Here is a 72,089-nt window from a genome sequence, read left to right on the forward strand (position 1 = left end):
ATAAACTTAATAAAAATTTTAAAAAAAACAAAAGAATTAGATAGTATAGTCGATTATAATTAGGCTAAAAAAAATGAAATTAGTAGCATAGTTTGGTAATAAATTATTAATTAAGCGTAGTATTTAAGTAAATTCAAATTATATCAGTCGCAAAAATTAATTAAGTTTTTTTTTTATTTCTTACTGTTTCTTACCTCGGGGAGATGTTAACTCGGATAGAAAGAAAATAGTTATACATAGCATGGCCTTTATATCGGCGCAAAAGTTAGATAAGTGTGGAGTTTCAACAAGATCTCGACAGCACCTTATCGAATAGAACGATGACGATGTCAAAGAAGAAAAAAAGAAAGAAAGAAAAGAAGAAAAAAAAAACATTTAAAAGGAAGGAAGTAAAAATCTATGAAAGGAAAAGATGAGTCGATAAAACCGACGTCCAATATTTAAAAATTATACAGACTTGTCTGTCTAGAGGATGAAAGCTAACCAAAGTTTTCGCTTTTTTCTATAGTCTATACAGGTCACGTATATTATTTCTAAGTAGAATAGTTTAAAAGTTAGTAAATAATTCATTAAAATTTAAATATCGTGTATTTAATATTAACAGTTCTTATTAGGATAAATTAAGATAAAGGCACCTTTCAATATAACACATATGTGTTACGTTGAATACGTCGATACTCAATGGAATTTTCTAACAAATATATTTTAAAAAGCATATATTAAATTTTAAGCAGTCTCCTGACAATATTTAAGTCAATATATCATTAAAATGGAACTTTTTAAAGTGATTTTTCAATTAAGAATATTTAAAAACAAATATGAAATAACTTCAATTAAAATTGTTATTCGTTTCTCTTCAGAAATGTTCTAAACAGAGGATAAAATAACTTATCAATATGTACAAAGGGAAATACGCAGATGTTTTCATTTATAAAGTCAAATCATTTCGGAATGGCGCAACAGAAAGTCCAGAAACAGGTGGATTTCTCTTGCAAATCACTTAAAATATTCCAAAAATTTAATGGTTTATCCATAATAAAAACAATTTTTAATGACTGAATATTATTTTTTATATGTTAAATAATGCAAATTATATTTTTACTTGCAAAATAATAAATTATAAGAAAATTTTAAACCTTTGAATTATTAACAATTCAAATTTGAAAATCGAGTATTAATCGAGTTATTTTCTTCTTTTGAAGATAATATATAATATATATTTTATTTACTTTGATAATGTATATTTGGCGTGCGCCTTTGTCCGTCCAAATTCTTTTCTTTTGCTTTCTTATACACGTGTTTAGTTTTATTATATTTTTGCCAAAGTTTCTATAAACACGCTTAGATAGTGCTTAAAGTTCTTAAAACTCTGTTATTGTCGATGTCACGTAGTAGTCATCTGAAGGATAGGTACTAAGCACGTGTCGAGTGATAAATCACCAGTTATAACATAACAAAGTTTCTTTATTAAAATTAAATAATAAGACATTCTTGGCACTTACCATTTGCAGATACTTGGCTTATAATTAAATTTTGTTTAACGTAAACATTCAACAGATAAACACAAGTAAAGCAAATGGTGGTAAAGAGAGATAAACCAATAGTCACACCATCTGTCATTTGTAGAAATGCACACAATTCTCTCACTTGTTTATGCAAATCAGCAATTCGACAATTCGATATTTATGAAGGAAATTCATCAAAATTTCTTTTTTCCCCCTTAACTACATACTTCAATCTGAAATTTAATCAACAATAAGCAAATTCCATCTTAATTAAGTCATTTATTTATAATAAATACGAATAAACAAGGATAGAATTTCTTTGCTTTAATTATACTCTATTTAATTAATGTAAATATCGTTCTTTAGTCTGTTAAGTAAAGATTTTTAATATGATAAAATTTAAATGATTTCTTTATTTTATCTCATGGAATTTAGAAAGATAAATTGTATTAATGTGTAAAAATTGATATAATCTCTCCAATGTGATAGTGATATAGCGACAAAATTTATATGGATTAAAATATTAATTTTTTTTGTTTGTATTATATATAAATCTATCATAAATCAAATAAATTATTAAAATAAGCAGTTATCTCTCGAACAGGAGGGGGTGAAATAATGAGTGATGCAGTGAAATGATGGAAAACTGGATAGATGAATAGAACATATACAGTAATGTAATAGAACCGATATTAGGGAAATTCGAATTATAGCATGCAAATCCACATTCACCCCTGTACCCTGCAGCACCGTTTGTCACTAGCGCTGTGAAACTCTTACTGTGTATATGTATGTTTAAGTATTATATTCAAATATTTATCCCGTACTTATTTGATTTTTCTGAATTTATTTAGAAAGGTAAACACCCCTGGACTTCTCCCTGGTTACGCTACTGAAGAGATATAGAAAAGAGCTTATCTAGTGGCTTCATTTAAGAAAATTCTGTAAGACCGTGCCAAAAATAATGATTCAGAGAACACGTGACATGGATGAGTATAACTTTTGAGATTATTCCAACTCAAGCATTCTAAGCATCTCTTTAACCAATCTGAAGTAGTATCTGAGTGAAAGACTCCACAATCTCCAGAAGGAAGAAAAATAGTTATTATTCCGATAATACACGCAAAAAATCAATCGTGCAAAATCAACTTTAATTAGAGTTACTGTTTATGATAAAGATGTATTCGTTCTGTTACAATAATGTACAATTTTTACATGAATTTTACATCATTTTGGCATTTTCTTCATTTTAAAAATGTACCAATGATTTCAAACTGACTTTAAGCTACAATATCTGACAAAACACATTTTTAAAATATGTAAATTAATAGTAGAATATAATTTAATGTGCTAAAAACTAAAGAAATGTGGCCGAGTGGACTCCGTCTCCACTTGTTAGTGGTGACCAGACCCTAAACACCGGAGTTCGATCGGGGGTTCGCGCCTCACTCGGACGAGCTGGCAGCGGGAGTGCCTCAGCTGGCACGGGAGTTTTTTCCGGGTTTTCCTCCTTGCCAATGACGCCTAAATAGGGGCCAGCTTTCCCTCCAAGTCCTCCCGGAAGGCATTCTGTCTCCCTTTCTCGCGGGGGTCGTCTCTTATAAGACCGGCTTTGATTACTTAGTGACCTCTATCCTGTCTTCCTCGGATTGGTCGTCTTCTATAAGACCGACTCTTCCTTACTGTTTCTGCCGGAGTGAAAAGCGCATAGCTATAACACTCCTCTGTGTGATATGATATGATGATGATACTAAAGAAATGAATTTTTATTTACTGTAATAACCGATAAATATGTATTACTTTCATATTGTGGATACGTATTATTTTAATGTCATGTAAACTATACATGTGAGATTTATAAAAATTACACTCAAAATATGATTTAATAAGTAAAATATTTTATTTCCAAAGAGTACCTTCAAAATATACACAAATGAATTAAAACTATAATAATTAAGTGTAATTTATTTATCATCATGTAAAATTTCTAACGTCTTCAATTTGTTGTTAATGATATTTTGAATATCGTTCAAAGCCGCGTTTAAAACACTAGACTTTTTCTGATGAAAAACATTATGGGCATTATTTTTAATATATCTTTCAATACCTTTTATCATTAAATGCTTTCCGCCCATTCGACTCCAATCAACTCTGGCATGATCAAAATTTGCATCGGCTTCGAGATTTTTAACTTCATAATATCCTAGATTATTTACATTGATTTCTCCTTTTAGATAACATTCCGGTTTATGTACTATAACATGAAATCTTCCTTTAGAATTAATTGTAATAAGGAAAACATTGGCACGTAAATTATAGTTATCACTATCGATTCTCAGCTCGGGAATGGTTAACTTCACATAAAATGTGCCATTTTTCATGTTAACGTTAACGTATTTTTCAAAATTTGATAAACCATACAAATACATTTCATTAATTGTTAGGGTTCCATGAGAGGCTTTTTCGCTTACCCCGGGTAATTTTAACGGTTCTAGAATGGGTAGTTTGAAATTTGGCATTTCTGATCTCATCTCAGATCGAAAATCTTCTAATGCTTTTTCTATATATTCTTTAATATATTTATCTGTTGAAAAGTGAAGAATTTATTTAAATATTTTTAAAATATATAAATACAATTAAACCTCGATATAGTCCCTTCCTAAATAGGGCCAATTAATGGGCACTTTGCCTAATAAAACGGTTTTACAGTAATTATCCAGCTTATTAAAGCCGCTGGACAAAACATCGATTGAGCCCATTGATTGACACTTTACGAGAATGGTGCTAAATCGGGGTTTTACCATATGTAATTTAGTTACCCTCTGCATTTGTCTTTAATTTAGAAACTTCAGATGATACCGAAACCAAAAACAGATAGAATAATATTAAGATCAGTTTCATCTTCCGTTAAATCACTCGATTATCCTTATTTCTGCGAAGATAAAATTTAAATTTCTCTTTTAATTCTAAATTATTAATAATTATTTCCTTAAAAAGTTTCCTCCTGAAGAACTGAAATAAAATAACATTTTTCTTGTTTAAAAATAAAACTTTTTCTTAATAAACAAATTTATTAATGTCGTTTCGAGAAATAAGAACAAAAATATTTAATAAAAATAATGGAAAAAAATTAAATTTAAAAATATAAAATTTATAAAGTTTTAATTTAAGTTACAACGAAAATATATAAATTATTCTAAGTAGTAGTCTTTTTTTTTAAATTTACAGTCATTTATTAGTTTTAAACTCTAGCCAATTGTTCAGGCCATTTTAAAACTGTAACAATTTATTCAGAATTTTAACTGTTAAATCAAAATAAATAAAATAGATTTCTTTCTATTTATATTTTTGATAGTTTTGAATTTATATAACAAAAAATATTAATAATTTCTCGAGGAACCAGCACACTCTAAGCAAAATTACGCTCGGGCCTGACCCGCAAAGGGATCAATCCTTGTCATTTTCTATCCCTCATGAAAGAGGAATGTAGAATAATGAGATAAATGAGTAATACAAAGATAGATCCATCATGGATAATACATCACGCAGTAGTATCCATGATAAAGTATGGACATCTGGACAGGATTCGAACTCGGATCCTCCACTGCACTAGACGAACACTTCATTGCCAAGGATTTATCGATAAATTCATTCACAAATCGAAATTATAACTATAATAAATTGTGTTAAGATCTAATTTGATTACGTCTTCACTTATTTGACATTTAAACAACTATTTTAGAGAAATTATAAGAAATATTTCTAATAAGAGTAATATTTATATAAAGAATACTATGATAATAATTTGTATAAATTTCTTACCAATTCTACCTGAAGAAGTCTATAAGAAAAGCCATAAGTCCAGGCTTATTTATAGAAAATATTGAATTTGTGAGTGAGATAAAAGTTGGACATCTGGCTATATTCGGCTATTGTAAACAAACAGAAAAATATTTGTATGGATCTGCATCTGTCTAAATATCTATGGGAACAGAAATGTCACATTTATATGTTGACTATTAAATTATACTGTTTAAGTTTATAAGAAAAGCAAATAATCTGAATTTATTTTTGTCGTTTGATATGTTTATACTTAATAAAACTTTTTATTCCTTTCCATTTATTTTATTTACAAAGAGCAAAGCATCACGTCAAAAGAAATAGTTGATTTTAGTATGGGCTAAATTTATAAAACAATAAAAAAATATACATTTTTATTTTGTAAAATCCAGAATAAATCACAATTAAAATTATTTTCCATTTATTTATCGTATCATTAAATATCAGAGATGTAAGAAATTTCATGTCCTGCAATGTTACACTTTTCTATAACTACAAAACTAATTCTAGTTAATTTATTTATAAAAAAATTGAATCAGTTTTATCTAAATGAGGATTTTAATATGTGTGCAATAAAATATACTGTACATATTCTATTATCTTACGCAATTTCCTTCAATAAAGTATCTACTAGAAGACAAGACGTTATGATGGACGTGGCCTTGCACTGAGTACATTTTTGACATTAAGTTGACTTCAATTATAAATTCATGGATCTTGAAATATAGTAAATATTATATAAAATGACAAGTAATTTTAAAATATATACGTAATTCATATAGCACTATATACATAGTGTCCTGTGATCATATCGTTAAATTCATATAAATTAATTGGAAGTCTTAAAATGCAGCTTAAAAGAAATTAAATTTAATTGCCATAATTAATTAAGTAAACGATCAATAAAGATGAGAGGATGCCAAAGCAGGGCCGAAATCGAATCCGGACGAGCAACCAAATGAATTTTTATCTGTTTTAAACAATAGGGTTTTGCCGAACCTATAATGAATATGATTAAAAAGACTCCCTCACTGTATACAGAGCGAAAAGTGTCAAAAAAAATGAAAAATAATAACAACAATAAATCTAAAGAAATGAAGAAAACAAAAGAAATGTCGTAACTTGTTCAATAACTTCAAAATATATAAAATAAATAAGTAAAAAAAAAAATAGAAAGGAAAGATTGAAGACCGTCTGTTGCTAGACCCATCAAAGACATTTCCACTTTCTCAAACTTCACTAAATTAAAAACTATTTCTTGTTGGCAGTTATAACTTTATATTCTTTTGTTAAAAGTTTTATTTTCATTTAAGTAATTGGAACTTTATAAGTTTTAACTTCTAATAATTCCAACATTCATAACAAAGACTTATCGAAAGAGAAAAATTGCAAGCAATGGGACATTTGACAAGACTAAAATATAATTCGCTTGTAGATTAATTACTGTATAAAAGTCTGAATGTTGAATATAATTAAATTAAAGTATAGAAATTATAAAAATATATATTTATAGAATAGTATAAAAATCATTTAATTAAATGGAATGTAAGTAAAATATTTTTAAAAATTCATAGTCGAATTTAAAAATTTTAAGGATATTTATATTATTTTGCAAAAATGTAAGAATACAAAATATTATTGATTACATATTAAAGTATGTAATCAATAATATTTTGTAAATTTGGTATGTAAATTTAGTATGTAAAATATAAATTATTATTGTAGCATATGAAATTTATTATCATTTATTATTTACTTAATGTTGTTGATAGAAGATAACTTGATGATTTAATAAATAATATTGTTTATAATAGTCAATAAGCTTTCTAGTTATAAGAATATTTAATGTCTGAGAATTTACTTTAATTTAGGGTCGATTCTATACGACTTTAAACATTAGGCACCACATAAATCTATCCCCCTAAATTTTAATATAACGTAATATTTGTTTAAAACCAATTGGACATTTGTCCAATTGGTTTTAAACAAGTGCCTGAAGTATATAATGAAATGAACTTCAGGCACTCACCTCTTCTCAATAATTATATATATTTACTTAAGAAGACGGATTGAATTGATGGAAATAAGGCAATGCAGCACAATATGATATTCCAAGAGAAGTGTCTTCCGTGAAGACTTTTTATGGATTCTATTTAGGTGTTAAGAATCCTTGAATTAGTGACCATTAGTCCACGACCATAATGTTAAAGAATTCATTTGATAGAGTTTGATCTTTGTTCTGCAAATAACAGGAAGAACTTAGTACTGTATTAAAAAGAACAATTTAAACTTTACGTAACTTGGAAAGAATAATTAACTCAAAGTATTGTTTCCGGAATTTCTTTCAGAATTTCGGTGAAATACTGTCAGAGTTGAAGGTGGAGAGAAAATTTAAATTTATCTTTAGAAAATGAATACAACCTCAGTTACATTAAAGAAATCTTTTAAGGTTTTAAAGAATTTTAAGATATGGATATAGTATTCGTAATGCCGAACGAGATAAAATAAATTGTTTTGATGTTTATATATTATAATTAATTCGGTTTTTTGATAGGAAAATCAGAATATTATGGGCTGTATAGTCGTTCATAAGTTTGCTGTCTAGCCTACTACTGGCCACGAGATGCCCAAGTGATTTTTTTCTTCAAGGGTCAAACCCAGGAATTTGGCCCTAATTAGAGGCCAAATTCCTGTAGAAAGTCTTCCTGGCGAACTGTCATGATTTCCCATTAAATACAGTATGACAGTAAAAATATGAAACGAAAAATGACATTTTCTTGGCAATAACTGACCATAAAACAATCACGGACCCGGATCGGATTTCAACTTGAAACCTTTACTGCACTTTACATTTTCAGTTTTAAAGTGTGGTATGCACACGTCTTTATATTATTGTTATTGTTATTATTATTTATTAAAATAACTTGAAATATACGAGTTTTAATTATTATTTGTTACTTTACATATATCTCTATAATATAAAATTTCGTTTTGTACATGTTTATAATTAATTTCTCTGATATTTAGGACATCTTTAAGTACTTAAAGATGTCTTTAAGTACTTAAAGATGTCCTAAATATCCGGGACTTACCTCCTATTATAGTTTCCTAGGGTGGCTCATCCAAATTCGATCCTGGATCTCCGGGATCGAATTTGATAAAAAAAATCCTAAATTATACTAACTAAAAGGTCTAAAAGCTGCGCTATAAGGTATCAGAGTCATCTGGTATCAGACCTCTTTAATGTCGTAAAAATAAAGCTTTGTCCAAACGGTCAAAGAGATGTTCTTTTTCATGTAAACATTTCAGTATTCGATTAATAACAAAATTTCAACAAACGAACTGTATATTAGTTTAGCACCATTGGTTCTCCATGTCAATTCGTGAGTATGTTTTACAGAACATATCATCAAAGACCAAATGAGAGGGGGTTTCTTACACACATTTAAGAGATTGCTGGTTTCAGTCTCGACGAGTGAGTTTTTTAAATGCAATTTTAACATAAAATAATTATAAATTCCAAAGATTTATGCATTATTTATTTATTTTATTTTAAAAATGAGCATTTTCTTTCTTTGAAAATCCCTTTTAAGAAGTTGTGTCTGTTATAAGTATATTTAAAATATTTTATATTAAAGAATGTAAAAGTATCACGAACAATTTGACATTTTAAGAAATTAAATAAATTCCAAAAATTATTAGTTATTACTAACTCCTAATTATCATATTGAATTGTTTTATGTGATGATAAACAATTATTTTTCAATGTAACTTTCTGGTTTCTTATTGTTTATATGAAACGCTTATTTTCATAACGTCTCCTGTCCACTTTTCAACTTTATCGGAAAATAAAACAAGTTTAATTGTATCATAACTTTATTGAATGCAGAAAATACAGTATTTCGTATTATAATACATGAAACCGATGAGAGTTTGTTTTCATAATCACTTTCATTGTATTGTGCAATATTACAGAATAATTAATGAAATTAGTTTGGATAAAAGACGTTTTGAAAGCAAATTTTATAAGAAAAAGATAGGCTTATTTCGAAAAAGGATTGAAAGGGAGGTTTTGCACTGAAAAGAAAAATCACTTATGAAAGACAGCCATCTTGTTGTTTTGATTCAATCATGTTTAATAGCAATTTTTCATGAAGTTTTCAAATTTTGGACAAGAGACATTTGAAAATAAGCACTACATATCATAAGTATATTTCCTATATACTGTAAAGGAAATATACTAGAAAGTATATTTCCTTTTCAAATCTGATAAAACAAGACGACATTAAATATAACTTAAGAACAATAAAATTATAAATCATAAAAAATTAATTATTCGAGTTTTAAAGACAAACTTAAATTTATTTTTAACGGACAATTACGAAAACAAATTTTCAAAATAAAAAAAAAATACACGTTTTAAATAGAAAATAAATAGCGACTATTTAAATCCAAGTAACAATGATCTCGAATATAAGAGTAAGGAACGCTTTAACGGAGTTTTCCGTGTTCCGCAAAAACCTACCCTTAAGTATCTCGGAATTTTTACTTGGATTTTCTTGAAAAGATTGATAAGCACGCTTTGTCCGTTTGCATAATGAAGGTAATCTCATAATGCTAAAATTTTAATGTTCATTTTATTTATTGGTTTAATTTATCTGTCAGTTGGCATTAATTAATCTTTCCACATTCTTTTTATGAAGCGGTACGTTGTAATGGTTGTTACAATAAACATCATTCGAAACACTTCACCAAATTTTTCGAGTATCCACGCTGCTGATTCTGGTTCAGTGTCTTCTTCATTACCGCCTTCTTCCTCTGTAGACGATTTGATGAAGACCTCTAACTTCTCGTTTGTCAACACTTTATGATGTCCTTCAATATAACCTACCAATTCTTCCTTTATGATATCGACAAACTTCTCACCACAATTTGTCTTTCTGTTTGAATTATCTTTCTTACTTCTGTGTCAATTCCAGGGAAGCCTTGGAAATCATGAACCAGCATCACTCCACAAATTCTTCCAGCATGCTATTATCGTTTCTAATTTCAATTAATCTGTTGTTGCTTTGATGAAGACAATTACACCGGCAGTCCATAATTCGAGTTTTGGATTATGGACTGCCAATAATCCAATAATTTAGGCCGATTTTGATAATCGGGCTAAATTATTGCTCGAATCATATCGAATACCTATCGAATATATGAGGCTTTGACGCATGTAGTGATACCTGGTAGAGTGACTGAAGCAATAAGGTCGTGTATGATGATAAAAACAATACTTGAATATTTTCATCTTCGATGCTGAGCAATTGAGATGACCAGGCTCATTATGTATTATCAATAAAACCTTAAATGGTAATCCTTTCTCCAAATACTCGTATGTTTTCATTTCAGGAATTGATGAAACCATTCAATGAACAATGCAGCCGTGACTCATGTCTGAAATTGTGCTGCCAGAAGAGGGGAAGATAACTTTTTATCTTTGTATTTAAGAGCACGAGGATTCTTTGTTCCGTAACCAGGTTTTGTCATATGTCAGGCCGCGTTGCCATATAGTACCAGCGTTAATCTGCCTTATATGTTTTAGAGCATGCTGCTTGTTTCACACTTTTGTATATATAGGTCATCTTGGTCATCTTTTCTCAAAGAAGGCCTGTTTCATCACAATTAAAAACTTGCTTAGGATGATAGCCTTTCTCTTCGATGATTTTTTAAATTCTGCTGAAAATATGGTGGCAGCATCCTCATCAAATTAATGGAGAAGCAGATGCAGCTTCTCCATTAATTTTTATATTTTTTAGATTAAATTTATTCTTGAATTTAAGTAATTACCCCCTTGCTCGCTTAGTTTTCTGTCTTGTGATCGAATGTTCTCGTATAAGCTTCATGCCTTTTGCCGTAACACGTTGCCGTCAATAGATATTTTTTCTAATCACATCTACCCACAGACTGAACACTTTCTTCCATCTCGAGTAACACCTTATTCTGTATAGAAATCGTTGCGGATTTGGGATGCAACAAAAAACTGGAATAAATTTTATTTTCGTTCTTCATTACTTCACGTATCAAAGATTTTTTTTTTACGTACATTTTGACAATCTCTTGCAATCAAAGTTTTGGACAAGTTTACAAGTGGCGTCTATATGTATATACGGCGTTTGTGAACCGCAGTTGCTGAAACCGCGGACACGGCGGTCTCACTATATTTAAAACGTGTTTTTTAAACTTAAAATGCTAAGTTAAGAAGAATAAATAAAAAACATGAGTCATATTATAAATTTTAAGAAATTGAAATTGTTTATTTATAAAACTTGCATTTATAAATTGGAAATGTAGAGTATGAAGAATTTATACTCTGCTTCATATCAAGCGTACCAGTTACTATTTAACTCTTTATTACTAACATAAGGAATAAGAACTATAGGAATATAAGCATAAGGAATAAGAATAATATTTGTTTACTACTTTGGAAATTGGAGTTGTTTGACCAGTCCTTGTTACTTAATAATATCAAGATTATTTCAAGGTTATTTCAAGATTATATTCGAATCTTTTCAGTTTAAAAACTTTTGTTTTTTAAGAGACTGTGTTAATTTTTTGTGTCTAAGTGGAGTGACTTTTGCAATATAAATTAATTTCCTTTAAGCCCGCCAGTGGCTAAGCGGTTGCATTCCCTGAATACTGGAAGTTCGGTGGTAGGTTCCGCTCCTTGTCAGGATGGGCTGGCCACGTGAAATTTTCCGAGTTTTTTTCTCGTTTTTAACGCCTAAATACGTGCCAGTTACTCTTCAAAGACCTTCCGGAAGGTATTTCCCCAGCTGTTTGCGAGTAATTTCGTATGCTCAATCAAAAAGCTTCTGCTGGCTCTTCGGAAGATAAGCGACTATGAAATAACTTCCATACCCCGATACGAGAGAGAGAAGAGAAGATTCGAGTTTTACAGTACATCATACACGAAGAGTAAGGCAAAATCAGTAATAATCTCGACCATGTCACACCTAACAAACAAAACAAAATATCCGAATTGATAGTATCTGTTCTGTCGAATGGTTTCGATATAAATTCATATTTATTTTTCTTTTTAGGTAAGTTTCATGTGAGGGACAAACAGACCCACAATAAAGTGTTATTTTAAATTTTAATTTGGAAAATATAATCGGTTAAATTCGAACGTTTTATCGAGTTAGGCTAAAAGCCATAAAAATTATTTCCCACGGAGTTTGTTCCTTGTTGAGTCGGATCAAGTTAGTCAGGGATGTGTCACCAGGAACTTTTGATGGAGAAGACATATTGGACGTGCGACCGTTAAAGGCCATCACCTGACCTCCTGGAAAAAACCCAAGAGGAATGCAGAAGAGAAAAGAAAAAAACACCCCGAAGTCAGTCGTCATCCAAAGTCCGCCCGACAAAGTCGTCCTCCAGGATTAAAATCGTGACCCCGGATTAAAACCGTAACCCAGGATAAAACCCGTGCACCAAAATCCCGAAGTAACACTGTGACAGAAGTAACACCGTGTCTCTTTAAGAATCTCAATCCCACTTCCGTGCTTCCACGCCTCCGAGTTCCAGTTAACGGACAAGAACTAGTGGAAAGACCATTTCAGAGGAGTCCATAGTGTCCTCATACTACAGATCTGCGACCTAGGAAAAAGAAAGGTATTTATCAACCCGCGACTCGGTTGTAAACTCTCTCTCTCGAACGGAATAGTATAGTTAAGAACGATAATATGCCCGATAGTATTTAGTATCTCTGTATAGTATTTAGTTTGACTTAATTAAAATTGTTATTTATTTGTTACTATGGAGTCCGAGTAAGTTACTTCCTCGTCTCTCTCCTCACCTCTACTCCGAATCCAAGCGCTCACACGCTACCGCTCGCGAATCTCGTGACATAAAGTCGCGATTTCCGAGTCCCCTAGAGACTCGGTGGTGTCATCCTGACAGGGCGCCGAAGAGGTGCCGACCCTACGGTCACATTCATATCCGTTTGTTGATCTGGTTTTTGATTTACTGTAAACAGATCTCCCAATGCAAACTAAAATATATTGCATAATATTTTGACTTATTCTGTATTTAATAGTTTTCAGATTTGTTTTGTTAAGAAATTACCTATATTCTATATATAATGTATTTTTTCTAACATATTGATACAACGTACTGTACCTTACATTGTATGTAGTATTAGTTTGCAATAAACAGAATAATTTTTTTGAAATCAGTGTTCTTTTTCGAATAATCCTATATTATAATTTGTATTTTTAATATTTGTTGTTCACTAATTCTGTTTATCACAAAGTTTGTGCACTTGTTTATAACGTTACCCGCATCGTGGATTGTATCCAGCGTGCTATAAAAATAAGTAAATAAAAAAATACTAACATTGATCTCAAACAACGTTGTAAAAATAGGATTACTTTCATTTATATTTTGATCATGCAAACCTCGTTTCACTTTTTCATAGCCCATAGGTAGTATGGCTATGTATTATGATGATTGTGTTGCAATTGTTTTGTTCCTTCTTAACGTTATTTGAGCAATAATAAAGAAAAATTAAATGTTGCAGTATTTTATAGTTTTACTTTAATTTTAAAAGTCAACAGAGTTCTAAACATCATTTTTAGAGACTATTTTACAGAATAATAAGTTGCAAAAACTACAGAAAATAAATTATAAAATAAAGTTTTCAGATCTGTTCGAGTATTTAATTTACACGTAGCTGTGTTGTGGTGGAGATACATAAACTCGTTGCACTTGATAGACTTACGTTTCGTCTTGTTCTGTGTTCTCTTTGTATTTTTTGTATTTTAGGTTTCACGTTCAGTGTTTTTTCCAATTTTCAATCGCGTCAATCGTGAAACATGCTGAGTCTCTACGCGCCTTTTCAAATAATCTGTGCCAAGTCTTCACGAGCTTTTTGCCGTTTATAATCCATGTCTAATTATCTGCTATACGTAATTCGTAACGTTGTAATAATTCTAAATCTGGTATTGCATTTACTTTAATTTGGACAAAAATTGTAGCAATTATATTAACATTGGTTCATAGCATCGAAACCTAAGATTATTTTGGATAAAACGAAATACGGTATCTATTTACATATGCAAATATTAGACACCTGATTTAGGCAAAGCTATATGGGAGCACAGAAATTTCCGAGTATACATACATCAAATATAGATAAATTTCATACTACTGTAGAAAATGGTCTCACAGACTGTATACTGAAGAGTTAATAGACTGGAACTATAAATTCTTATTTATGTTTTATATTTATACATAAGAACATTAATCCAGAAAATTGATAAATATATATTTAAATAATTATTTTATTCGATTATAAGTAGACTTATAAAAATTTATTTTGAAAAATTATTTTTTTTTACTTATAACCAAGGCTGGGACATTTATGGACTAAAAATAATATAAATAGCTATAAATCTCATATAATTTACACTTTTTATAACTATTTATATGATTTTTAGCGTCTAGATGTCTCAGCATTAGGCTATAACATTTGCTAGATTAACTTTAGCGTTAAACTACTAAAATTATTTCATATTTATTTGCTTAGAATTCACGAAGCCATATTTAAAATCATGTTTATTAGATATATAGAAATTTTATATTTATTTAAAATGAATTTCCATAATTATATTTTCGTATTTTGAATATTTTAATTGTGAAACATTTCTTAATATACAGTACTGTTATACAAAGCTATCATCCATAATAGCGTAAGCCTTAGAAGACTAACCTTCCCTTTTCTTTGTAAATAAATAAATTAAGAAAAAATCAAATAAATATGAATGTGACAAACACTTAGATATTGTATGTACACATGTTTATTCTTCATCCACAATGCTACACTTTACTGATCTGTCAGCTAATTAAAATATACTAATAATAATAATGATGCTTAAGTAGTAACTTTGATTACTTTTTAAAATACATTTTTCAACTATTTTCATATTGATTTTGTCTTTTCAAATGAAGTTGTAGTTGTTCAGCGACTTTTCTTCTATCAACCAACACGAAAATATTAAAGCAAACAAGAAAAAACGAGGACGTGGAGTTCTCAGCTTCCATACTTTTTATTTTACAAAGAAAACTGTAACGCAGAAGTAATAACAACAATCACGAAAACAAGAGCAATATCGACAAAAACAATCAAGTTTTTTTCTTGGTTTCAGATGCCATAAAAACTAGATCAAACTTATTGGTTGTATTAAAAATAAAGTTAATAAATGAAAAATAGTAGAAATATTAATTGAATAAATTAAATTTCGTTCTCCTATAAAACATAATAGATTGCGAGAAAATACGTAGACCTATATTTTATTTACATTATGACAATGACATATAATTTTGTTATTTTTTTATTTTAACAATCTCATTTATAGGGAAAATATTGCAAACCTACTTTCTCATAAAAATAGTTTTATTTGACATATTATTATTAAAAATAGTAAATAGAACAAGATCATATAAAGTGAAAAATCTAAAAGATAGGCCTACAATATAATATAATATAAAAACCATTAAATAAATGAATTGCATGCATGGAGAAAGAACAGATAATACAGAAATGAAAGTCAAACACGAAAGTAAGTGCGAAGGATTGAAGAAAAAACAAAACACTTTAGATTTAACTAAAAAGGCCATGAGATAGACTAAACTGCTAATGTGAAAGAAGTACTGTAACAGAAGAATATTGAACTGATTATGGTGTAATTAGTTACTGCCAATTAAATCTACTTAGAGCATATATAAAAACTTTTCCGAGTTTTCTTCACGTATGTAATATCTAAATAGGGACTAGTTTCCCACAGAAAATCCTCTCGGGAGCACGTTCTTTTGGCAGATTGCCCATATGTTGCGTAACCTTAATCATCAATCGGATCCAATATTCCTTACTTCGTTATATTTTTAATTATAAATTAATATTTATAAATATCTATAGGACTATATAGGCTAAATATACTTAATTATTCATTCGTAATATTCGTAAAACATAAATTAAATGTATTTAATTATGTAAATTAATTAAATTGTATTTTTTATTTATTTTTACTTTTCCCTGATCTGTTATATATAACAGAGGGAAAGTATGGCAATCAAATAGTGATCCCCCAAGATTTTTATATTTTTGGACACGGGACAGTGAAACGTCGAGAAATGCATTAAAATTTCTGGGATTTTTTCTATTCGCGTTTTTCACCGGATGCTCGCCCTCTGGTGTTTAAAAACTGAACTACTCTATCTGGGTCGTTTGAATGTTCTTCGTGTATTGTCAACAGTATTGTATACAGTAGAGATGAATAGTAAAAGTAAAGCTTTCTGTTGTGTTCCAAATTGTAATTCCAAAGCCATACGCGATTCCGATANCACGTGTCGGGCTGTGATTGGCAAGGACTCGCACAAAATTGATTCATAAAGAACGGAACGTATCTACCGTGTTATAGGGGGGTCGACTGTACTTTAATTTGAACAAAAATTGTAGCAATTATATTAACATTGGTTCATAGCATCGAAACCTAAGATTATTTTGGATAAAACGAAATACGGTATCTATTTACATATGCAAATATTAGACACCTGATTTAGGCAAAGCTATATGGGAGCACAGAAATTTCCGAGTATACATACATCAAATATAGATAAATTTCATACTACTGTAGAAAATGGTCTCACAGACTGTATACTGAAGAGTTAATAGACTGGAACTATAAATTCTTATTTATGTTTTATATTTATACATAAGAACATTAATCCAGAAAATTGATAAATATATATTTAAATAATTATTTTATTCGATTATAAGTAGACTTATAAAAATTTATTTTGAAAAATTATTTTTTTTTACTTATAACCAAGGCTGGGACATTTATGGACTAAAAATAATATAAATAGCTATAAATCTCATATAATTTACACTTTTTATAACTATTTATATGATTTTTAGCGTCTAGATGTCTCAGCATTAGGCTATAACATTTGCTAGATTAACTTTAGCGTTAAACTACTAAAATTATTTCATATTTATTTGCTTAGAATTCACGAAGCCATATTTAAAATCATGTTTATTAGATATATAGAAATTTTATATTTATTTAAAATGAATTTCCATAATTATATTTTCGTATTTTGAATATTTTAATTGTGAAACATTTCTTAATATACAGTACTGTTATACAAAGCTATCATCCATAATAGCGTAAGCCTTAGAAGACTAACCTTCCCTTTTCTTTGTAAATAAATAAATTAAGAAAAAATCAAATAAATATGAATGTGACAAACACTTAGATATTGTATGTACACATGTTTATTCTTCATCCACAATGCTACACTTTACTGATCTGTCAGCTAATTAAAATATACTAATAATAATAATGATGCTTAAGTAGTAACTTTGATTACTTTTTAAAATACATTTTTCAACTATTTTCATATTGATTTTGTCTTTTCAAATGAAGTTGTAGTTGTTCAGCGACTTTTCTTCTATCAACCAACACGAAAATATTAAAGCAAACAAGAAAAAACGAGGACGTGGAGTTCTCAGCTTCCATACTTTTTATTTTACAAAGAAAACTGTAACGCAGAAGTAATAACAACAATCACGAAAACAAGAGCAATATCGACAAAAACAATCAAGTTTTTTTCTTGGTTTCAGATGCCATAAAAACTAGATCAAACTTATTGGTTGTATTAAAAATAAAGTTAATAAATGAAAAATAGTAGAAATATTAATTGAATAAATTAAATTTCGTTCTCCTATAAAACATAATAGATTGCGAGAAAATACGTAGACCTATATTTTATTTACATTATGACAATGACATATAATTTTGTTATTTTTTTATTTTAACAATCTTATTTATAGGGAAAATATTGCAAACCTACTTTCTCATAAAAATAGTTTTATTTGACATATTATTATTAAAAATAGTAAATAGAACAAGATCATATAAAGTGAAAAATCTAAAAGATAGGCCTACAATATAATATAATATAAAAACCATTAAATAAATGAATTGCATGCATGGAGAAAGAACAGATAATACAGAAATGAAAGTCAAACACGAAAGTAAGTGCGAAGGATTGAAGAAAAAACAAAACACTTTAGATTTAACTAAAAAGGCCATGAGATAGACTAAACTGCTAATGTGAAAGAAGTACTGTAACAGAAGAATATTGAACTGATTATGGTGTAATTAGTTACTGCCAATTAAATCTACTTAGAGCATATATAAAAACTTTTCCGAGTTTTCTTCACGTATGTAATATCTAAATAGGGACTAGTTTCCCACAGAAAATCCTCTCGGGAGCACCTTCTTTTGGCAGATTGCCCATATGTTGCGTAACCTTAATCATCAATCGGATCCAATATTCCTTACTTCGTTATATTTTTAATTATAAATTAATATTTATAAATATCTATAGGACTATATAGGCTAAATATACTTAATTATTCATTCGTAATATTCGTAAAACATAAATTAAATGTATTTAATTATGTAAATTAATTAAATTGTATTTTTTATTTATTTTTACTTTTCCCTGATCTGTTATATATAACAGAGGGAAAGTATGGCAATCAAATAGTGATCCCCCAAGATTTTTATATTTTTGGACACGGGACAGTGAAACGTCGAGAAATGCATTAAAATTTCTGGGATTTTTTCTATTCGCGTTTTTCACCGGATGCTCGCCCTCTGGTGTTTAAAAACTGAACTACTCTATCTGGGTCGTTTGAATGTTCTTCGTGTATTGTCAACAGTATTGTATACAGTAGAGATGAATAGTAAAAGTAAAGCTTTCTGTTGTGTTCCAAATTGTAATTCCAAAGCCATACGCGATTCCGATATAAGTTTTCATGTATTCCCACATGAAAAACAGATGATTTTTCGTAAATCAGAATTCGGAGAATCTCAGAAATTAACCGACGGAAAGAGTGGATTCGACTGCTAAGAATTGGCAAAAAAGTTATGAAGTATATGGTAGTATGTTTGAAACATTTTACTCCTGAAGATTATATTTTGTCATGTATGCTATCATGTTTTTATAAATATGTTTAGATTATTGTAATTCGATAGTATTAAAAAATCAAACTGAAAAAGATTGCATAGAGTCTAAGTATAAAGTAATTTAGTATTTGTATTCGTTTTTAATCTATACTATAGGATTATCTTCAATAAAATGTAATTCTATTCAATTTTATATGATATGTCGATAAACTTTAAAATTCCAGTAATTTTGTGTTGGATAAAAGTCAATGCTGATGTTTGCAGACAGAGCACAAAAATGTACAGAACGATCTTGCTCGTTTTTCTCGGTAATACCACATAAAATGACGTGTCCTGCTAGTAATACTTGTTCTCTTTCTATAAAATTTCTCGATGAACTGCTACAAGTAGCATATTTCATTATATCAGATAGTAATATATAATTCATTTTACATTGACGACTAACAAACGACCCAGATAGAGTAGCCATTTTGTAAAAATACAGCGCCCTCTATAGTTCATGAAAAACGCGAATACGTCGAAAGTTTCTGAAATTTTGCAGTGAAGTAAAACCTATACCTACCTTCAAAATGAAACTTTTTACCATTTTATAATAATTTAAAATAGAAAAAGTTTTTAATAAAATATCATAACAGATGGCCCCACAAGCAGTTTTAAATGTTGCCGGGAAAGTCAAGCAACTCGTTGCTGGATTTTTTTCGAGTGTAATGACAAAAACGTATCATTCTTTTTAAAATGAATTAAAGGAATTGTGCGGTAATAGATAACCTGTAAGTAAATAGGCAACTTGATCTGTTAAGTTTTAAATATTATTGATTTTATTTATTATTTTATTTATTTAAGATAAATTAAATGCTGTCTAAGTATATAACCAGTTAAGCTATTTATTTACATTATCACTAATTGGATATAAAGAGAAATCCAATTAGTAATCTTAGTACGGATGCTTTCCATCAAATTTTGTGTCACATTAATTAAAATATGACATTAAATTTCATTTAAAATATAAATTATTTTATTTTCGTTCGTACAATGAATAAAATTCAACCATCAGATCTAAATTTTAACACTTCTATCTAATGAATTAAAATCATAGAAAAATTTCTTAAAGTAAAATTATTATATGAAATTAAACATCGCTATTACAATAATACAATTTCATAAAATTCTAATTGTATATCTTACATTTGCACTTTGTGAGTGGGATCTACTAGGCTTACATTCATTACAAACACTGTTTCACATAAATTAAGTAATAGATTTCTTTACATTCCAATGTTGCAGTTGGCTTGAAAGAGCTTATAATTAGCTTCGTTCTAATTTCAATAAATGCCACATTATTGAAAATATCGTGCCTTAAATAGCCGCTTCAACTACTCTCCGAAGCTACGTAATCTGCAATACAGTTTCTTGCCTAACTAATAGCGAGCAATAACTGTATCCTTATAAAGGATAGCGTTAAAATATACACCGATTAGTCATGCATTACTTGAGAGAAAGTTTTCCGAGATTGAATTTACTAAGCGCTTCATTCCCTCTTTCCTTAATAAATTCCGACGCTTGAGTTAAAAGTTTTGGTTTGACAGTATTATACAATTTTTTCCCACTCGTGCTTAAGTATGCATTAATTACGTCACCCAGACTACCTCCACCGAAGAGATTTTCAAAATAGACACTAGCTTGACGGAAATCCATGTCCAATACTACATCTTCTATCCTTGCATTTCCGGATGAAGGAAACGAGAATGTTAAGGAAATGGTTACTTCAACATCATTAGCGTGTATGCTCATTCTTCCATCTCCGATTAAAGGAAATATTTTAGCTGCCATTCCCGATAAAATATATCTCTCACTGTCGATCATAACTTTGTGGAAAACAACTCTAATCACTACAGTTAAATTTCTAAGATGAGCGTCGAGTTTATACAGAGTAAAGTTCGATAATCCCGAAATTACTAGATTTTGAATGAATAAACTAGAATTTACTTTTTCGTTATTGAAACTTTTACTGATGTTTCCAAGATCTAGAGGATCCAAAACAGGAAGTCCAAACTGCGGAATGCCAGTTTTCATCTGTTCTTTTAACGGATCTAATACTTTCTTTAGATAAGTATTTAATCTGGTTTCATCTGAACCATAGTAGCCATAATTGTAACCTAAAAAAAGAATATAAGTATTTAATTCCTTAAACATTAACTAATTATTTTTTTAAATATAGTACATTAGCTTCCTTGATTCTTCTTTATAAATTTATTCTTCTCAAAATTTTAATTACATAAGCAGTATTCAATACAAGAGATACATTCCAGGATTTATTTTAGAACAAAGTAAACATTATATAAAGTAAACAAAGGATTGGTTTTTACCTCTATACGGTCCAGCTTCTGTCTTATAATAAGTAATAATTAGGAAGAAAATTGCTACGATGAATATTAGAAATTTCATCCCAGTTGCCATTTATATCTTCTGTAACGTAGAAAAAAGGCATTGAGTTTTATTTTGCAAATTAGATAATAAATTCGATTAGATTTCATCTAATAAAGATTTTTGTAAATTTTATCTTATTTTTATTTCTACTAAAAGTAACGGAACTTGTCGAAAAGTGAATAATCCGGTCGCTGTCCTAAATTCCATCGTGTTCTTCTTATTCTCGTTATTTAAATATACAAAAAAAAGTCTCATCTTTAAATTTCCTTGTCGAATGCGGAAACGTTATGCATTCGACTTTCTTTAAATAAATATTTTTATTCTTTCTCAACTTTGATAGAAAATTTTTACTATAATTTTAAGAAAATTATTAATGACTTAGAGTTAATAACTGCTTAATAACACGTATTCTATATTTATAATATTATTATAGAATATTGCTTTATAATACTCTAAATATTATTTTATCAATTTCTTCAATTCAGTAAGTTTTGTTTAAGTGTATCAAACTGATTCTGCATTAATTTATAAATAATCGTCATATAAATTTCTAATATATTACAGAATTTCTGTAGTAAATCATTGCACAGGCCTATTATATTATTCCAAAATTTATTTAATCATTTCTATTGAATTGCGCGTGAATTATATAAGATTAAAAAATTATTATATTTAAATAATTACGCACAAAAACTGAATTTTAACCCTTATTTAATATTTTAAAAATTGAGGTCAAACAACGTCTCCGTGTGAGGCACCCCTTCTTTACTGGGGTTCATAAAAATGGGTCAACTTTCCCTTCACGTGAGACATATCTCTAGAAATCCTTGAAGATGTTACAATTAACGTTATATCATTTATTTTAAATAATTTAATTAAGATTCACTTGTTAAATATTTTCTATAGCCTTACATAAGCATGGTCAGGAAGCATTGATCTATATAGAAACTGAGAGTAAAGCACTCAAGTTGTATAACACAAATAATAATCATTCGGTAAGAATGACGTCAACATTGTGTAAGCAATTCTAAATTTAGAAATAAAACAGGTTTCATATAGTAAATGTTTTTGTGATCCATCCCCTAAGGTAATAGGACGTTTTATATGCCGTTACTTTAAATACTACATAGAAATAGCTGGAGAAAGCATTTATAAACGATGGCACGATAAGATTAAAGCGAATAAATAGTAAGTTGGCGCGGAAAAGAATGTTTTATATTCAGTGGAATTTCTTTTAAAATACTTTATTACATACTTTTATTAACTTAATATTTAATTAAAATTATAGATTTGTATGGAAACAATTATTAGTTCCGTTATTAACTTAGAAAGTTAACAAAGTTTGCATTAAGTAATTACGTACAAACTGTTCTACTGTGTTTATTTTCACTGCAAAATTTATGTTAAAAATTTATGCTAAAAATAAATCCACTCGTCGACATTTACCTTTAGAAAATGTAAGTTTATGGCATTTAAATATTTCCAGAAAACATATATTAATATAATAAAAATTATTTATGATCTTAAATAAATTTCCGTATATCGTCAGACGAAATAATCAAATAGTTATAATCAGTTTTTCATAAAGAAAACATTAAACTACGAACATTGAAATTTTAAGAGGAACTTTATTAGAATTTAGAGCTGAACATATAAAAACGCACGTTATTCGTAGAAAATGTAAACGAACATCGAGTAGAAATCAATTATTTTGCAATCTAACACATTAATTTCTGACAAAAATCAAAATTTTAAGTTATAATTTCAATAAAATAAACTTTTATTATTAATTATTAAAACATCCCGTTTACTGGAGTTAGGAAATAAAATTAATTCTATTGGATTGGTGTTGAGAATGAAGGTCGTATCGATCCAATTCGTTTCTATTGTTTAATATTCTACTTCATTGATCGCTAAAATTAGATAATTGCTTATGTAGCGTTGTTTGTACATAATTTTATCTCGTTATATTCTATGTCTACATAACTTTAATAGGCATATTAACATTATTTTATGGTATTTTTGTGTCTAAACTTTAGGAAAATATTCACAAGATGTTTTTATAAAGTTTTGAATGAAAATAAAACCGAGAAACTTACCTGTAAGCCAGGACGAGAGAAAGTAAGAGTTTAGTCCGTTAAATGAAATTAATTCTGTGGATGACCCAGAAACTTGACGATTCCCTAAACGTTTATTGTCAACTGGCTGACTGCTTCCTCGTTTTTAGTGAAACGGTGTGACTGACCCGGCAACGCGAGGAAAGTGAAATTCGACTGTTACCAAAAACCCTCTGGCACCATCCACTACGAATTGCTATTATCAACCGGCATCACGTGGTGTATTGAAAACTCGCGCGCGCGCGCGCGGTGCCCAAAACAGATCACCGACGTCATCATAATAGTTCCCCAATGTAATCTGGTTTAAGGAAATAATTTCTTACATATGTAAAGGAAGTGTTAAAATTAACTTTTCTAAATTTCTTTTACGACTTATACAAAATAACTATAAAAAATATATATAAAGTAAGAAAAAAAGATTCAAAATTGGTGCATTAATTAATTAAAATATAAAATTGAATCGTGTGACATTAATTAAATTCACTAAAATTAAGAATTTAATATTTAACACGTGTAAGAATAATTATAACTTTCGATCAAGAACGTTGACTTGGCCTGATTTTAAGTGACAATAACGATTAATTTACAATTCATTTATTTGTAAAGGGAAACAAACATTTTATCTGGTAATATATTTCCTTTATATTATAACAAATTCTAGTATTAAAATTGCAAACTCGCATGTAATTTTAAGCAAAAAGAAAAGAAGAAACTATTTTAATATAGTAAAAAGTCTTTTAAAAAAATTAAAATTTAATTTTTGATAACTTAAAATGTATTTTTTTTAATAATTTACATTATAAATACTCACTGTAAAGTGAAATAAAATTAAACTATATACAATTTACAAAATCCTTACATTTTTTTATTGGCTTTTATTTCATATAAATTTATAAATTTAATAAATCAAGAAAGGAGTTAACGAATATTCAGTTATATAACCAATTATTTTCTTAAAAAAATCTTGATAAATTATATACCTATACATTCTATCTTAAATCTATTTATGGTTTTCTATATTTATATTTCCTTTATATGCCCTATGTTAAAAAATGGTTATACTATTCTTAGGCATGGAGTGAATAATATGCCAATAAGTTGTTAAAGAATATCATAAATAATTGATACGGTAATTTATAAACTGTAAAGAAGTAATTAAAGATAAATAATGCATTAAATTCTATTATTTTAATACAATTAATTCTTCTTGTGGTGCATAATTACTGATTATTATTTTTTCTGTGTAGGAAAAGTATAATATATAACTGCAATATTCGTGAATAGAATTCGAATAAAAGTTTAAAAATATAAATAAAAATAAATTATAAAATTTCAATTTTTGAAGTTTAATACATTATTTAATGGGAGTTGCTCATACGTGGTCGTTGTTTAAAGGTTATTTGTACGAATTTCATAATGAAGCATTCTTGTAAAAATGGTCGTCGTTTAGAGGGTCATTAGTGTATTATTCAATTTGTCATCTGTTCTCACCTGTCATGCATATGTGGACATTTGTTTAAATTATAATAAGATTTTCAATATATATTTATGTCATTTTAATGCTTTTAAATTATCATAAATTTGTAATAAAGTGTAAGTTAACTCTATAATTCCATATTTTGCCGTAGAATATTATTATTATGACTCGAAATACAAGCATATAAACTATAATTAGAACTTATATCTTATTTTAAATATGAAATTTTGTGTAAGTAAAATTTAAAAAAATATTTAAATATATATTATTATAATTTTAATAATTATCTTTTTATATACTTTTAAATTGATTAAATAAAATATTTCTTTCCATTTAATCTAACTGGAAATATCATTCATGATCATGATTTTTCAATCGTAAAAACAATTTATGATTCATAAATTTTATATATAGAATCTTCTAAATGTTAAACTAATTAAAATTCAATTTAAACTTGTAATATTAAGAGCAGGTAAGGATTATGTCACTGATAATTACATGATTTATTTTACTTGCATAAGTTTATCTTCTCTGATCAGCTTTATTTAATTGGTTTTTAATGGATAATTTTCCAAATCATTGTTTTTTCTAATTTAAGGAATATTAGAACATATTTAATACATGAAATATTTATTAAACTCAAAATTTTCTGAAGGCATTTAGCGATTTTTTTATTATAATAAAATTTGTTTGAGATTTCTTTTAATAAATTAAAGTATATTATATCTTTTAAAAGATATAAATGCAAATTTTATGTAAGAATTTTATTGAAATTTATTATCGCTAATGAATGATGTTTACTCTATATCTTAAGTTTCATCACAAGAAGCAATAAAAGGGAAGTAAAATCTTAATTAGTAACATTTTTTATAGTAAATTGTAATTCTTATATTTCGAAAAATTGTAAATCTATTATCGAATTGAATTAAATTTCATTATAATTAAAAAAATAAAATAAAATTTTCTTTCTGTTTAATGTCAATCATCAATCTTTTATTAAAAATAAATTCGATTTTACAATAAAGAAAAAATAATCAAGAAAGTGAATGTATAAAAAACTCGAGACTATAGTAAAAAGTAAAACCTGAAAGATAAATTTGTTTAAAATTTTCAAACAGAAGAAACACGAGATCTTATTGAGGTGAAGAGCCTCAAGATAAAGGTCGACTGCGCCAAGCGACAATGTTGCGAAAGGACGAGCGTGAAGACCTTGTGTTTCTTTTACTTGTCTAAACTATAAACTACATCTATAAGCTTTTATAGATATATCTTATAGTCATATCTATTTTTGAGTATATTTACATTTATAATTGAAATATTAACTAGAAGAGAGAGAAATATTTACCTAGATTCCACTTAAAATGTTGTACGCTACTTGCTTACGGACTGCATAATAAATTTTTCGTTTTAAAAACACTGTAGATATGACTGATTTTTACGATATGTCTATGATTTCATCACAATCAGTAATCAAATATTTGCATATTTAAGTAACTTACTATCTCAAAATTTTTAAATGTCATATTTTAAATAATAGTCATATTAAAATATGACTATTATTATATTAACATATAATGTATATATTATTATTAATCTTTATTAGCATAGATGAATAGTCATTCTGTTACTCAGGGTCTAAGGAATTACAATACTAAAATAAATATTCTGTGAACAATAAACAGGAAATTTATTTATTTTTACAAATAAAGGGTAGAGAAGTGTATAGAGAACAGATAAACGGACAAACATTCTATTTCATACATATAGATAAGAGATAACTATTCCATATTTATTATATATAATTAATTGTGATAATATGTTTCAACATATTTTAATTTATTTTACTTTAAAATCATGCATTAATTAGAGATAGTTGCTAATATTCCTTTATCTAGTATCCTTGAACTGAAATAAAATTGTATCAATATAAAGAATTACATACAGTTAATCAATCTCATATTAGATATTTATATTAATAATTATATTATTAAAAAGCATATAGCAAGCCTTAAATAGATACTTAATGTATACTTTATCAGTTTATCATTAAAATCTCTCCCATTTAAATGTTATATTATCATAATTTTACTGAAATTAAAACAAAAATATAATTTATCTTATGATTTACACGCCGAAACGTATAATAACATTAAATTTATTACATAAAAAGTAAAGTGATGTTTTTAGAGAATATTTACGAATTTTATTACAAATATATGCAAATTTACTTACTTTTTTGTCGAGTATATTTATGATTTTATATAAACATAATTAATTTCAGTATGTAAGTTTAAGTTAAAAAAATATAAAAAAAAAAAAACTTCATAACAAGAAAATAAATCGAGAAATTGTAATACATTTTTAAACAGAAAAGTAGCTCATGTTTTAATTTTAAAAATTCAAAAAAAGTATTATTAAATATAAATATTTGTATTTTATTTTAGAAAAATAGCGGAACTGGATACGATAAGACTACAGATAAACTACTATACGTATAAAAGGTTGCAAGACTGACCTCAATTTTCTTTATTTCGATCTGATCTGACCCTCAAGATACCGACTAATATAGATACTGTATTAAGGAATGATATCCCGGCCAAATTGTTCTTGACAAATCCTGATTAGGATCAGCTTCGAACCAGGACTCGTACGGATAGGGGAATTCTTTGCCAGATATGCCCATATGGTTCGAATATATTTATAATTTTTAATATTTATAAAAGAACATCACTGAAATAAACTATAAGAAATTAGAATTTAAATTTCTGAGAAAATAGAACTACCTTACTTTGTCCTAATTAGATAATTTACACTTGATTTTAATTACAATAAAAATAAGAGAAAATTTAGCGATAATATTTTCCCATTTTTTAATATTTTAAATTTATTTATTTATAAATTCAATGAAACAAAAGCGAGGTATTTAATTTACAGGCTTTTAAAATAATACAGTTTATATTAAGTATCTGTACGTTAGAGTGCATATTCTTTGTGTTAGTATTGTATTCTATACTGTGACTTAAATTGATAACAACAATAGATAAGATAGATAAAAACAAGATTTCTGAACACAGACAAACAATTTACTTCATTTCGACAATAAAATTATTTAAAAATCTATTATGATAATAATGAAACAATGTTTTTCAATTTTGTAAGAAAATTCTAAGAAAATCTAATAAACAGATTCTACGAAATTGTTGCTTATAGAATTTTATAGAAAATATTCTTAGAAAATACCAATTACTATAAATAGATGTTTTCAAAAAGGAAGAAAAAATATATATAAATAATTAGTGTGGACGTCAATTGCATCTGCATTACATCAAACTGTAAACAAAAATGACGTTAATTGATTTTGAATCATTACTTATGTAACGTGTTATAAATTGAAAGTTCTTTAATGCTTTATTAATTGAAAACATCGAGTTTATTTAAAATATTGAGTTATGTTTTAGCTACACAAATAGGCATATTTAATTCTATTTACAGAAAGTATTATTACAGTCAAACCTCTGAATAACGGCCACATTGGAGTTTCGACTGTATAATATATTTTTTAAATGTATAAGACAACGTTAAATATCTTAAATGTACATTAGAAAACTTAAAATATTAAATTTATTAATGTAAAAAATCTTGCATTTTCGATTTTTTTATCTGTTTTTTCTTACTTTAAACGAGTTTCTATATCATTGTTAATATCATAAATGTATATGTTACTTCATTATTATCTTATCGAGTTAAAAGACAATTATAATTTGAAAAACATTTTATATAAATAATAAACGTTTTAACAAATTAATAGAAAATCAGCCATTAATTCTTAATTTATAATAATTTAATTTTGTAAAGGAGAAACCAGCAGGACTATTTGATGCCAGGTACAGCGGGTCCCGAAGTTTAGCTCTGTAATATAATAAGACGGCGGTGTTTTTTTTATTTCTTTTATTGGTCTTATTCATATATTTTTGTGAACTTTCTTAGAGAAGTGAGGCCCACATTTGGGACTGTCTCATCCACATTACACAGGCCCTTATACTAAACTTTTAATTGTAGTGTTTGTGTAATAAAAATATACTGATTCAATTAAATTATAACTCTTAAAAAAATATGACTATAAACTGTAAAGATATGCAATTTTTATAAGTTTAATACGAAATTTTGTATATTTTGATAGATTATTACGATTACATATATAGTATATATCTTCGTATGTAGAAAAGATTATAGTATTATACTAGGGACGATGAATATTATATCAAAATGATTACATTATAATTATGTATAGTTGTCGCATTTTTCATGGTAAAGGTTCAACATCGTATTTTATCACGGAAAAAATTAAAAATAGATGAACTCATTTTTATAAATTTGTTTCTAAGTTTAATTGTGTGGGAAATATTTACGCAGAATAAAATCTAACTTCACATAACGTTCTTATTACATTACTTTAAAGTTATGCGGCGAAACAATGTGTTTTTAAAATAGCTACGACTAAGGAAGAAAAATGAATAGTGTGTGTATATATATATATATATATATATATATATACATATATATTTATTAGGTAAATAAACTAAAGTTATTTATGAAAGAACTGCTGCATAACATAATACAGTGTATGGCCAAGGGGGACTCATGATCAAATCCAGGGATTTTTTTATTGTCGATATATTCCTGATATATCGTGGCTTGAACCACATCACCCTCATCCGGCTCCATTGTGGGCCTGACCGAACTCCCGATGAGTATGAATAGAACGCTTTCTTACTGGCCACAGGACAGAAAGAGTTTAAAATAAAAAATACTGTATAATAGATTGAATATATTTTTATTTTAAAATCAATAAAACTCATTACGTATTATTAATATATTGTTTAATAGCTTAAGCAATTCTAATAGATATTTTTAGTGTTTTTAAAACATTCATTAATTGTATTTATCAAAATACTTAAGAAACAGAACATATGCCAATTGATAAAGAGTTCCTTTAAAACAAGATTAAAACTATTGTCTGTCAGTGTTATCAATAAGATAAATGAATTTGTTTTGAATATGAAATGAAACCTTTTTTTTTAGATTATCGAATTAATATTTATTCTTATCACAGGTTACATTGGTAATTTTAAAGTTTTGAGTTTTTCAGCTATCATGCCTCTCACCTCTTTCTCTATAATATTTTTAATTTGAGGATTAAATAACTTGAAAACCATCTTAGAAATAATTTTAACAACGCTGTTTAATAATAAACGATTTCTGATTTTCATATCAAATCCTTTCATTTCTATTATCCTAAATTCTTTCAATTCGGGCTCAGATCCAGTTTTCGCTTCAATTTCCATTTCAACTGATACGTAACCTACACTACCGGAAATTTTGATTGCAGGTCCTACATTCATGAATGATATAGTGCCTGTATAGTCAAAGTGCAAAACTCCCAAACCTAAAGGAACGTTGACGTGAAAGCCATCGCTATTATATTGCATTGTACAATCGTCATCTCTAAAAATTATATAAATAATAATTAAATAAATTTAATATATAAAACATAATATTTATGGAAATTAATCTTAATTTTTACCTGTGCATAGATGTTAATCCAGAAAGAACACCATCGTGTAATTGTGCCTTACCACGATATGTTATTAATATGAATCTCTTTTCAAAATTCAATCCCATATCCGGAAGGGGATGAGGATCTAATTGGTGACCATACGCCAGTTTTGTAACAGTTAACAGTTTATCGATAAATTCGTTACCGTTACCAATTTGTACAGATGAACTTTGAAGTAATAAACTCACTAAATATTTTAAATATATACACAATATATCAGTTATTATAAGAATATTTTAATCGAAAGTTTTGTTTTGACATAATTTTTAAATTAAATATATAATTTTAGATTGATAATTTCAGTAATTATATTTCATACAGAGTGTCCCATAAGTCTGGAACCATAGGAGTTGTTGATCTTTATTTATTATTTTCCAGCTTATGGGACACTCTGAGAAAGGAGGGACAAATTCAAGTTATTCAGATAGTCCGGATACACAGTCAGCGTAAAGTTGCCAAAGAGTTTAACAGGTTTCATCCAGACTTCCTACCTCACACCAATGACCTAATGGATAAAGCCATTGAACACCGATAGTGCTCGGTCGTGGATTCGTGTTCCACGTGGACTGACCATGTGGTGTATTCTGGACTTTCTTCACGTGTCTAACACCTAAATACGGCCAATTTCCCGTAGAAAGTCCTCCCGGAAGGCATCCCTCTTTGACAGATTGCTCAGTTGTTGCATTGACTTATTTCATCATGCCACCATACCACCACCATCACACATTACTCTAGATGAAGCCTGTTAAACCTCCCGTCAAAATAACTTGAATTCGTTCCTTCTAACTCACTTGTCAGTATCTGACTTTACCAGTAAAAGTGTAAACAAAGATTAACATAACTCCTATGACCCTAGACTTATGGGTTACCCTGTATATTTTATATAATTAACATAATTATAAGTCTAAAATTGTATAATGGTTAGATCATTGAAATAATTGAAATTAATTTATTAAATATATTTAAAAAATTTACCATTTTGACTAATGGCTAAATGAAACAAAGTAAAAATTGCAATGATGGTCTTCATATTGAACCTTCAATAAAAAATTAACCAAATTACAATATTTTATAATTTATACTAATTATATTAAAACGATTTTAGATAAAAATTCATTATAAGCAAGCAAATATATTGTTAATTTTAAATTAAATTATATTTAACGTTTTTTTAATAAATTAAATACCAAGAGCGAGACTAAAATTTAATTTTAATTATTTATTTTAAACGTTATTGAATATCATAATTATTTTAAATATTTATAATTCATTTTACATTCAACAAAATGAAGCAATAAGCTTACCTTTCATAGAAATTTCTGAATTACAATATTAAATCTTGAAACTTGCAGGCTTATAAAAGCCTTATTATATCTTATATAAGAGATAAGAAAGAACGATAACATTCATTATATAACTATACACCTCAACAAAGTTAATTTTAACGTTTATTCAACATTTTATTCAAGTATTCATCATTTTCTTTCAAATATTTTATGTAATAAAATAATCTAAAAATTGTTATTGGTCGAATAGCCAAGCATATATTACGGTAACATCTGCTTTTTCCAATATTACATAGCGAAAAATTCTATTTCGAATGCCTTAATAGTCTGAAAAAATCATTTATGTAAAGAGGTTTTGAACAAAATATCTTTTATTTTTGTCTTAAATAGAGAAAAGACTGCAATTGAGATGTTTACTTAGATTAAATTATCTTAAAATTGCAACAGTTGTTATGTCGGAGTTTTCATTTTTGTAAAAATGGAAGAAAAATAAATCTCAAAAATAAACTCGCAAGTAAACATTGCTGTTTATAGAATAAAAGAGAAGAAATATTCATTTGTTGAAATATATGTTATTGTATAGTAAATAATTTATCATCATACCGTAACATCTGCTCCTTTTCAATGTTACTTAACGAAAAATACTTCTAGTGTTAATTATTTTGCTATCAATAATCTTAATTTTATCGCATTTATTTTAATTAACTTCTAAAAATGAACAATAGGTCATGCCGATCATCTATTAATTGTTTCGAGCAGAAACGTTTTGAATTGAAATAACGTAACTTCCGATTTGCATCGGAAGTTCTTATATAGTTAATCGGGATCTCCGGCTCCTAATGTTTCCATATCTAGTCTCTACTTTCAACTATCTTACTCCGTTCTCGACATTAAGGAACGACAGACGGACAAACAGACAGACGAAAATGGAAATTTATAAGTCTACTTTTAAATTGCAGCCCAATTATGTAAAACAAACTAGCAAAGTAAATTTATGTTTAACGTAAAAGTAGAAAAGATATTTGAAATTTTTGGTATATTTCTGAATAGGCACGTAGGTAAGGAGGGAGTTTGTCGGGCTGTAATCTCCCTCCGATTTTCAGCTTACTGCCAATAGCAAAACGACGGACGGTGATTAATATGTCAGTCATGGTCACCTCCTGATAAAAGTTTAGGAATGAGCCACGCGAAAGAAAATTCTGGCGACGGGTGTGTTTCTGACAAGTGTGAATGCTTATTTTTTAAAACTAGATCAAACATTTTTTACTTTTCTGGCTGTTATAGCCTATATAACAGAGGGAAAGTATTTGTAATCGGTCAAAAACGATCCCACAAGATTTTTACATTTTTTGGGCTCTGTGAATCTTGAAACATCGAGAAATACGAAAAAAAGTTCAGGATTTTTCTTTGTATGTAGGGATGTTTATGCTTGTACTGTACGTGTGGGGCACGATTTTTTTTCACCCTCTTTGAAGCTTAATAAGTCCTGTGTCTTTTGTCGAACCTTTCTGAAATTTTGCAGGGAAGTTTGTGTATTAGAAGCATGGAAGCTGTTAAATTTTGGTGATTAAAGATCGAAAGGATGGGAAAGTAGAAGAAGTCGTTATTTCTTTCGATTGGGTCGGACTTCATGAAGATTTTACTCGTTATTAAAATTTACAATTTTTTAAAATTGTTAATTTGAATGTTTGAAATATGACACACGATAGGGGCGCCTCTAGTGTCCGTTATGAAACGGTTACGGGACGGACACGAAATGAATGGGTTATATATATATATAGATTACGGTGCACACCTTGCGTCCGAATAGCCACAACCGAAGCTACACAAATTTTTATTAAAACTATTATAAATAACTTTGTGCAATCAAATTTGTTTACGAATAGTAACTTGTAAGTTATTATAAATTTTTTTATTCGACATATTTTGCTTGTAATTTAGATGTGTTATCAATGAATTACACACATGATTCGACCCGTCTGTATTCGATTCTGTCTCCCCAGAGAGGTAGGCTGTATCTTATTCACTCCGTCATTCGGTCGTTTTATGATGTTACTGTTCTTTAATAATCTATATCTCGCTTTTTACTACTGTTTCATGCGCAGAATACGATTACTATCTTTTTTTCTTTCTTTCTTTCTTCTCTAATATGGAGATTATACGATTACTATTGCACGTCGGATTTAAGGTGCGTCGACTTTGTTGCAACAGAGTATATATATAAAAATTATCAATTTAATATTATGTTATGCTAGTACTAATTAGATCATAAACACAAATTTACGTTTTATGTAAACATTATAGCATCACCCACAAATAAATAAATAAACCAGCAACGAGTTGTTCAACTTTCCCAGCAACATTTAAAATTTTGGTAGCACCATATGTTGTCATATTTTATTAAAACAACTTTATATATATGATTTTAATCATTATAAAATGGCAAAAAGCTTAAGAATATAAAAAGTTTTTTAATGAAATATCATAACAGATGGCGCCACACAATTTTGAGAGTTGTTACCGCAATCGTTTTTATACTTGTATTGTGCCTTCGATTTCTTTCTTTCACAGTTTATACAGATACTAGTAGCCCGGGACGCCCGCTAGTGGGCGTTCTTTACAATTTTCTATGAGGCACGGTTCCTTTGACTTTTTTGTTCCTATCAATATGCTCTACAGCTCTGTTAAAGTCCCAATGGGAAGATTTACCCTCCGAATGAAGAGGTGGCGACCCCCCAAACTGTAGCCCCTGTGCGAACAATAAAGTCAAAGGAACCATACTCCTACTCGCGACCCTTCGCGAGATATAAGCCCCTGAAATAATAAATTCCTATTACAAATGTACTGAATTATTTATATTGTTATATTGACCAAATAATAATTTATGGGCCAAATGAATAATAATAATTTATATTGTTAATTTAAATAATAATTAAAATTGTTAATTTGAATGTTTGAAATATGACACACGATAGGGGCGCCTCTAGTGTCCGTTATGAAACGGTTACGGGACGGACATGAAATGAATGGGTTATATATATATATAGATTACGGTGCACACCTTGCGTCCGAATAGCCACAACCGAAGCTACACAAATTTTTATTAAAACTATTATAAATAACTTTGTGCAATCAAATTTGTTTACGAATAGTAACTTGTAAGTTATTATAAATTTTTTTATTCGACATATTTTGCTTGTAATTTAGATGTGTTATCAATGAATTACACACATGATTCGACCCGTCTGTATTCGATTCTGTCTCCCCAGAGAGGTAGGCTGTATCTTATTCACTCCGTCATTCGGTCGTTTTATGATGTTACTGTTCTTTAATAATCTATATCTCGCTTTTTACTACTGTTTCATGCGCAGAATACGATTACTATCTTTTTTTCTTTCTTTCTTTCTTCTCTAATATGGAGATTATACGATTACTATTGCACGTCGGATTTAAGGTGCGTCGACTTTGTTGCAACAGAGTATATATATAAAAATTATCAATTTAATATTATGTTATGCTAGTACTAATTAGATCATAAACACAAATTTACGTTTTATGTAAACATTATAGCATCACCCACAAATAAATAAATAAACCAGCAACGAGTTGTTCAACTTTCCCAGCAACATTTAAACTTTTAGTAGCGCCATCTCTTGTCATATTTTATTAAAAATATTTTTTATATTTATTTATTATAAAATTGCAAAAAAACTTAATTTTGAGGGTAGGGACGGGTTTAAAAAAATTGTAAATGCTAATAACGAGTAAAATCGTCATTAAGTCCGACCCTACTGGAGATACACATGACCCCCTTTATCTTCCTATCCTCTCGACCTTTAATCACCAAAATTTAATAGCATCAATCCACCTAATACAAAAAACTCCCTGCAAAATTTCAGGAATTTTCGACATAAAGCATAGGATTCTGCAGCATTTTATTTTTCCTTAAATTCGTTTTTCTTACAATTATTGTTTTTGGAATAATTTTTTTAAATGTAATTAAATGACATTGTTAATAAACACCAAAAATTCCACTAATTTTTTTTTATTGATCTTGGAATAAAGAAGATTCAACATTCGATTCAACTTCAGTCGAATGTTGTCTATGTTTTTCTTTCGTTCTCAAAGAAGCCAAAAAAAAAAAAAAAAATACTGACAAAATTTTGAAAGATATTTTAAGCAAAGGAATTATGTTCATAAAAAAGTGTATGCGTGACCGTACAACAATAATTGGTGATCATCCTTGAATCACTTTGAGAATCGCTGTTCTACACTACACTGTATTAGTATTATGAGTGAAAAATGATCAAAAGTATAAAGCTAATGAGACAAATATCCTTTGTGGGCCTGGTCAGAACAATTGGTGGATATAAGAAAAGACTGGCTTACACAGAGAAAAGAGTTAAAAAGTAAAAAAACATAGTGTAACAGCATTTATCATTCATATATAAAAATAATTTGTGGCATTTCATTAAAATATATTTATTGAAGATAAAAATAACCATACATTACCCTTCCATAATAGAATAAAAGAAATGTTTATCTTGTATATAATAATCAGATCTTACATCTAATTTATCTTTTTAAATTTAAAAAAATATATATATATCAAATTAATTGTATTTTAATGACTTATTTCTGTATTTAGATACTGTATTTCAGTATTGATCTACTTGAAAACTATTTAAAAAACTTGGAGGAGTGATAGCAAGTGTTACATTATTGGCATACTCTAACTTATTAATTTCATCATTTATAATTGTTTTAAAAATATTTTCTAAGCCAGTAACAAATTTTGTCTGAAAAAATTTCAAAATAATCTTCTGTATAAAATTTAAGAAAGTTGATAAAGGATTAAAATTTGTTTTAATTGTAAAGTTTTTCATTTTTCGGATTTTTAAATTTGTAACATTCATTTCGTTTTGTTTTGTATTTACTGTTATTTCTGCAAAAACAGGTTCAACTCTTCCTTCCATTGTAAATGGTGGAAATCTCAATGTAATGAAAGGATTTATGTGAATATCGTAATTCCATCGTAATTCTCCAGTGGTTAGATTAACAAATATGTAAATATCTTCTTTAGTAACTCTTATTTCGCAGTTTTTATCCCTGAAAAATAATATAAATATATATATATATATAATTAAACAAGTCAAATTTAATAAATACATTATTTTATACAGTGAAAGCAAACAATATAATTAAAGATAGCGGTTTGTTTAAAATCTAGAAATTTTTCTTATCACATCTTTTATTGAAACATGATTAAGATTATTTAATGCCATTGGATTAAACTTTTTGTTAAACTATTAAAGACAATGAAAACATCTTGAATGAACTTAAACATGCAAACTGAGGATAAATCAAGAACATGTTCAATGCGATATATATTTACAAGACTACAAGAGGCCACCAATGGCTTAGTGGATACAACCACCGAGCATTGGCGTACTTGGTCGTGAGGCTCGCACTTCACCAACTGGCTGGTTATGCGGAGTTTTTTGGATTTTCTTCGCATGTCTAACACCTAAATAGCGCCAGTTTCTCATAGAAAGTGATCTCGGAAAGCATTCCTTTTGGCAAATCAACCTTATGTTGCGTCGCCAATCCATTTACAATAATTTTGTTTCTGAGTTATATAGAAACTGTATTAGGACAATCGGATGGTCGAGGCAGTAAAATCTGTCCAAAACGCCCCTGTGTCAGCGTATCGCTCTGAGGACCCGTAATCGAATCCGAGTGAGACACCCCAGAAATTTTTCGGGACTCGTATTTGTCCCAAGTTATTATTATTGTTGATAAGAACAGAGAGAAACAATAATAATTTTCATATATTACACATACAGCAAAACATCAGTTATCCGAATTAATTGGGATTCGAGCTGTCCGGATATGAGGAATAATTGGATTTTTGCTTAAAATAGTCATTTTTTTTTCTTATCTAAGCAGATCGTTATGTAATTGTGTACATAAGTATGGGAAAATAAAACATTAAATATGGAAATGTACCTACAAATGAATACAGCTTATTTTCTACATTTAGTAAAGCTTACTTTTCATACCTGCACTGTAAAGGTATGAAAAGTAGGCTTTTAAAAGTATTTTACAAAGTATTTTTAACAAAGTCAGAGGGCAATCCGGATAATCAGCGTCCAGATAACTGGAGTTTTACTGTAATATCAAAAAATTATATAAAATTGAGTACAAAATTTCTAAAATTAAGCAACGACATAGAGAGAATTTCAAAACAAGAGTAAACTTATGAACTCGATAAATATGTCATTTGCTATTTGAAAATTAGAATTTCAACATTAGATCTAAATCAAATTTTTACTTAGTAGCAGGGGCGCGCCGTGACATTTGATGATAGGGAAGCTGTGTTTCTGTAAGAAGCCGACATCCAGGGACAATCGGTCAATCGCGCGTCACTGATGGTCTAGGGTCCATTCGTATCGTTTATTCGATAAGCCAGTAAAAACCGTAGACTTCTCTAAATGCAATTTTAATATTACAGTTACATTCCGAATCTCTAGCCACGATATAAGCGGCTACAATTAAAATAAAATAATAAAAACTTACTCGATGAAATAAAATATATGGTGGATGTACTGGTACATACAAAATATTCTTCAATTATACGAATATACTTTTTAAAAAAATTATAATTAAATATAGCTTTGCAAAGAAACGTACATAAAAATATAAAATATTCTTTTCTTTTTAAATCTTAATTAAAACAACGCACTTATTCAAATAGCTCCCTACGAGTGGCTAACGGATGGAATCGAAGACGGTTGCGGAGCGTGCATACACGCAGACTGTCAAATCCCCAGGGTACCGATACCGGTCAATGTCAAATACCTCTTTTGTCGTATCACTAGTATATCTCAAAGGACGCGACAGGGCTGTTGTAGATTTTAAACGTTTCTCACCATAGCTGTAAAAATCTAATATGTATGTTAAACTTAATAGTCATTTGTTTTCTAACTAATTTGTTTCAGGAAAAATTTCTGTCTTTATTACATCTAATACAGTATTTCGAAGAAATCAGTCCCCACTGTACTCGGCTATAGATTGATTCGGTTAAGCTTTTGTTTAAGTAATATTCCGGCTCTTTCGTCAGGGTTTTGTTTACGTCCCCAATTTCCTAATCGCTTACTTATTTAAATACTTCTTAAGTAGAAATAAGTCGAAACCGGTTACTTCGTACTCGAATATTTGTAGTCTCGGGAAAAAAGTAGAAAGACAAATTTTTATGACAAACGGATACATAAATCGTAAATTTAAGGAAAATAAATTCTAGAGCTTTTTCTGTACCTGGTGCATCTCTCTCATTCATTAAATTTAGTTGTAAATGACGCTGTCGAAGTAACGGTTAATTTTTTAACATTATACAAGAATTGTACACGTTTTTTTCTACATCCCCTTAAAGATGGGATGTACGAAATCGTAATATCACTGGTTTAACATCGAAATCCGTGAGTAATATAAAATCGGAGAGCGGAATAAATATATCAAATATTTTAATGGATTTTTTTAACTCCTGTCAACTATACAGAACTATCGTAAAAACATACCAGTAAATTCTTATCGGTTGGGTTAAGTTATAAATCTACTCGTTATTCACGTAATCGAAATATCTAGTGGGCAGGCGGCTAACAGCCCAGAACCGGTCCTTGATAGAATTGGAATCTTTATATGTGTGCAGCTTTCACCCAAGGTCGTAGGCTTCCACCGGCTAAACCGGGTGAGGTTGGTGCTCTGTAAAGCGCATGCGCAAATCTGGCTTTTTGGAATCTGACAATACAGAGATTCCACTCCGCCACTAATATTCGAATATACAATTGCGATCTTATTTTTTTTTTCACGTGTAGTATAGAAATTTGTAATAAGATACGTAATGCGGTTATAATAAAATATTGTGCGATTATTTTCATATAATTAAAATTAATATGTATTTATTATTTATAAAATACAAGGGAAGCGGCGCTTCCACCGCTTCTAATGATGGCACGCCACTGATTAGTAGAAGTCATATACCATTCTGAAAAATGTTTTTCAACCAACCATTCTTCTTTCGTCAATTTAACATTATACAATATTAACACGAATTAAATAAACCTTTAATTCGTTTTAATGTTATCTAATCTGTTATTTAGAATTTGTATGTTATACGGTAAAAACTCCAATAATCGGTGTAATAATGGGGGAATAGCGTGCACGGATAATAGAGAAGAAAAACTCACATAATAATAAATATCTTCTGTATGTAATTATATAAGTATTGTAGAAATAAAAATTTTTATAGTGTTTTTCTTGCTGCAGGCGTTATTCTAAGGTTTCTTTTTTCTTTTCGCATTAATATCAGTTTTGGCCAAGCCATAAATTTTAGTGTTAATGAGCTGTTTAAAAGACAAATGATATAAAGGATAATAATACAAATCTTGTATCTATATAATTATTTATTAATTTCAATCACTGTTCAATCTTAATCGTTAGATATGCGCCTGCACGTGATATAATTTACTGTAGATATATGCACTGTTCGGTGAATTATAGTTCAAATGATAATATTTATGTTGCGGCTACATAAAAAATATCTATTGTGTATATTCAATATAAATGGTAAATCCTACCAACATTCCTTCCATAGCTCTGTTTTTGCACCGGAATCGCACGGCACCGAATACTTTTTAAGGTTTGGTAGGTTTTCGTTTTGAACAGATGTTTTTAAATACAGAAAATCTTTCCGTTTTAAAGAATTTTAGTTTAGATTGGTTTCCTTTTTTATTCTTGTTCAGTTTTGGACAGATTTTACTGTAATTTAGGTAAATATTTTAACTTTAACATAACTAGAAGAAAGAAATACTTATAGAACCTAGAATCGGACAATTAATTACTGCACAATTCAAAATTTCCATTACACATTTTATGTCACTGTATGCACTAACGTGCTGCAATAGTAGAAGTATCAGAGTATAAAATAAATTCAAAGGTTTCACTTTTTAATTAGATCATACACAATTATTTTAGAATATCAAATTCAACAGAAAGGTTTTTTAAAATGTTTTCACCTTCATCCTATTAAAAATAGATAATTTTTGTTCTAACGGTGCTAGGGTAGAAAAAGCTTAGATTCTATCCTTTCAATACGAAAATAGAACTGAAATAGAAATTAAAAAGAGATTATGTATCCTACATATTCTTCTATGAAAGTAACCCATAATGACTACATTTTAATGACTATAATAATATAATACACTATTTAATTTATAACTAATGATAAATTATATGATATTATACACTACATAGTATAAACTAAACTATTTCGCTTTATATAATAACTAATGTTAGATAATCTTTAGATAATTAGAGACAATACCCATCTGTTATTTGAATGATGATGTAATACGATTATTGTTATTATGTTAACAGTTTGATAATAAAATAAGTCGATACAGTTTACAATATAATAAACATAAATAGTTTTGATATGATATTAATTTTAATATTAATATAGTTAAAATAGATCTAAAATAACTTATTTGAAAGTAACAAACCTGTGAATTGATTTTAATCCATGAATTTTTCCATTGGTTAAATTAAGATGTCCATGAATTGTAGCTATAAATTTTTGCTTGAACAATACTTTATAATTGGGAAGATGATAAGGCTCAAGTTTATCATCATAATCCTTTTTCGCTGCATTGATGAGCATATCAAATGCTTCGTTACAGTTATAAGTAAGCAATGTTTCAGCATCTATGTTATTAAAAAAATAACTGATTATGTGAAAAAATTTGAGAAATTCATTTACATAATTCTGATATTTATATCAATTCTAAAATGAAATTAGAAAAAATATATATACCTGTACAGTAGAATATGCATGCAAATAATGAAAAGAAGATAGTTTTCTTCATAATTTCAATTGAATAGTTTTGAATATAATTTCTGTCGTATCAAAATAAGCTGCCTTTCAAAAACTGCTAAACTTCAGAAAATGTATTTATTGTAAAATGATAACTTTAGAATAAATAAAACTATGAAAATTGTTATTGCATAAGTTTTAGATTTTGTTTATTTCAGCAATTTTTAACCTTTAAATTTAAAACATTCTCAAAAAACTTTCTGTGTATTGAAAAATGTATAAAAACAAGACAAGAGTTGCAAGTAAAATAGTATTGTAAATAAACCATAGAGAAGAATATTAAAACTCTATTTGAAAGAATATATTATTCAGAATATTTGTGTGTCATTAAGCTGAATCACAGCCGGAAAGCACCATTGTGTAGGATAGATAGACTGAAGGATGACAGATATAGTCAACACCCTTGCTCATCTAAAACTCCATTATAGTACTCCATATCTTAAAATTCCATTCAGCCGAACCCAGTAGCCATCACATAACGTATAATCCCATAGGGCAGTTTCCTCATCCATTGTTGAAGTTCAGAAGACTGCAAGTATTCAGGAATATCGAGAGTTCGAATCCTGTTTTGGGCGTAGATGTTTGTATTTTTCGGATTTTAATGGGGTTGTTGTTTGGGGTTATATATATAGTAACAATCAGATTTTTAGGAATTATATTAAGTTTATGGACAATACGGGTATTTAGCGTATCTAAACAATTTCTAAGATACTATATTTTACTTGTAATTATATATTTATTTGCTATCTTTTTAATAAAATATTTAAATAAGTCTATTTTAATAGAATGCATAATATATTAAATAGATTACATTAGAAATACTTAAAAATTAAATTTCTTGAAAGTATACTTTGAAAAATCAAACATGTTTCGCATTTAAAATCATGTTATTACAGTAGACTCTCGCTAATTCGACCATTCCTCGCACAGACGTGCGCTAGATTAGCGAGACTGCCGGATTACTGAGAATGCATAGTCCTAAAGCCTGCATGACGTGACCTGGGGGTATTCCGGATAATTGAAGGGCCTAATTATTAATTAAGGGCAATAAAATTATTTTAACATGCTCATATTTTTACTAAGGAATTATTTTAAATAAAGAATTAAATAATTAATTCAAAGCTTAAAAAAATTATTTTACAGATACATAAAAATAGAAATTTAATTATACAGCAAATTTCTAAACTTTTTGTATTTTTAAACTTGTTTTACATTCACAATACTGCATACAATTATTGATTAGCCAATCTGTATTTTATTTTATTCTTAAAATACAGATGTACAGTAGCATAATTGAATTCTTAGAAATTTATCATTGAAAATGTCATATCGAGGTTATCTCATTCTACTTTTAACTGCAGGAGAATAATGTAAATAGTGTACAAAGTCCAAATTCCTTAGACAAATGTTTGTAGTCATATTTCTAAAAACAAGTGACAATCTTTTATTAAGAAATTTTTTTTTAAAAAAACTTTGATAAAGTATATGAAACCGTCTGAACAAACTAAATATAAATACATAGTATATCAAATTTTAATAAATTTCTAAGAATCAATTAAATATAGTGAAACAATTTCTAAATAGGAATAACACTAATTAATTATGTGTTATTTTTCATATTTTTCCGTTTCTACCTGAAATTTTAGCTGCAATTTTTCTAGTTTTATCAGAGTTTTGGTATTATTGCACTAACAATGTATGTTGTAAAATAATATAACTTTTCTTTTTAAATTTTAAATTACGTAGAATATTAGAAAAGAACGTTAAATGGTTATTTTTAATCCCTTAAAATTAAGTATAGAATACGAATAGACCTATAATAATAATTTCGAATACAGTGACAATGGCACGAGTCTATCAAATGCCATTGTCGAAGTATATTGTATATTGGTAACAGTAATCTTATTGTTTTTAGATATTTCAGCCAATTAGTCCTTCATTTTATAATGATATCGTAAACTATAAGATATAATATAAGCTTTATATAAAAACATTGACAAGTGTTTGTACAGAGTATACGTGGCGTTGCAGATACCAGACGGGTATCAGTAACCTAATTGATCGATCACTATCAATTTCTTTCCTCCTGCTGTAATTTATATTCTTAGGTCTATGCGGATAGACCGGATTAAGAAAACTTCTCTAGATGAAATGAACAAGGAGGCGGGAGCTATGCTCAATGTTTTAAAGATTCCAAGGTAGAAATAATTTTGACCAGCAGTTATTTATTATGACATAGCCACAATGCCGGCTGCAATTTTTAATCGTATTTTAATTTAAAAAAATCACGTGACGTCCGTCCAAACCAGAATTTTGTATATAGTTAAGCGGTAGCTCCAGCCCTTACGCTTAACTATATACAGCCCTTACGCAGGAAAAAGAGAGAATCTATATTGAAAACTGTAATTTGAAAATTGCAGCCCAATTATATGGAATGACAATGCGTTGTTATACTAGGCATCAATCAAACCAAATCAAAATGTAAGAACTATAGCCGAGAACACTAGGACAACATTGCTATTCCATAGCTTAGACTAATAAGAAACTACACAGTATACGGTATAAGACATTGGTGAGCGGTGTTGACTACGTTGCTGATCAAATTTGATCAGCAACGTAGTCAACATTAGGATCAGACAGAACGTACGTATCAGCCAATTGTACGCTGTTTTTTCCTATGAATGGTATATTGTAAACGCCTGGTAACTTTTTTGCCACGTAAACTTGTGTCATTGCTGGAAATTTTGCAATAAGCATTTTTGTCGTTACCTTGGTACCAAGAACAAGACTGATAACTCCCGAGCACGGTAAACAAGCAATAGTCTACTGGAATCTTTATGGTAAACAAGATAAGCAGATTTACTGACCAGGGAAGAGTGATAAACAGAGGAAATGTGCACAGAGCTTTGGAGCAAAGCATCTGATCATTTCTCCGGCTCCAGTTCCACTCCAGCTTAATTTTCTGGCTCCGGCTCAAGCTTAATATTTAATTTTTAAGTGCATTGTTCCAGATAGCAGTACATCATCCAAGCCATTTTATTTTCTTAATTTATTTTTAGCGTGTTTCTCTCCTTTTATATAAAGAATAGAAGTAGATCTTTTGATCACATAACCACGTCCAAACTGGCTCGCGAGCTGCATGTTGCTCTTCTAGACTCCTACTGCAGTTCCCGTCTACTTATAAAGGTGTAAACAGGCTTGAGCGCTTATAGTATAAGGACGCAGGCATTCTTGTGTGCTCTAAATGTGAGCTATGTGTTTCGATCTTTCATGAATACATTTTTATTGACACGCACGCATATGTGTCGCATCGCTCCATTTTCAACAAAAAATATCGGAAACGGTGATACTAAGTTATCTGCCCTGTTGCCTTTGTAGTGATTAATTCACCGAAAAAGAAGTAAGAAATAACAAAACAAAAAAGACAGTTTACTTTAATTTTCACTATTTGTGCAGTCCAATTTGTCTCGCGATCTCGTTCCACGCCTTTTTTTTAGAACAGTAATACGTATGTTCGAATCGCGTAATACACAGTATTTTTCGTAAATGTCCATTACAGTAGACTCGCTAAGTTTTGTAGTTTGCATTATTTTGAGTTCGACTAATTAGGTCCTTATTGTTTAGATTGAAGTTAATGACAGACGTTGGACGAAGGAAAAAGAACAAAAGAGCTTAGGATCCTTGTTAGTCATGGATTCTAGGGTTCCGACTTTGCACTTTCTCTATGTACTGTATATGACTTTTATCATGATAAAGCTTGGCTGACATATAACAATATGTAATTTTAATATTATTCTCAGATATATTTAACTATAATTAAAGCGAAGGAAATCACAGAAAAAAGAGAATAAAATACCAATAAACAATATACTAAATACTACTTAATTCACTAACATCATTACTCCTGCATTCGATCGAAGTGATTCAATCTGTTTTTACAATTGCCAACTTATCTTAGAAAGGTTATAACAGTACTTAAACAGATAAACAAAATTCACATTGTAACATTTTTATTATTATTTAAAAGTTACTAAAATATTGTCCTATTATGATATTATTGATTACAGTTGATACAAATTAATTTCTTTTAATTATGAAAAATAAACAGAATATGTCAGGAATATATCTTTGGTAGTATGTCAGTAATATAAGTTGTTAGAGAACTTTTGGTTATATTCGCAAAATTTTTAAAATGTTTCAAAGTAAAAAGCTTAAGATTTTATAGTGAATAGCTAAAGAATTTAACACTTAAGTCCCCCAAAAGAAAACAGGCCTACAGTTGGATCCAAGAAATTTTCAAAAAATATATGGTCGGAGTCTGACTCCAAAGTCCTGTATTCGAGAGCTGGAAAAAATACACTTTGCACAGATGCCTAAAATTCATTGTGGGACTATTTATTGACTGTTTAGTTTCAAACTCGTAATGAAGTCCAATCAAAGAAAGAAAAAAATTCACATTTTCATTACAATTATTCAGTCATTTTGCATCTGATAAATATGAATTCAAAACCTAAGGGTATGAATTTTCCTACCCAAAATTTTGGATGCTTTAGTTTTAGTTTTACAATTATTATTTTATACTTAATTTGTATGTATAGAAAGCATTAAAAAATGGAGTTTCGTAAGGGCGTGGAAATTTTACCTAGATTTAGACTTTTCTCGATTAATTTTATCGTTGTGAAAGTAAACATCTATAGATAAAACAAGGGTACATTTTAGATTGTATTACAGCATTAATTTTCCTTACAAGTATTAATAATGGCTGCAATTATGAACAAGCTACCCTCTATTTCATTACAATTCTCATAGACGTTATTTATGAAAGCAAAGGGATTTCTTGAACTTTTTAAGAATTTTATCATAGAAATGAAAAAAAAAACATTGAAAACATCGTATTGATATCGTTAAATGGTACAAATATAGGCCTATAAATTTTTGTTTCTATATGTATCAACGTTTTTAATATTTGCTAAAAGACATTTTAGTCATATAAAAATAGCTGCATATAATTCAAGTAACCTAATGTACAAATTGAATCTATATTTAAAAAAAATTTCAGGCAACGAGTTGCTTAACTTTCCCGGCAACATTTGATGGCGCCATTCGTTATCATGTTTCATTTTAAAAACTTTTTATATTTTTAATTATTATAAAATGGCGAATAACTTAATTTTGAGAGTAGAGACGGGTTTTATAAAAAAAAAAAAAAAAAACTGTAAATGCTAATATCGAGTAAAATCGTCTGATTCTACTCGAGATATAATACACGATCCCTTTTATCTCCCCACCCTCTCGACCTTTAAACACAAAAATTTAATAGCATCAATCTCTCTAATACACAAAACTCCCTGAAAAATTTCAAAAAATTTCGACAAAAAGCAGAGGAGCTATTAAGCTTCAAACAGGGTGAACAAAATCGTGCTCCCTCCACATACAATAACATCCATACATATAGAAAACACCCGATTTTTTGCGTTTCTCGACGTTTCAAGGTGTCCCGAGTGCAAAAATGTAAAAATCTTGGGGGTAATTTTTTTGACTGATTGCCTCTATTGTATATAACTGCCGGGAAAGTAATTAAGATACATTGATAAATTTAGTATTTATTTAGATTTAAACTTTATAAATTTCCGGAAAAAGCGAAAAAATATAAACAGGTCTCAATCAACCATAAATTTGCTAAACAAATAAATGATTTTGATTAAACAAGCTAGAATTTTCGAAAATAAATAATGCTAAATCAAGAAATAATAATTTATCTTTCTTTATGATTTATAAATAAACTCTAAATCAGTAGATAATTTAATTCGATACAAATAATTTTTAGCTGAATCTCTCAAATTGTATATTATTATAAAAAACTTTTATATGGATTCAGATATTTATAGAAAATGTAAATGTAAGTCTACTCTTAACTCTGGTGTTGAATAATACAGCCACAAGAAGACCCTTTAATTATGTCCATGTGGGTTCGGCAGGGAAACGAGGGATGGACCCGATATAGCCCAACAGATGAACGCCCGAAAAATTCCTGGGATTTTTCGACAACTCGAATTAGATCCCGGATCCCTCAGAGAGCTGAGTTGACGCTTGAATCACCTCGGCTATTCATCCGTCGATATTCTATTCTATTAGTTTTATTGAAAATTGTAGGCCTATAAATTTCCACTGTCGTCCTTCCTTCGTCTTTCTTTAATCGCGAGAACGGAGTTAGATAGATGAAATCCGAGACCAGATATGGAAACCTTAGGGGTAAGAGACCCCGATTAACTATATATGAGCTTCCAATTTAAAACGGAAGTCACGTTATTTTAATTCAAAAATTTTCCACTGAAAGGTGTTAGATAGAAGACAGGCATGACTCTATTGTTAAAGGAAAAGTATGATGTACAGGGGCAAGCCACTACTAATTTGAGGTTGAGAGTACATATTTTAAATTAAATAAATTCAAAATATGATTAAAAAAAATTACAGCTTGGCATTGTGACGATATCACAATAAATAATTGCTCATTTAAGTACGGTTTATCTAACAAACAATTTGAGTTTTCTTTTTATTTAAATATAGTGCAAAGTTTTCTTTATTTTCCAGACAGTTGATTAATGTATTATTTATAAAGCTATTTTTTGTCATAATGCTGACGTTTTCATTCAAACTGTAAAAATATTTAAATCTTCATTGCCATTTAAGGAAATCACTATCATCAAGGTAGTTTATATACAGATTAATTTACTTTGCTATATTAAAATAAGTCTATTATATTTTACTTAATTTATAAATTATCTGGCCTTTTTGGTTGAAAGTAAAGAACATTATAATTATCAGTTAATCAATGCATTTTTAATCCTGTTTATATTAGACAAACAGTAGAACTCAGTTAAGAAATTTTTCAAGAATCCAATTTAAGAAAACTTCTTAAGCATAAGTGAAAATAATATAACTTTTCACTCAACAGTTCGGCTTATACAGTGTCTATTTATTTAAATATTTGTCTAATGTAGCCTGCTTTATCCATTTTGTTATGTACAACAANTGAAAATATTTATCTTATTTTCCATATTGCAGATGACATTAACTAATGATGGCAAGTATTGATTTATTTTTTTACATAGAGTATTTAATTTTAAGCAATTTTATGAAATTTCTTAAATGATAAATGATACTTTTCTCTGACAGAATTTCATGTAACTGCTCGTGGAAATGCAAATAAATTAGTTGATGAAATAATCAGAAAAACATTGAATGATTTCGGTAATGAAATTGAACCATGTGAACTACCTAGTCTCCGATTCTCTTTCAACAGAAGAATGTTCTTCGTAAATTATAGAGGAGAAGTCAATTTTGACGAAGGAAAACTTTATGGATTGAGGAATCTTCACAGGTTAGATTTCAATTAATAATTATTTTACTCGTATATAGTGTACTGTACGTTACTGTATAATGTTTAAATGAAATTTGTGTTTTAATATGTAGTTAAATTTATAAAATTAATTAATATACTAGTTATTAACTAGATTATACTTTAATATAACTGAAAATTTAATTATAATTACCGACAAAGTTACAATAATATATTATGAATATTGTCTACAAAAATCTTGAAAAGCTAGGAATTAAGATTAGAAAAATCAATTTGTTTATTTATTTTAATTTATATACAGTTGAACCTCCAATAACGGCCACGTCTAAATAGTGCCATTTTTTCAGGAACTTTTTCAACAAAAATACATTAAAAATAACCTCTAAATAATGGTCATTTTTATCTTTCCATTAGTAACCGTTAAGAGGAGTTTTGAATGTAGGTTACTCACACACCTAGAGTATATATATACAGGTAGTACACAAGCAATATACATATAATGCTTGTGTAGATCGTTTTGTTAAGAAAATACTTATGAAGTAAAAATTACTGAACTTAATTTGAGTTAAATCTTAAGTTATTAAAATTATTTTCTATAAATATATTTTCTTAAATCTATTTGTAAATGAATGATTTTGAATTATCACTTAGGGATGTACTTAGATTTGTTATAGCCTAAGTAACAACAAGGCTTTCCCATGTACCAAATAATGATACATGTAGAAATGTGAGCCGCTATGTTGTACAGTCTCAACGCGAGGCCCTAAATATTTTAAAATATAGTGATAAATATTTGTTATATTTTATTCAAAGTACAGAAGTTTTTAAAAAGAGACAACTATTTATTTATTTAAATAAAAGAAATACAATACCTACACTTATACTATTTAGCCTGTAATGATGGCCATCTCCCAACAACGGCGACCACTGTCCAAGAAAGTGTCATTTTGAAATACAAAACAACTTCCAAACAAAGGTCATCACAGAACTCAGCCGTTGTTCATAGGTTTGATTGTGGGCCTATATTTATTTTAAAATAGTATTACTTAAATTCTAAATATAATAAAATTCAAATTTAGGATTTTAACAAACGTGTAAGATATCTAGTTACTGTATTTATAAATGATAATAATTATTATTATTTATAAATAATGAATAATTCATATCGAATTTGATCAAATAAATTTTAATAGTAACTATAACTACAGTTAAATACGAATAAGATATAGAAAATTAAAACAGAATAAATGTAAAAAATTATTCAGTTAAGCAATTAAAACTAGTACTAGGAAATCAATTTATAATGTGATACTATAGGACTTTCATAAGTAAGGTATGACACATTCGAGAATTACAGTAATATCGTGATATAATATTGTTTAGATTAGATATTTATCATAAATAAACCTCTTTGTTGATCTCTATGATCAAAACATGTTGATTTTTTAATCATATAGTCAGAGCTCGAGAGATTTGAGACGGGGTCTCATGCCAGTTTCAGTGTATAACCAGTTATCAGTATGACCTTTTTCCAAAATCTATAAAAAATATATGAAAATAAAATAATTCATTAAAATAATTTATTTTTTACAAATTATAAGAAATTTTAATTTAAATTATCGTCACATAACGTTATTTTCTGCATAAAAGATTAAATTTCGAAGCCTCTTTATATGCCTGATTCAAATAGGTGACAATACCTTCTGTATGGCAAGGTGTTCAGATTATTATTACTATTATGTTCCAAAATTTATTAATATATTCATTATCTCGAGATTCCTAACAAATCCAATAAATATGGATCATTCTGATTGGCATAATTATTTTTACGATTTGGCATTAATCACTTTATTTTAGGCTATCATCCAAACTAGAATTTGATACAATAGTAAAGGTTACCTTACCAGCTTATAGTTTACTTAATTAATCAAATCTACGTTTAAGTTTGCTCTTCAAATTGATAGATTGACAATGTTGTCATATTAAATTACATTCAATAATCTTCAAACATATCTCAACCTCTCCATAATTAATTTAAAATTTAGCACTTTGCAGAACACTTTATTAGCCATTCGTATCTTACTTTTAATCATTATTATTACTATTACAGATTATAAATATCATTATTAATTCATTACGGATTTATAGAATTTTATTTTGTTTAAAATTTTATATATCTTTATCCTCTTATTTTCTTTTGCCACACACTGAGCTTCACTACACATCAGTGTATCACAGCTGGTTGAGAACCACTAATCTAAACCCTAACTGGATCGGATTTATCATATATTCTAACGAATTCTTAATTTATTCATCTTGAGAACAACTGTATTTAAGTATTTGTTATAATATGTTATTTAAAATAATGATTAAACAATTCGATATTTTACAATTCTTATAATCACTCTTTAAAACTAATATGAGGATCTAAAAATGAAGCACGATATTTTTGATACGAAGTTGGCGTATAATTAATATGTTTACTTAAACTATGAAAAATTAATATTGATAATTATGCAGCATTATTTACCAAAAATCATGAATTTTTGTAAAATTATAAGCTTTGGTAATCTAAGTTTAATAGTGAATATAAGTTTTCATTTTTTGTTTTTACTGAGAAATAATTTATAAATTTCAGTAATTTTTAAAGTAAAAAATATTTTAAATTTGCATTTTTTGTATTTTATTCAAGTTAAAATGTAGCCTATATAATACAGTACACTGCAATATTACCACAAATAAATACCGTAAGTAAAATTGCTCGAAAGAAATCTAAAAAATAATTTGAAAATTATAAAAATATATAATTATTATAAATAATCGTTTAGTAATATATGGTGAAAATTCTGTAAAATTCTGAAAGGAAAAATTGAAAAAAAATTAAAGAAAATAATACACTAATGATGTGCCGCCATCTCTTGACAAATAGTTCAATTAATATGAACAAATCTTTGTCGTATGACTATATTTTACTATAATTAGATAATAACTTCCTTTAATGCAAATTAAAAGAAGTTTGAATACGCTTTTAAGTAGAACAAAGAGCCACATAAAACTTTCATTTTAAAACAACGCATTTCTTAATAGTAATGCAAGAAATTGATAATAATTCAAACTATATTATTAAATTCATTCAGCGAAAAAACTTAAATATCAACCCAAAATATTTATAAGGATAATTTTTCCACGTATATTAAATATTAATGAAATGAATTAGTGAAATTTTGTTTGCTTTAAAAGAAAATTCTTATGTTTTCTTATAAATGCTCCTATGTTAAGTTTGTTTCTTGAAACATGTATATAGTTCAATAAGTAATAAAACTAAATATTAGTGCATATTTTGATTTTAAATTCCATGCTAAGACATCTTAAAGGCCGCCGCAAACTAAGCAATATCGAAGCAAATTCGTTCGATCATCGTCCGTTTGATGTCCATTGATTGCCGGTCATCGACTCAACGTCACTCATCGTCATATGCAGGATTCAGCCGGTTCGGTAATTTTTTGGTTGAGTTTGGCGAACCGTTTGTTAAAATGAAACTTGTAATCAGGGTTCTCTCTAAGGTAGGCGCCTGAGCAGTCGCCCAATGTGGAAATTACAAATATATCTTACTTTCTTTAAACGTTTATCTACTCAACAGAGAATTCTTAGCGCTCGTAGTAATGTTCATTAAATTCATAGGTAAAAAAAGATTTGACGGAACTATGCTTGTAATATTTATTCATTTATTAGGGCAGCGTACCGGTTGTTAAATTATTTGAATCCCACCCGTGGTCATACCCTATACAATCCTGTGCATCCCATATCCACTTATACAATGAAGCCCAGATTTGGTATTCTGAGACTTTTTATTTCCAGCACCGAAGTTTGAGTTACGAGGAACTCCAAATGAGTAATCAAAAATAATGATGAAGAGCAACTCAAAGGATTGACTATTGCACGTTTTAAAGACTGGCGGAGATGCATTGAATTCGACGAGGAATATTTATTTTTGTACTTTTATTAAAGTTTAATTTTCAAATTCACCTTTGATCTTTGCCTATTCAATTCTCCATTTCCATTGTATTTGTTACCACAAATACTTTTCCAACAATTTTAAAAATTTATCTTACTGTTCGATATTTGTAAAATCGTTCAAAATATTTCAAAATTTAATATAAAAACAATAATACTTATGACTATGGATCATATCTCAAACAAAAGCAATTCATTTATGTATTGAATGTAGGCTACTTGATATAGAGAACATTAATACTTGATATATCAGATATATCTTGCGTATAAACGTAACTTGATTCTTAATAGGAATTTTTCTTACCAGTAGTCAATTTCTGTTTAGTAATTTAATGATTACAGAAGAAACATTTATATCAAATGCATATTTCTGTTATGAATATATCAATGTTGTAAAATTTAAATAAATTAATGTGGGATTCATTTGATTGTCTCTCCCAAAATCTTCCATCCTTGTCTTGTTTTCCATTCCTCTCTGCAAATTCTCTAATTTTGTCTTCCAGCTCTTCTTTAATCTTTCCTTTTTCCTTTCCTCTCCGTTTTCCTATCCAGTATAATCTTTGTCTAGCCTATATGTTTTCATGTCTTCTTGTAATATGTACAGCCCATTTCCACTTAAAAGATTTGGTCTGGACTACCACATCTTTTACTTTTTTTATCTCTTATCCACGAATTCCTCTCTTTAAGTGTTGGTTTGCCCATCATTGATTGTTCCATTTTTTCTTTGTCTATCAATTTGTCGGTTTTCTTTTATCAGATTCGACGTTTCTCATACGTTAAATCAAGGGAAATGCAGTGATTACTGTACATGCATTTCTTTTCAGATTTAACAGTATGCCATTTTTAAACATATAATTGAGTTTCTTAAATGAGATATGTAGAAGTTTTCATTCTTCGTTCAATTTTCATGCTTATAAATTTCCCAACATAGCAATTAGATTTTACTTCTCTAATTCTGTCTCATCATTACTGGGTGACCAGTGACATACTTATTTATTATTATATAGGTTTTTTTCCTTATTAATTTTCAACCCAATTTTATTGCTTGCAGAACATAGGTCTTCCAATATTTGCTGCAGTTCTGTTACGGTTCGGAAAAGTATAATGTCACCTTCAAATCTTAAGTTTGTTAGGTATTTTGTTATACTAACTTCATTTCTTGAATACTTTTAGAAAGGCTACTGTAAAAAATATCAGTAATGGAGAATCGCCCATTTAAACTTTGTTTATTTCTATTGTGGGTAGCCTGAGGTAGGGCGAAGTCGTACCTCTTTCCGATAGGTAACAGTTTGGTGAGAACTGCCCACTGGTCAGTGGATGGCTTGTCTATGTTTTTCTATCCCGGAAAGTCGGGATTCTTTTGTCAGGTCAAGTGGAGGAGGTGAGAGGGGTCGTCGGTGAGACGTTAGCGATATTCAAATTAAAGACGCCAATTAACAACAAAACAAGAATTTATTAGACGATAACATAACTAACATAGCTACATCGAACTTGTCTCTAGCGTACACGCGGAAGTGGAGGGAGCGCGCCGAGAGAGAGAAAGTTTACATTAATGAACGTCATATCTCTACGAGTTTGATTACTGATGTGCAGGTACGAGACGGAGTAGGACTTTTACGAAGAACGACGTTGAGGTACGGTAATATCGGACGGCGATCACGGAAGGTGACGACGAACGGCACGGATTCTCGGCGATCACGCACGTTGAAGATGGTCAGCGATGCCGGGTTTAGAGGATCGGCGGCTCTGAGGGTTCCCTATCACGGACGGCGGCGATGGACTCCCTTTTCTCGTCGTCACCCCTCTTTTACCTTGTATATCTTTCGTCGCGTTACTGGGTTTCGCCAATCGCCGATTTTTAGGATAAGTTCCTCATGATTCATTTTTCAGGTTCCTGAGAGATAGAAAACGGCTCCGTGGGAAGGAAATGTGTACATCCTTTTTCGAAAAATTTCGGGAAGGAAAAAAAATGGAGCTTTTCTTTGTTTAACTTTAATAAATATATTTAATTTAAATTCAGCTTCTTTATTTAATTTAATTTTAGTCAGTCCGACCCTTACACTATTTTACTTATTAAATTACATCCATCATAGTCCCTCAACAACATTAACAATTTATAATAAAATAAATTGTTAATGTTGTTGAGGGACTATGATGGATGTAATTTTACATCATCGTATTTATGTTTCTAGTGGCGCGTTATAGTTCATGGGGCTCAGGAAAGTTTGAATCAGGAGCCCCATATACAGTACATTGTTGACTTCAGACATTTTTCTTCGGAAAAATTTTTTGAGAGAATATTTTCTTATAAAAGATTGATTTGAGGTCTCAGGCAATTGTCCTTTTTGCCCATAGGTTAGCTCGCTACTGTATATACTCCCTCTCTATGTTCTGTTGTTCGTTTTCTCTATTAATAATTTAAATGATTATGGTCTTGGGTGTTAAATTTCCTTCTAAACCAGCTTGCTATATTCGTTGGTAAGAGTCTAAAAATCTCTATAAAATCTATTAATATATTATTATTATTATATTACGATCTTTACAGCCATGTTTTTATTATATATAATATTTGAAAATATTAAAGAGTTTCATACTTTTTTTAACAGAGCTGGAGACTGCACTATGACAGTTACAGAAGAAAAATTAGGTCTGGAGACAAACTTATCCGTTAATGAATTGAATGTAGAATATTCAGGAAGAATGTCATTTATGGGGTTAATGTCAACATTTGAATTGTCTGGAAAAATTGGAATTATTTCAGCAGACTTAACATTAGAAGCGAGAGAAGGGAAACAAGAACCTGAGCTAGAAGTCACGAAATTTAATATTTATGAATTGAATGGAGTTGAAATTCAACTTAAAAATCACAGGGCATTAAATCCTATTTTAAAATTTATAACAAAAATTTCAATGAGATTTTTCAGATCAAAAATTGAAAGTATTATAGAAAAACATTTAAGAAAACTTGTTAACGATGAAATAAAAAATATAAATATCGGTGAAGTTTTAGCTCAGACTTACATTTAGTTAAATACTACTCAAATCTTAATAAATTATTAAATAGAATTATTTTAGTCTCTCATAATAAATGTTTCTTTTATCTTATTTCCATATTTTTCATGCAAATGTAATTTCATGTTAATTAATATGTATTTAAGTTCTGTATAAATAAATAATTATAATCTCCAAAATTAATCTGATATTTATAATTAAGAAGAATATTTGATTCATAAATATTTTGCTTAAAATTATCAATAATTTAGTAAATAACATGTAAAACGAGTTCCTAATTCTATTTATCCAAAGAAACATGGAAGTTGTGCTATCAACTGGAGTATACTTCGCCTGTTTTTAATAGGACCCGACCTTTATCTCGACAATAAACTGACTCGTAATTTATTAAATAATGAATCGACTAATTCGTTAACAAAGGAATACTATTAAACATAAATCTTAGTACATTCACCATGTAATATTTCTTATCAAAGGAAGGAATCAAATAGCCTATCACATAGAAAATCTACCTCGTACAGTTAGCTCAGTTACTGTTACTAAATGATTTATAAATTACATTTTTGTTAGTTATTATTTATTTAGGATATAATGATAAAAGTATAATTCGTTGGATTAGTAAATATGGAAAAAATAGTGTTTCTAAAATATATCAATTATTTTAATTTCCTTAAAGTAATAAATGCTGTTAATCTTTAATATAATCAGAGATTAAATTATTAGAACGAAAATTTAATTATTCTTATTAATATATCATACATAAATTAAAAATTATAAGATATATAGTACGTAAATAATGAAACCTTAAATATTAAAAAAAAATCTATTAATAATTAGAAAAATCAAGAGAAAAAATTTATTTACCTTATATTATTTAAATTAATAAATGCTTTATTATGAAGAAAGTATAAAAAGTAAACTATTTTTCCAGGTTGAAAAATTTACAAAATCAAAAATGATATAAAATGATCTATTTGTTCTGAAGATTGAAATAAATAAAACAATTTTATACGGAAAGAGCTTGTTATATTGAAATTAAACCTATATTTCTTTAGAAAATATATGCAAATTAAACAAATTTTTCACATCTGAAGCTTTATTTATCTTTTAATTTTCTCATAAGAAAAGAATTTATATTGAATTTTTTCCCGATTAAATCTTAAATTTATTTATTTTATTTATTAGTACAAGGGTTAGTTGTTTTACCCGTACCTATCTGTAAGGGTAAAACAACAACAATAAAAACAGCATATTATACACAACAGATTAAGTCTTAAATTAATTTTTTTCTTTTCATTTTTGGTTCTTTTCGCCCTGAGCACTAAGGAGGCCTTTTTTAGGACCGTCGTAAGTTCGACCAGGCCCACAATGGGGACGGTTGTGTTGTGAGAGATGATGCCAAACACACAGCTCATGAAAATTCTGGTAGAATGAGTAATTCTACCTGAATTTTTCGTCTGGATTCGATCCCGAGTTCCCTCGAGCAGAAGATTTAGTTACCTTGTGTATTTCCCCGTCGTTTTAAATTAATTTAATACATTCATAAATAGAATTTATTTTAAATATGAAAATTTTAAAATATATCGTTATTTACATTCTTCAAAATTTATATTTATATTAAAATAATATAAATATAAGAGTAATATTATTAATTTTATAATAAATTTCTAAAAATGTAAAAATAGAAATTTCTATTACTAGACATCATTTAATCGTAATTACTTAATTAGCATTAACCTTGACCTCTATGAATTATATAATAGTATTATGCTCTAGCAATTTTTTCTCAGACGTAAGTATTAAGACAAAATTTCTTTGTATTGCAAATAGAAATTAAATTGTTAATCCGGATTATCTGCAAATCCAAATTAACGAGGATAAAATCAGCAAAGTAACTGAGATAAAGTATCTGAGAATAGTTCTGGATGATAACCGTTGGTACAGGAAGGTAGATATTATTGCCTTGTCTCTTACCAGGTTTACTGGAATAATAAAAAAAAATCCAAGTTTTTTTTAGTATCACTCATTTGAAGAAATTATATACATGTGCTGAAGCAAAAATAAAATACGGAATAACTGTCTGGGCTACTACATCCAATTACTATATATAAAACAAGTTTTACTGGCGAGCCATAGTTTCATTAAAGATAGTAAGGAACATAGTTACCTTGGAAATACAATTTAAAAAATATCGTAACGTTTCTATTCGAAATATCCGAAGGATTTGTGGTTACTCTATCCCTGCGGTAAAGCTCACGGTGGGAAAATCATCATCGATATTCCAAATGATAATCCATTGGAGAAAACTAAGTAATGAATCTCGGGAAATAACGAGTTACAGTGTATTTAAAAATAATGTTAAAAATTTTGTTTCTTTGTAGCTTTATTCATTTGATTTTCGGTTTAATATTTGTTGATTTTTTTCATGTACTACTAGTTTTTCTTTCTTGTTTGTAGACACTTGAAAAAGACTAACTGACCACAGTGTCTTTCTTTATAAAATAAAAATGGAAAATAAAGAATAAGCAGATAACTTATTTGTTATAACAGGTGTTTATCGTAAGAAGAGCTTCCCAAGAGCTTTTTGGTTCGATTTCTTGATAAATTTGATCCTCTGTTACCCTTGATATGTATCCTTCTTTACCTATAGAGTGTATAACGTGTCTTTAAATCACTGTAGATAATGTGTGATTATTTTCCATACATTTCATTTATACATACATATATATATATATATACTATATATACTATATACCACTAAATGTAATACTGTATATAGAAATACTACAATAGCTGTCCGAAAAGAGACAAGAAATGCACATGTAAGAGATCAGTAAGCCATATTTTCTATATTTGCCTAGAAAATATTAAAAATCTTGACTTAATTAGATGAATATTTAAACTTTTTTTGGCATTATAATTAAGAACAGCTGAAGTAAGAATAAATATAAGTTAATTAATAGAGAGATAGTATTTTTAACCGGTATATTAAATAATTTGAGCTAATTTGAGAACATTTTGTGCGTTAATAAATTTGTTATCAAACAAATAAATAATGTATTTTATTGTTTAATATTTAATCGCTAGATATTTTTTGATCAATTAATAGGTTTATAACCCTATAACTGTATAATTATTACAGTATTAGATTTAATATGCATTGCAGCTTTGAAAAAATACTACAAATGATTTTGAATTTATATACATTTATATAATTAAACATATTAATTAACAATAGTAAAGAGTTAAATTGATGTTTTCTTTAAATAACAACAAGCTTTATAGACATTAGTTTAAAACAATTATACAGAAACATTACCATCAATTGAGAAGTTCTTCGACGATCTAATCACGGTAAGTTTATTGCTTCAAATCTATTTAATTTGTAAATTGTCTGGCACAGTTAACTGACTTTTGGGCTACTTTATATAGTTAATAAAAATCAAATAAATAAATAAACATAACAAAAATGAAATAAGTATATTAAATTGTCTTGTGTAAATCTCTCCTTTCTTTCTCTGTAACATTATATATATAGCCTATGTATTATTTAACTAGAGAAGGAACATAGTGTAAAATACAAATATTTATACACAGAAATATGTGTGTAAGTTATATAATATATATATAAGTTACACACATATAATTTATATAAGTTATATAAAAATATATAATATACAATACATAGAAAACTTCTTTTGAAAGATTTACTGTTGATATTTCTGATTAACACAATATATATTAAAAATCTTTTAAGACTTTTAAAAAAAGTAAAATAATATACAGTATATTAAACAAATTAAAATTGTATATATAACTTATTCATATATATTTACATTAAACTTAGGAAATTTCTATTGACTACAAGAAATATTGTAATATAAATGCAAAAACAAATAATTAATTTATAAAAATAATATTATATTATATTTTCTGTGTAAAGTAAAAAAAAAAAAACTAAATTAAAGAAAAATAAAAACATTTTTAACTTTAATAAGAGTCAATTTTAACTTCAGCCATTTTAACATCAAGCCAAAAATTTCCTTATATAATATTTTTCCTCAATTTAAGTTATTACGTTATTTCGAGTAAAAGAGGAAGAAAAAAAACAATAAAATCTCGTATACGGTTTGAGAATTATTTTACAATTATTTGAAATTTATACGTAAGTATTAAATTCACCAATCAGAACCGTTTATGTTAATACGTATGCAACTCGATCTGCGTGCATTTTACTGTTGCTGTTATTCACTATCGTCTAGTGTAAAGTACGGGTCAGATGTACAGGATATCCTCGTTCAGTAAGTTGCTTCATTCTTTTTTTCTTTAAAATAATGTTACCGTTTTTATTATAAAAATTCTATTAATCTTCCATATTTATAATATATTTATAATTAATGAATTTAATATAATTAAAACATAAATTTGCGATGACTTTCGTCTGTCTAACACTTTTACTTATGTACAAATTAAATAAAAATAAATAAATTTAGTTTAAAACCAAAAACATTTTAAGAAATTCTTTTAATTAAATAATAGATTAATTATCTTTAAATCTACGTGCATTATTTTAAACTCTTATATTTAGTAAATTGTATTAAATTTAATATATAGAATTACACTTTATTGTCTTCTCGCAAGGCCAGAAAAACGACACTCTGCACTTTTATTTTTTGAAACTGCTAAGGAAAGTATAATACTTGTTTACAATTGTTTCTAAATATTTCTTTAGTGAAATTGTAGACTGTTGAAAATGTTGTCGATAACTATCTCTTTTTTGTTTAGCATTTCGTAATTTAGTAACATTGAATTCTCATGCTCGATCCTAATCAGGAATTGTCAGCTATGCTCTAATTGTCATATAAGTAATATAATTATGTAGGATATAAACAACATAGTAGCGAATATAAACTAATTTAATATAACAATATACTCATAAATTAATTTCTCCTTGTCTTTTGCATACATTTACACAATAAGAATGTAAATTTAATAATTATTTTAATAAGAAAATAAGAATTGTAGGGCAACGATCCCGTTATTTTATCCTGTATGATGTTTAGCTTGGCTTCTAAAACTTACTACTGTATTTACCATATCTCTACGGTGAACGTGTTTAACGAAATGGCCTATTTTAATTTAATTCTACAATAGAATGACTTCCCGAAAGCATATGACGTCAAATTTATCGTGACGGAGATGAATATACATTCGTGGTATTCTGTTAAGTGTTCTGTTGAATTAATATTCGATATAAATTAATGTCAAGCAAACACGATCATGTTTATAGACAGTATTAAATATCCGAATATTCTACATTCTCACATAGCATAACCCTTTAACCCTTACTGATAACTGAATATTATTTTTAAATAACTAAGGTTCAAATGTCTTGTTTAAACTGTATTAAATAAATATTTTGAAGTTTTATTCCAGGAAAAATGTTTTAATAAATTAATTTTTTGTTTTAATTTTAGTTATACATTACTAATCTATAATTTAAATATTCAAACGGGTTACGTTTGCAGTAATCAATAAATCTTGTTTCTGAGGATGGAAGAAATGATTTATATGTCAATTCTTTATCTCTTTTACCAAATTTCTGAAGCTTAAAAAGCTATGATAAGAATGTGCAATACATTAGCCTTTCATCCATGAAGAACTGATCTGGTTTAAGGAAAAATAAAAGTCATTTTACTATGAAAACCTACTTTCATTCCAGTATATTTTGTAGCTACTAGCACGATTGAATATTATTATCGAGTTTTTAATAGTAATTAAAGTAAAAATTAATTAATTTATCAATACATTTAGTTAAAATTTGAAGGTTTCCTAGTTTTTTTTAAATTAAAAAAAGCGAATAAAATTTTTTAGAGATAAATTTATTTGATTAATTATAATTATTTTTAAATATCAAGGATCAAGTATTTTAATTTATAACAATTTAATATACAGCAAGTCAGATATATATAACTACATTTTAAAAATATATAAGACATAAATATATAGTTACAGGTCACGTGAGAATTGTGTGTATATTTAAAGAAAATTTAAATTCGATCCGGAATTTAAAGTCAGTTTTAAAGATGTGATTAATAGCACTTTTTAAATCATATTTATCGAATAATTAAAATAATTTAATAAATAATTTTTAAAATTACAATATCATTTTTAATTATAGTAATCGATTCAAGTTTTGCTTCATTTCAATGGAAAATAGGAACGAAATTATAATAAAAACCAAAAGAAATATCTCAAGTTAAAGTACAGATTATGGAGTAGGGTATCCAGATATCACCAGGAATAGTTTTGGCATAAGTATAAATACATCATACATATTAAAATATATTTCAGAAGAAAATTTTTTGTTATATTTTATTTTTTAAATTTTGGTTAAGGAAGGATATGTGCCCTCTACTTACCTCTAAATACGCCTACGGTCATATGGATATCATTATCGTATTTTAGTTTTCAACGATTTAGTTTGACGCCTCGCTAAATCTCTTGTGTTACAGAAAACTTTTATTTTAGAAAAATAAAAATATTTCAAAAATTTATAAATATTATAGGTCAGAATCTCAAATATTAAGCACATAGTTGACAATGAAGTTGGTTCTGAATCAGAACAAATCTGCCTTTGATTAGTGTCTGTTGTTATTAATTAGTTTGTATTAACTAACATTCAATATTAATTATCAAAGTTTTAAACTAATTACGTACAATTAGGTTAAAAACTTAAAAATGAATATTAATTCTTAACGTTTCATAACTTACATATTGAAAGTTCAATAACAAATTAGGACAATTTCTTTGAACTCATTATAGGTCATGGTTTATTTTATAGGGCGAGAACTTACCTTATAGAGGAAAGTGATCCGTATAAACTCTAAATTGACGTTCTGAAATCAGTAGAAAATTTCTTAAGAACAATGTATGAACGATTATTGTTTTGGAGCACAGTTTGTCTTCTTGTAATCGGTAAGTAGTATTTTTATTTTTCTCTAAATATATAATTTACTATTGTATACTCAGAAAAGGTAGTGACTTTCTAAGTATGTCCTTATCTATATCAATCAGAGTATAATATATTAATTTATAAAAATAAAAGTATTATTATTACAGTATGTCAATATATAGTACAGGGCCGGATTAACCGTTACACAAAACATGCAATTGTATAGCATACAAAAGCAAAAAGAGCCCTCAACGGGCTGAAGTCTTTTCTTGGGTTTTAAAATAACCATTATTTCTTTCTCATCATATAATAATAAGAGTGTTTCTTAGAAGACTTAATTATTTAAAAAGTGAGTATTTATTTATGCATAGGGCCTACAAATCTATTGCTCTGTGTACAATATAGTAATTTTTTTGCTATTTTGATGATATATTGTATATAATCAGAATAACTATGAAAACAGACGTAAATGTTTACTGCAATGAGACACAATATAATAAAATAGAAAATCTTGTTTATACAATTTCAAAAAATATATTAAAATATAATTGAATTTTANAAAATTTTTTGAGAGAATATTTTCTTATAAAAGATTGATTTGAGGTCTCAGGCAATTGTCCTTTTTGCCCATAGGTTAGCTCGCTACTGTATATACTCCCTCTCTATGTTCTGTTGTTCGTTTTCTCTATTAATAATTTAAATGATTATGGTCTTGGGTGTTAAATTTCCTTCTAAACCAGCTTGCTATATTCGTTGGTAAGAGTCTAAAAATCTCTATAAAATCTATTAATATATTATTATTATTATTATATTACGATCTTTACAGCCATGTTTTTATTATATATAATATTTGAAAATATTAAAGAGTTTCATACTTTTTTTAACAGAGCTGGAGACTGCACTATGACAGTTACAGAAGAAAAATTAGGTCTGGAGACAAACTTATCCGTTAATGAATTGAATGTAGAATATTCAGGAAGAATGTCATTTATGGGGTTAATGTCAACATTTGAATTGTCTGGAAAAATTGGAATTATTTCAGCAGACTTAACATTAGAAGCGAGAGAAGGGAAACAAGAACCTGAGCTAGAAGTCACGAAATTTAATATTTATGAATTGAATGGAGTTGAAATTCAACTTAAAAATCACAGGGCATTAAATCCTATTTTAAAATTTATAACAAAAATTTCAATGAGATTTTTCAGATCAAAAATTGAAAGTATTATAGAAAAACATTTAAGAAAACTTGTTAACGATGAAATAAAAAATATAAATATCGGTGAAGTTTTAGCTCAGACTTACATTTAGTTAAATACTACTCAAATCTTAATAAATTATTAAATAGAATTATTTTAGTCTCTCATAATAAATGTTTCTTTTATCTTATTTCCATATTTTTCATGCAAATGTAATTTCATGTTAATTAATATGTATTTAACTTCTGTATAAATAAATAATTATAATCTCCAAAATTAATCTGATATTTATAATTAAGAAGAATATTTGATTCATAAATATTTTGCTTAAAATTATCAATAATTTAGTAAATAACATGTAAAACGAGTTCCTAATTCTATTTATCCAAAGAAACATGGAAGTTGTGCTATCAACTGGAGTATACTTCGCCTGTTTTTAATAGGACCCGACCTTTATCTCGACAATAAACTGACTCGTAATTTATTAAATAATGAATCGACTAATTCGTTAACAAAGGAATACTATTAAACATAAATCTTAGTACATTCACCATGTAATATTTCTTATCAAAGGAAGGAATCAAATAGCCTATCACATAGAAAATCTACCTCGTACAGTTAGCTCAGTTACTGTTACTAAATGATTTATAAATTACATTTTTGTTAGTTATTATTTATTTAGGATATAATGATAAAAGTATAATTCGTTGGATTAGTAAATATGGAAAAAATAGTGTTTCTAAAATATATCAATTATTTTAATTTCCTTAAAGTAATAAATGCTGTTAATCTTTAATATAATCAGAGATTAAATTATTAGAACGAAAATTTAATTATTCTTATTAATATATCATACATAAATTAAAAATTATAAGATATATAGTACGTAAATAATGAAACCTTAAATATTAAAAAAAAATCTATTAATAATTAGAAAAATCAAGAGAAAAAATTTATTTACCTTATATTATTTAAATTAATAAATGCTTTATTATGAAGAAAGTATAAAAAGTAAACTATTTTTCCAGGTTGAAAAATTTACAAAATCAAAAATGATATAAAATGATCTATTTGTTCTGAAGATTGAAATAAATAAAACAATTTTATACGGAAAGAGCTTGTTATATTGAAATTAAACCTATATTTCTTTAGAAAATATATGCAAATTAAACAAATTTTTCACATCTGAAGCTTTATTTATCTTTTAATTTTCTCATAAGAAAAGAATTTATATTGAATTTTTTCCCGATTAAATCTTAAATTTATTTATTTTATTTATTAGTACAAGGGTTAGTTGTTTTACCCGTACCTATCTGTAAGGGTAAAACAACAACAATAAAAACAGCATATTATACACAACAGATTAAGTCTTAAATTAATTTTTTTCTTTTCATTTTTGGTTCTTTTCGCCCTGAGCACTAAGGAGGCCTTTTTTAGGACCGTCGTAAGTTCGACCAGGCCCACAATGGGGACGGTTGTGTTGTGAGAGATGATGCCAAACACACAGCTCATGAAAATTCTGGTAGAATGAGTAATTCTACCTGAATTTTTCGTCTGGATTCGATCCCGAGTTCCCTCGAGCAGAAGATTTAGTTACCTTGTGTATTTCCCCGTCGTTTTAAATTAATTTAATACATTCATAAATAGAATTTATTTTAAATATGAAAATTTTAAAATATATCGTTATTTACATTCTTCAAAATTTATATTTATATTAAAATAATATAAATATAAGAGTAATATTATTAATTTTATAATAAATTTCTAAAAATGTAAAAATAGAAATTTCTATTACTAGACATCATTTAATCGTAATTACTTAATTAGCATTAACCTTGACCTCTATGAATTATATAATAGTATTATGCTCTAGCAATTTTTTCTCAGACGTAAGTATTAAGACAAAATTTCTTTGTATTGCAAATAGAAATTAAATTGTTAATCCGGATTATCTGCAAATCCAAATTAACGAGGATAAAATCAGCAAAGTAACTGAGATAAAGTATCTGAGAATAGTTCTGGATGATAACCGTTGGTACAGGAAGGTAGATATTATTGCCTTGTCTCTTACCAGGTTTACTGGAATAATAAAAAAAAAATCCAAGTTTTTTTTAGTATCACTCATTTGAAGAAATTATATACATGTGCTGAAGCAAAAATAAAATACGGAATAACTGTCTGGGCTACTACATCCAATTACTATATATAAAACAAGTTTTACTGGCGAGCCATAGTTTCATTAAAGATAGTAAGGAACATAGTTACCTTGGAAATACAATTTAAAAAATATCGTAACGTTTCTATTCGAAATATCCGAAGGATTTGTGGTTACTCTATCCCTGCGGTAAAGCTCACGGTGGGAAAATCATCATCGATATTCCAAATGATAATCCATTGGAGAAAACTAAGTAATGAATCTCGGGAAATAACGAGTTACAGTGTATTTAAAAATAATGTTAAAAATTTTGTTTCTTTGTAGCTTTATTCATTTGATTTTCGGTTTAATATTTGTTGATTTTTTTCATGTACTACTAGTTTTTCTTTCTTGTTTGTAGACACTTGAAAAAGACTAACTGACCACAGTGTCTTTCTTTATAAAATAAAAATGGAAAATAAAGAATAAGCAGATAACTTATTTGTTATAACAGGTGTTTATCGTAAGAAGAGCTTCCCAAGAGCTTTTTGGTTCGATTTCTTGATAAATTTGATCCTCTGTTACCCTTGATATGTATCCTTCTTTACCTATAGAGTGTATAACGTGTCTTTAAATCACTGTAGATAATGTGTGATTATTTTCCATACATTTCATTTATACATACATATATATATATATATACTATATATACTATATACCACTAAATGTAATACTGTATATAGAAATACTACAATAGCTGTCCGAAAAGAGACAAGAAATGCACATGTAAGAGATCAGTAAGCCATATTTTCTATATTTGCCTAGAAAATATTAAAAATCTTGACTTAATTAGATGAATATTTAAACTTTTTTTGGCACTATAATTAAGAACAGCTGAAGTAAGAATAAATATAAGTTAATTAATAGAGAGATAGTATTTTTAACCGGTATATTAAATAATTTGAGCTAATTTGAGAACATTTTGTGCGTTAATAAATTTGTTATCAAACAAATAAATAATGTATTTTATTGTTTAATATTTAATCGCTAGATATTTTTTGATCAATTAATAGGTTTATAACCCTATAACTGTATAATTATTACAGTATTAGATTTAATATGCATTGCAGCTTTGAAAAAATACTACAAATGATTTTGAATTTATATACATTTATATAATTAAACATATTAATTAACAATAGTAAAGAGTTAAATTGATGTTTTCTTTAAATAACAACAAGCTTTATAGACATTAGTTTAAAACAATTATACAGAAACATTACCATCAATTGAGAAGTTCTTCGACGATCTAATCACGGTAAGTTTATTGCTTCAAATCTATTTAATTTGTAAATTGTCTGGCACAGTTAACTGACTTTTGGGCTACTTTATATAGTTAATAAAAATCAAATAAATAAATAAACATAACAAAAATGAAATAAGTATATTAAATTGTCTTGTGTAAATCTCTCCTTTCTTTCTCTGTAACATTATATATATAGCCTATGTATTATTTAACTAGAGAAGGAACATAGTGTAAAATACAAATATTTATACACAGAAATATGTGTGTAAGTTATATAATATATATATAAGTTACACACATATAATTTATATAAGTTATATAAAAATATATAATATACAATACATAGAAAACTTCTTTTGAAAGATTTACTGTTGATATTTCTGATTAACACAATATATATTAAAAATCTTTTAAGACTTTTAAAAAAAGTAAAATAATATACAGTATATTAAACAAATTAAAATTGTATATATAACTTATTCATATATATTTACATTAAACTTAGGAAATTTCTATTGACTACAAGAAATATTGTAATATAAATGCAAAAACAAATAATTAATTTATAAAAATAATATTATATTATATTTTCTGTGTAAAGTAAAAAAAAAAAAACTAAATTAAAGAAAAATAAAAACATTTTTAACTTTAATAAGAGTCAATTTTAACTTCAGCCATTTTAACATCAAGCCAAAAATTTCCTTATATAATATTTTTCCTCAATTTAAGTTATTACGTTATTTCGAGTAAAAGAGGAAGAAAAAAAACAATAAAATCTCGTATACGGTTTGAGAATTATTTTACAATTATTTGAAATTTATACGTAAGTATTAAATTCACCAATCAGAACCGTTTATGTTAATACGTATGCAACTCGATCTGCGTGCATTTTACTGTTGCTGTTATTCACTATCGTCTAGTGTAAAGTACGGGTCAGATGTACAGGATATCCTCGTTCAGTAAGTTGCTTCATTCTTTTTTTCTTTAAAATAATGTTACCGTTTTTATTATAAAAATTCTATTAATCTTCCATATTTATAATATATTTATAATTAATGAATTTAATATAATTAAAACATAAATTTGCGATGACTTTCGTCTGTCTAACACTTTTACTTATGTACAAATTAAATAAAAATAAATAAATTTAGTTTAAAACCAAAAACATTTTAAGAAATTCTTTTAATTAAATAATAGATTAATTATCTTTAAATCTACGTGCATTATTTTAAACTCTTATATTTAGTAAATTGTATTAAATTTAATATATAGAATTACACTTTATTGTCTTCTCGCAAGGCCAGAAAAACGACACTCTGCACTTTTATTTTTTGAAACTGCTAAGGAAAGTATAATACTTGTTTACAATTGTTTCTAAATATTTCTTTAGTGAAATTGTAGACTGTTGAAAATGTTGTCGATAACTATCTCTTTTTTGTTTAGCATTTCGTAATTTAGTAACATTGAATTCTCATGCTCGATCCTAATCAGGAATTGTCAGCTATGCTCTAATTGTCATATAAGTAATATAATTATGTAGGATATAAACAACATAGTAGCGAATATAAACTAATTTAATATAACAATATACTCATAAATTAATTTCTCCTTGTCTTTTGCATACATTTACACAATAAGAATGTAAATTTAATAATTATTTTAATAAGAAAATAAGAATTGTAGGGCAACGATCCCGTTATTTTATCCTGTATGATGTTTAGCTTGGCTTCTAAAACTTACTACTGTATTTACCATATCTCTACGGTGAACGTGTTTAACGAAATGGCCTATTTTAATTTAATTCTACAATAGAATGACTTCCCGAAAGCATATGACGTCAAATTTATCGTGACGGAGATGAATATACATTCGTGGTATTCTGTTAAGTGTTCTGTTGAATTAATATTCGATATAAATTAATGTCAAGCAAACACGATCATGTTTATAGACAGTATTAAATATCCGAATATTCTACATTCTCACATAGCATAACCCTTTAACCCTTACTGATAACTGAATATTATTTTTAAATAACTAAGGTTCAAATGTCTTGTTTAAACTGTATTAAATAAATATTTTGAAGTTTTATTCCAGGAAAAATGTTTTAATAAATTAATTTTTTGTTTTAATTTTAGTTATACATTACTAATCTATAATTTAAATATTCAAACGGGTTACGTTTGCAATAATCAATAAATCTTGTTTCTGAGGATGGAAGAAATGATTTATATGTCAATTCTTTATCTCTTTTACCAAATTTCTGAAGCTTAAAAAGCTATGATAAGAATGTGCAATACATTAGCCTTTCATCCATGAAGAACTGATCTGGTTTAAGGAAAAATAAAAGTCATTTTACTATGAAAACCTACTTTCATTCCAGTATATTTTGTAGCTACTAGCACGATTGAATATTATTATCGAGTTTTTAATAGTAATTAAAGTAAAAATTAATTAATTTATCAATACATTTAGTTAAAATTTGAAGGTTTCCTAGTTTTTTTTAAATTAAAAAAAGCGAATAAAATTTTTTAGAGATAAATTTATTTGATTAATTATAATTATTTTTAAATATCAAGGATCAAGTATTTTAATTTATAACAATTTAATATACAGCAAGTCAGATATATATAACTACATTTTAAAAATATATAAGACATAAATATATAGTTACAGGTCACGTGAGAATTGTGTGTATATTTAAAGAAAATTTAAATTCGATCCGGAATTTAAAGTCAGTTTTAAAGATGTGATTAATAGCACTTTTTAAATCATATTTATCGAATAATTAAAATAATTTAATAAATAATTTTTAAAATTACAATATCATTTTTAATTATAGTAATCGATTCAAGTTTTGCTTCATTTCAATGGAAAATAGGAACGAAATTATAATAAAAACCAAAAGAAATATCTCAAGTTAAAGTACAGATTATGGAGTAGGGTATCCAGATATCACCAGGAATAGTTTTGGCATAAGTATAAATACATCATACATATTAAAATATATTTCAGAAGAAAATTTTTTGTTATATTTTATTTTTTAAATTTTGGTTAAGGAAGGATATGTGCCCTCTACTTACCTCTAAATACGCCTACGGTCATATGGATATCATTATCGTATTTTAGTTTTCAACGATTTAGTTTGACGCCTCGCTAAATCTCTTGTGTTACAGAAAACTTTTATTTTAGAAAAATAAAAATATTTCAAAAATTTATAAATATTATAGGTCAGAATCTCAAATATTAAGCACATAGTTGACAATGAAGTTGGTTCTGAATCAGAACAAATCTGCCTTTGATTAGTGTCTGTTGTTATTAATTAGTTTGTATTAACTAACATTCAATATTAATTATCAAAGTTTTAAACTAATTACGTACAATTAGGTTAAAAACTTAAAAATGAATATTAATTCTTAACGTTTCATAACTTACATATTGAAAGTTCAATAACAAATTAGGACAATTTCTTTGAACTCATTATAGGTCATGGTTTATTTTATAGGGCGAGAACTTACCTTATAGAGGAAAGTGATCCGTATAAACTCTAAATTGACGTTCTGAAATCAGTAGAAAATTTCTTAAGAACAATGTATGAACGATTATTGTTTTGGAGCACAGTTTGTCTTCTTGTAATCGGTAAGTAGTATTTTTATTTTTCTCTAAATATATAATTTACTATTGTATACTCAGAAAAGGTAGTGACTTTCTAAGTATGTCCTTATCTATATCAATCAGAGTATAATATATTAATTTATAAAAATAAAAGTATTATTATTACAGTATGTCAATATATAGTACAGGGCCGGATTAACCGTTACACAAAACATGCAATTGTATAGCATACAAAAGCAAAAAGAGCCCTCAACGGGCTGAAGTCTTTTCTTG

At 27.7% G+C, this 72,089-nt stretch overlaps 6 protein-coding genes and 1 long non-coding RNA gene across 10 annotated transcripts in view; 3 read left to right on the forward strand and 4 right to left on the reverse strand.

Annotated features, from left to right (window-relative positions):
• LOC111641801 overlaps nucleotides 1–323 on the reverse strand; it is a 3,940-nt gene extending 3,617 nt beyond the window's left edge. Inside the window, exon 1 of one of the 2 annotated variants that reach the window (XM_023388032.1) lies at nucleotides 195–323. In XM_023388032.1, the coding sequence (XP_023243800.1) occupies nucleotides 195–238 (44 nt within the window). In that variant the 5' untranslated portion in view covers nucleotides 239–323. The remainder of the gene's footprint in view (nucleotides 1–194) is intronic. The other variant, XM_023388033.1, reaches the window with a different exon arrangement.
• Nucleotides 324–3,383: 3,060 nt separating this feature from the next.
• LOC111641805 lies at nucleotides 3,384–4,437 on the reverse strand. The gene is made up of 2 exons (XM_023388038.1): nucleotides 4,325–4,437; nucleotides 3,384–4,089 (listed from the first exon to the last, which is right to left on the reverse strand). The coding sequence occupies exons 1-2, from the start codon at nucleotides 4,404–4,406 to the stop codon at nucleotides 3,470–3,472; spliced, it is 702 nt and encodes a 233-aa protein (XP_023243806.1). The 5' UTR covers nucleotides 4,407–4,437; the 3' UTR covers nucleotides 3,384–3,469.
• Nucleotides 4,438–20,014: 15,577 nt separating this feature from the next.
• On the reverse strand, nucleotides 20,015–26,828 carry LOC111641796. Of its 2 annotated transcripts, none has more exons than XM_023388028.1 (3): nucleotides 26,739–26,828; nucleotides 21,739–21,838; nucleotides 20,015–21,528 (listed from the first exon to the last, which is right to left on the reverse strand). In XM_023388028.1, exons 2-3 carry the CDS (start codon nucleotides 21,827–21,829, stop codon nucleotides 20,858–20,860), a joined length of 762 nt encoding a protein of 253 aa, XP_023243796.1. In that variant the 5' UTR covers nucleotides 21,830–21,838; nucleotides 26,739–26,828; the 3' UTR covers nucleotides 20,015–20,857. The 2 variants fall into 2 exon arrangements, with proteins under 2 accessions (XP_023243796.1, XP_023243795.1); XM_023388027.1 differs by lacking the exon at nucleotides 26,739–26,828 and adding an exon at nucleotides 23,899–24,191.
• A 3,651-nt stretch (nucleotides 26,829–30,479) lies between these two features.
• On the reverse strand, nucleotides 30,480–33,211 carry LOC111641798 (mite allergen Lep d 7-like). The gene is made up of 4 exons (XM_023388030.1): nucleotides 32,315–33,211; nucleotides 31,986–32,047; nucleotides 30,978–31,197; nucleotides 30,480–30,898 (listed from the first exon to the last, which is right to left on the reverse strand). Exons 2-4 carry the CDS (start codon nucleotides 32,038–32,040, stop codon nucleotides 30,508–30,510), a joined length of 666 nt encoding a protein of 221 aa, XP_023243798.1. The 5' UTR covers nucleotides 32,041–32,047; nucleotides 32,315–33,211; the 3' UTR covers nucleotides 30,480–30,507.
• A 16,055-nt stretch (nucleotides 33,212–49,266) lies between these two features.
• Nucleotides 49,267–56,732, forward strand: LOC111641804. Its single transcript, XM_023388036.1, has 3 exons — nucleotides 49,267–49,311; nucleotides 49,404–49,608; nucleotides 56,208–56,732. Exons 1-3 carry the CDS (start codon nucleotides 49,293–49,295, stop codon nucleotides 56,626–56,628), a joined length of 645 nt encoding a protein of 214 aa, XP_023243804.1. The 5' UTR covers nucleotides 49,267–49,292; the 3' UTR covers nucleotides 56,629–56,732.
• Nucleotides 56,733–60,723: 3,991 nt separating this feature from the next.
• On the forward strand, nucleotides 60,724–63,592 carry LOC111641799. Its single transcript, XR_002759476.1, has 2 exons — nucleotides 60,724–60,914; nucleotides 63,458–63,592. It is a non-coding gene; the product is annotated as an uncharacterized LOC111641799 (long non-coding RNA).
• Nucleotides 63,593–69,017: 5,425 nt separating this feature from the next.
• Nucleotides 69,018–72,089, forward strand: part of LOC111641803 — a 7,689-nt gene continuing 4,617 nt past the window's right edge. Inside the window, exons 1-2 of one of the 2 annotated variants that reach the window (XM_023388034.1) lie at nucleotides 69,018–69,163; nucleotides 71,707–71,840. In XM_023388034.1, coding sequence (XP_023243802.1) covers nucleotides 71,792–71,840 — 49 coding nt within the window. In that variant the 5' untranslated portion in view covers nucleotides 69,018–69,163; nucleotides 71,707–71,791. Of the gene's footprint in view, nucleotides 69,164–71,687; nucleotides 71,841–72,089 lie in introns of both variants that reach the window. The other variant, XM_023388035.1, reaches the window with a different exon arrangement.

Source organism: Centruroides sculpturatus, unplaced genomic scaffold (genome assembly GCF_000671375.1).
Source record: "Centruroides sculpturatus isolate CEXI.00-Female unplaced genomic scaffold, Cexi_2.0 scaffold1628, whole genome shotgun sequence".
Classification (NCBI taxonomy): Eukaryota; Metazoa; Arthropoda; class Arachnida; order Scorpiones; family Buthidae; genus Centruroides; species Centruroides sculpturatus.

Bases quoted from the DNA above. Each gene is read 5' to 3' on its own strand.
- LOC111641796 (XM_023388028.1), bottom strand. From the start codon at position 21,829: ATGGCAACTGGGATGAAATTTCTAATATTCATCGTAGCAATTTTCTTC. The intron at 21,529-21,738 runs GTAAAAACCAAT...TTCTTTTTTTAG, and splicing joins AGAAGCTGGACCGTATAGAG to GTTACAATTATGGCTACTAT.
- LOC111641798 (XM_023388030.1), bottom strand. From the start codon at position 32,040: ATGAAGACCATCATTGCAATTTTTACTTTGTTTCATTTAGCCATTAGT. The intron at 31,198-31,985 runs GTAAATTTTTTA...TAAAATATTTAG, and splicing joins TTTAGCCATTAGTCAAAATG to TGAGTTTATTACTTCAAAGT. The intron at 30,899-30,977 runs GTAAAAATTAAG...TATAATTTTTAG, and splicing joins GGATTAACATCTATGCACAG to AGATGACGATTGTACAATGC.
- LOC111641804 (XM_023388036.1), top strand. The intron at 49,609-56,207 runs GTTAGATTTCAA...TTTTTTTAACAG, and splicing joins GGATTGAGGAATCTTCACAG to AGCTGGAGACTGCACTATGA.
- LOC111641805 (XM_023388038.1), bottom strand. From the start codon at position 4,406: ATGAAACTGATCTTAATATTATTCTATCTGTTTTTGGTTTCGGTATCA. The intron at 4,090-4,324 runs GTAACTAAATTA...ACTTTTCAACAG, and splicing joins ATTAAAGACAAATGCAGAGG to ATAAATATATTAAAGAATAT.